This window comes from Dreissena polymorpha, chromosome 15 (assembly GCF_020536995.1).
Source record: "Dreissena polymorpha isolate Duluth1 chromosome 15, UMN_Dpol_1.0, whole genome shotgun sequence".
NCBI lineage: Eukaryota > Metazoa > Mollusca > Bivalvia > Myida > Dreissenidae > Dreissena > Dreissena polymorpha.
Genome location: NC_068369.1, coordinates 49,990,106 through 50,062,194, shown reverse-complemented (window position 1 = coordinate 50,062,194; position 72,089 = coordinate 49,990,106). Strand labels below are relative to the sequence as shown.

At 37.9% G+C, this 72,089-nt stretch overlaps 1 protein-coding gene across 2 annotated transcripts; it reads right to left on the bottom strand.

Annotated features, from left to right (window-relative positions):
- Positions 1–11,377: 11,377 nt before the first annotated feature.
- Positions 11,378–68,604, bottom strand: LOC127859513 (nodal modulator 3-like). Of its 2 annotated transcripts, XR_008039421.1 has the most exons (31): positions 68,444–68,604; positions 58,054–58,189; positions 57,016–57,116; positions 55,302–55,408; positions 54,859–54,931; positions 54,123–54,200; positions 53,296–53,370; positions 52,994–53,128; positions 51,906–51,995; positions 48,175–48,231; positions 47,264–47,463; positions 45,342–45,519; positions 43,988–44,129; positions 43,550–43,614; positions 42,640–42,703; positions 41,799–41,935; positions 40,364–40,512; positions 38,178–38,402; positions 36,905–36,987; positions 34,928–35,087; positions 33,497–33,623; positions 32,794–32,910; positions 32,222–32,349; positions 29,633–29,774; positions 22,918–23,004; positions 19,214–19,324; positions 18,513–18,614; positions 16,931–17,050; positions 15,076–15,168; positions 13,325–14,713; positions 11,378–12,992 (listed from the first exon to the last, which is right to left on the bottom strand). XR_008039421.1 is itself a non-coding variant. In XM_052397011.1 (30 exons), exons 1-30 carry the CDS (start codon positions 68,585–68,587, stop codon positions 14,531–14,533), a joined length of 3,609 nt encoding a protein of 1,202 aa, XP_052252971.1. In that variant the 5' UTR covers positions 68,588–68,604; the 3' UTR covers positions 11,378–14,530. The 2 variants fall into 2 exon arrangements, 1 of the variants encoding a protein (XP_052252971.1); XM_052397011.1 differs by having other exon boundaries at positions 11,378–14,713.
- Positions 68,605–72,089: the final 3,485 nt, after the last annotated feature.

Below are 72,089 nucleotides of genomic sequence, written 5' to 3'. Positions count from 1 at the left end.
AATGACAAGAAAACAAATTTCTACAAAGCATTGTAGCTTTTTTGTAGTTTACCAACACTTAATGGCGTTCTGCTCAACATACATAACTTTCCACAATGTTTTAATTATGTCAAACATGACACTAGGACTGTCCTACTCTTAAACAGTTGTTGTAATGAATTGAAAACGTTATAACATATGATCAGGTGGACGTAAACGTTAAATGTCCATCAACTGTGACGGATCATGAGCATATAATGGGCAAATAAGTACATCTTTTTTCTTCAACGTCCTGGTATACATTGTTAAGGGCCTTGAGACCATAGGGTCAGTAGTTTGTGGTTATAGGGTCTTAATGAAGCCTTAAGTGTTATATGTTTTTGAAATTCGTTTAGAAAAAGAGAACTTACCGGTATTTGTTAAAAATAGTTTAAAAAATTAAAGTAACAGTTGTACCATTATGATTTCTTTTTAGTATTGATGCAGATTAGAGAAGACCCAGTTTTGTTAATCAGTGTTTGTTGTACACTGCACTATTAGCACGTTTAGAGCAATGCTAGGCCTCGGGTACTATACAAAGTAGCAGACAAACAGTTGTTTTGACAAAAAATTCAAATATTTCCATTTAATTTGCTCGATTTATGAATGGTAGAATGTTGGAATGGTAAAACTCCCCAATTTTACCTTAGATTCCAAGATTCCAATAAATAATGATATTTTATACCGTTCTTGTTGTTTATTTAACATTTTATAAATTTGTTGTTGCATAATATGTAAACAAAGTGTGTGCGCGCATACTAGTGTCGGGTTAAAAAAACGTATAAAATGATGTATATCCGTGAATGATCAAAAAGGTGGTTATTGAAAAACGTGGTGGGAAGTACATGTATGGTATATCATATTCATGTCAATCAGTCACTAAGCATGGTTAATGAAAGTGAAATTTCATATAAAAATGCTCTATTACTGCAGTCTCTATATACAGTTAAAAAGTGACCAGAATGCAGGAGTTTACGTTTCATTATCACAATTTTCTAATGGGAGGACCTCCAAAGCCCCCTATTAAAGGAGGGGGACATCCCCTCCCGCACACCCCCCCCCCTTCGCCGGCAAAAATTCGCACCCCCTTTTGAAAACCCTGGCTACGGGCCTGGTAAACCCCTGACAAACCCGTTAATCATGCAGCCTGAATTATTAACGCGTGTTATTTTCGAAGGAGGATATAATTCACACTCGATTGGTCAGTGTCGGCTTGGGTACTACTTAAATGTACCCCGGGTACTCTAAAGTATACTTTAATGTACCCCGGGTACGGAAAATATACTGAAACGAGTGGTCCCGGTTAGCTGTTTTGGCGATGCTTTTGTTACCCTCCCGCTGGATACGGATTACCAGAATCGACGAATCAGGTTGGCCGATCACATTATACGCATGTTCTGTCCATATATCTGCGATTTACCGGCAGTGTGTTCCTTTTGAAACCGTTAGGACTCTGTCGCCCACGTGAATAACAGTTTCACGTACTTTCATGTCGTACTGTTGTTTCGCTTTCTTTCGCAAAAACGTGGAAAGAACGCGAAACAACAGTACGACATTATAGTTTTTTGTCCCCAGATGGCGGTGTGTCCTCATCTACTGTGTGTGTAAGTCCTCAGTGTTTGGGCAGTGCCGTATTCGAAATAAAAAATAAAAGCCATTTACTTTTATATCCAATGCATTCGATTAAAATATATAATAATGTCACTAATTAATAACAAAATCTGTCAGGAAGAGTAAAATAAAACATTTTAATGAAGACGGTATATTTTTTATTTCAAAATAATGTGCTTGTGATGTCCTCAGAAAAGTGTCTGTGAAGTCCCTACAGTATGTGTTTAAGTTGTCCTCTGTAGTTGGACTGTCCTCACTGACAGGTCTGCCCTGAGTGTGATGTGTATCCCATCGTGTGATGTGCATCAAGCAACTGTCCTCATTTGTCTGTAAAATAACATGTTTATCTTTGTATTTTAGAGAAAAAAAACAGAAAAGCTCGGAATGCAGTATAGATCGTGTATGTGAAAGTAGAAAGTCATACTATGCTTGCATAATGGTGTTCCCAGTCGACTGCAAGTTTACAAGCCTATACTGTACACTTGTGTTTGAATACGCTCGTGCGTGTGTGTCCAAAGCTAATTTACAAGACCCTCTGTGCTGTTAGACAGCAATATGTGGGGACCTGTGTCCGTTACCTTGCAAGGAAAAATGGTTAACTATGAGCCAAAGGTCAAATTTATCCCTGCCCTGTCTGGGCAAAGTGTGATGATTTGGATCCAAATAAAGCAGTGCAATTAAGGCAGTGCAGGGCTGCCTTAATACACCATAGAATTTCTACTTCTCAGAAAATGTTTGATCTTCCTCCTCTGTTCTTTTTATTGCATGCTGTGCCTCTTGTATGGCCATCTCCGCTCTAACCTGCAGTCAACGAACCCCCCACCCCCAACTGTTTGCCAAGCATAATAAGCGTAATGGTACCGCCGTCCTGGGACATTATTGTTTTAATTGCTGTATTTCAGCCACCCGTTCGTCTTTGCTGCTGCTTTCTCCGCTGCTCTCATCCCCTTAAGATCCACCTTAGGCCTATGGCTCACCTTGACACACGGCTAGCCTTCCAAGTTAATGAGACAGCGTATAAAGACGGCCAGCTCGTGGAGTAGCGGTAATTGCTGGTATTGACAGTGCAATCCATAGAAGTTCCTCTAAACGACTTCCATTTGGATAAAAGGCCTAAACCAGTCGATGGTTGAAGTTCCACTACGGCAAACTCTTGCCTTGGTGCTTTGCATGCTCTTTACAGCTGATCGACCTAGTAGACAACATAAAAAAGTTATGAATCTGCATAAGATACAAATTCTTCTCATCTAGAAGCTGTTTGATGGAATACGGTAGAAATTATTGAGCTTGAAGTTATGAACCAAAACATGGTATTTCAATACTATATGACCCACCTCGACGTTCAGATGTTGAATGATGGCGTTCATGATCGGAATAACAACAAAATAATGTGTACAAGTCCCACACAAGGCCCAAAGTATACAAAGCCAAATTATTGGGATTGAAACCACATGGCCTTCCCTACTTGATCTCAAATGGACTTTGTGTTTAGTATTTATTACCATACGGTCCCACATTATGGTCCATATTGAACCTACACTGGCATGCTTGGATGGACCATTATGGGCTTTCAGGTTGATCCAAAAATGGGAAAACATAACTGGCACCCCTTGTATCATATTTTGGAAATAAAATTTATATGTGTCCCTCACTTAGCCCATGATATAAATAAGCTCTGGTATATTTTATCATTAGGTGGGATGCTGGGATTCATATGGGTGTTTTTGGAGTGGACCAACATGGGTTTCTTGCTTGATTCATTATTGACCTGATCAAGTAACAAGAACTGTTGGAGAGCTCTTAATCTTATCATAATAAAAGACTTATGATATTCATCGAGCATTTGATTTGTGTTTGAGTGAACCCACAATTTTTGGAAAAAATTGTCAGACAAATAATATTGTCTGTGTATATATAGATTTCCAAGGATAAAATGGCCCCTAAATTTGACATATTTCGACCTACATGTGAAGTAATAAAATTCTGCCTATATGGTTATTTCTGTATAAGGGAATACTTCTTGTAAGTGTACATGAAATCCATTAAGCCATTCTTTAGAAACTCTGTTACCAAAATTTTAAACTTATCTTGGAGTGCGGATACAAATTTTATTACACAAGACCATGTAGCCTTGACATTTAACTGTTTGACTTCAAAATTGATTGAATTCCTCTCGTGTAGCATGCATATTACTGATATGGACAAAGCCTTCTCTTAAAACGAACTTCATGATACATGTGATGACCTTTGACCGTTGATCTCAAACAATAGGATTGTTGGTTTCCTCTTCAATATGCTGATTGCAGGTCAACAGGTCATCTAACTATTAACGGGACATACAATGGTAAATGGCCGGAATGACAAATCAGTGAAAAGCAATTTATCCATATTGCTTCAAATGGGGGCATAATTATTATGATTTAACGGTCAGTAAAAAAGTGGGCTCCCCATTTATACTATACATTTACCATATTTGCTTGTTATTTAGCATTCTGTATTTATAAATGGTGTTTTCACTTTGGCAAGCCTAAACAATGACATGAAAAGAGAACTTCACTAAATAGACCTACAACTCGGCAGGAAAAAGGTACAAAAAAAGGAAAAGACAGTTTTATTTTTAATGAAGCAATAATCATAAGATTGTTGCAAATTGAAATTTTAAAGGTATTAAGACGTATCGCCACAGCGATGGTAAATATTATAACTTCTTATGCTATACTGTACAACATAGTATAAGATATATGTAACAACATGTATACCAATTGGGCACTTCATCCCATGCCTGTACAAAACGTTTATATATATAATTATTCATGTGAACTAAAACCGTCCCACAAACAGTTAGCCTTAACAAATACAGAAACTAACAAGGGGGAAACTTTACAACAAAATCACAATTTCCCTGTAATGTCAAGACACACTATCAAAAAGTGAATCAATTTTTATTAAAAATCTTTGACTGGTTAACTGTTTAACAAATATTGTTTAAAGCAGAACTTCTCATCAAAAAGTATACACTTTACGTTGTAAACTGAATTTCCTTCAATGAATTGAACAACAACAAAATGTATCTATTCACTGGCATACAAGTATTTCCTATGTATCTAAACTTCACTTACACTATTTTGCTCTTTCTTGACAAAACACACACTTATCTATAACATGTGAAACCAAAACCAAGCTACAAACAGAAAGCTTATGAATGTATTGCACACATATACGCATTAAATTATTAAAACCGTGCATATTTGCATCAATTTTAATCTGTAACTTCGTTTTTGATGCCTTCACATTTTTGCTTAGAACGTTCTGATGCAGACTCAGATCTAGCCTACACATTTATAATTGTAGTAATTGTGTTGTCCCTGATATAATTGTAGTAATTGTGTTGTCCCTGATATAATTGTAGTAATTGTGTTGTCCCTGATATAATTGTAGTAATTGTGTTGTCCCTGATATAATTGTAGAAATTCTGGTTTTCCAACAAAATTGTTGGAAATGGCATGTCTTAACAAGAGGGCCAAGATGGCCCTAGTTCGCTCACCTGAGAGGAGTCGGTTCATTCAATCTTTACCAAATGTCAAACTTAACCTAGATATTGTCCAGACAAACATCCTGGTCAAGTTTCATTATTATTTAATCTGCGAGTCATGATCAATGTACCTATAAATTTTCATGATCCTAGGCGTAAGCATTCTTGAGTTATCATCCGGAAACCATTTTTTTTAAGTTGAGTCACCGTGACCTTGACAGCCATTGTGTGAATACGTTTTTTGGCACTGTGACCTTGACCTTTGACCTAGTGACCTGATAATCAATAGGGGTCATCTGCGAGTCATGATCAATATACCTATGAAGTTTCATGAACCTAGGCATAAGCGTTCTTGAGTTATCATCCAGAAACCAATTTACTATTTCAGGTCACCGTGACCTTGACCTTTGACCTAGTAACCTGAAAATCCATAGGGATCATTTGCGAGTCATGATCATTGTACCTATGAAGTTTCATGATCCTAGGCATAAGCGTTCTTGAGTTATCATCCGGAAACCATTTGACTATTTCGGGTCATCGTGACCTTTGACCTAGTGACCTGGAAATCAATAGGGGTTATCTGTGAGTAATGTTCAATGTATCTATGAAGTTTCATGATCCTAGGCATAAGCGTTCTTGAGTTATCATCCGGAAACCATTTTACTGCTTTGGGTCACCGTGACCTTGGCCTTTGACCTAGTGACCTGAAAATCAATAGGGGTCATCTGCTAGTCATGATCAATGTATCTATGAAGTTTCATGATCCTAGGCATAAGTGTTCTTGAGTTATCATCCGGAAACCATTTTACTATTTCGGGTCATCGTTACCTTGACCTTTGACCTAGTGACCTGAAAATCAATAGGGGTCATCTGCGAGTCATGATCAATGTACCTATGAAGTTTCATGATCCTTGGCATAATCGCTCTTGAGTTATCATCTGGAAACCATCTGGTGAACGAAAGGACCGACATGAGCAAAACAATACACCCCCTCTTCTTCGAAAGGGGGGGGGGGGGGCATAATGAGAAAACTCTCGTATCAAGGAAACAAATCTTCTGAGTGAATTTCAAGAAAATTGGGCCAAAAATGTGACTTAGACTGTGTTCACATGTTTTCACTATATACATTATAGAGAAAAATGCCCCGCCATGTTTTTTTATCGATCCCGACCATTTTCAAACTCGTCCGAGATATCAATAAAACCAATGTTTTGACCAACTTTCATGATGATTGGGCAAACATTGTGACTTCTAGAGTGTTTACAAGGTTTCTCTATAGCCAAATAGGGAAAACTGCCACTATATACATATAGAGAAAAATGCCCCGCCCACTGGCGGCCATGTTTTTTCACCGATCTCGACCATTTTCGAACTCGTCCGAGACATCAATTGAACTAATGTTTTGACCAACTTTCATGATGATTGGGCAAAAATTGTGACTTCTAGAGTGTTTACAAGGTTTCTCTATAGCCAAATTAGGAAAACTGCCCCGTCCACTGGCGGCCATGTTTTTCAACGGATCGGAACCACTTTTGAACTCAACCAAGATCACTAAGACAAACATTTTGACAAAGTTACACGAAGATTGGGCATGAAATGTGACTTCTACAGTGTTTACAAGGTTTTTCTTTTTTTTGACCTGGTGACCTAGTTTTTGACCCGGCACAACCCAGTTTCGAACTCGGCCGAGATTTCATTGGGACAAAGCTTCTGACCAAGTTTCATGAAGATGGGACAAGAAATGTGGCCTCTAGAGTGTTTACGAGCAAATGTTAACGGACGGACGGACGGACATACGACGGACAAAGACCGGTCACAAAAGCTCACCTGAGCAATCAGGTGAGCTAAAAATACTACTTGCTTTTGACTATAATAAATAACACAACTGATGTCAACTTTGTTTGGACATTTTTTGAACTTCTGCTTTTAATCATCGAAAAATTTAGCACAAACTAAAAATGTAATCAAAGTCAAATTAGAACACTTAATTTATTGACATTGACACTGCCTTATCAAAAAATCAAGTACATTACAAATATACATGTATATTATTTACCATACCTGCAATAATACACATATAATATATATATTTTCCAAAATTTATTTTGTGTTTTATATCTATTGTTCCCATACTGGGTTGCACAACAGGGCCCGTGTCTTTGCAAAAAGAAATAACACATTTAAGTTATATAACTGACATTTTAGGTCACCACATTCAGAGATTAGGGAGTAATATGTTCCTAAAATAATGGACATATGGATGATGGAAAGAGAAAACGGAGAATTCCAGATCTCAATCAGAGAGGTTGTGACTAGCACGTAAACTTAAAAAAATAAATGTATCATTACTTATTTTATAACAGCTCCATATTATTTTTCCAGATTTCATTAACAACTAAAAACAGTCCTTTTGGAAAAAACGTATTCATAATTTTCTTTCATTTTAAATCATGCTCTGAAATAATAAGTTATTTGGTGTTTTTTTAAATACATGTAGTTTTTCCCCCTTTATAAACAGTTTTTAAGTGCATATCATGGCAGTCAGTTAACCAACTCGCTTTTCCTGGGTTAGCTCCTTAACCACTAAGTGCATATCATCATGTAACTGACAACAGCCCTACTTGAGTCAGAGGTAGGGGTAGAAAGGAATTCGTGACCCATCCTCAGACCAGGGTCCGGTTTAATGAGAGCGACCATGGTCGGGCGACTATGGCTGTACCCGCGAATAATCGTCGTGCTTCGATAATCGGGTTTAATAGAGAGCGACGATCGTAGGTCGACCGCGCGTTGTTCGACATACTGTCGAGCGACCGCAGTCCACCTCTCACACCACGACTACTCGTCGCTTGACGCTTTGTCGGCACCCAAACCCCGTGCAAGGAGACTCCCAGACAATTTGCGACGGTACCAAGTTCGTCTGGGTACCTGTAGGACAATTCCAGACAATCTGCGACGGTTTCAGAAGGTCTCCCAGACCAGCTGGGCACCTGCAGAAGACACCCAGACAGCGTGCGACGTAACCAGTCTCCAAGACTGTCGGCGCCCCTGCAGGACACTCCCAGACAGTCTACGATGGTGCCAAGACCGTCCGGGCATCTGCAGGAGAATCCCAGACTGTGCCAGACAGTTTCTCTGACCTTCGGGCACCTGTCTGGGTACCTGAAGACTGTCTCCCAGACCGTCGGGGCACCGGCAGGAGACTCGCACACGGCGCCAGAAATATACCAGACCGTCGGGGCACAAGCAGAAGACTCCAAGACAGTCTGCGACGGTGCCAAGACCGCCAGGGCACCTGCAGGAGACTCCCAGACGGTGCAAAAAATTCTCCAAGATTGTCGGGGCAACTGCAAGAGACTCTCAGACAGACGGCGACAATGCCAAGACAGTCGTGGTACCTGCAGGCGACTCCCAGACGATGCCAGACGGTCTCCGAAACCGTCAGGGCACCGGCAGGAGACTCTCAGACAGTCTGCGATGATGCCAAGACTGTCTGGTCACCAGCCGGATACTCACAGACAGTATCCCAGACCGGTGGGGCACCTGCAGGGACTCCAATGCAGTCTGCGTCGGTGCCAAGTACGTCTGGGCACCTGCAATCGATTCCCAGACAGTCTACGACGGTGCCAAGACCGTCCTGACACTTGCAGGAGATTCTCAGATGGTGTCAGACAGTCTCCCAGACCGTCGGGGCACCTGCAGGAGACTCCAAGACAGTCTGCGATGGTGCAAAGACCGTCCGCACACTTGCAGGATATTCTATAACAGTCTTCGACGGAGTGAGAGACTGTCGGGTACTGTTACAGATTGTCTGGGAGTCTCTTTAAGTTGCCGAGAAGGTCTTAGCACGTCGCAGAATGTATGGGAGTCTCTTGCATGTGCCCCGCCGGTCTGCGAGACTGTCTGGCACCATCGCAGACAGTCTGGGAATCTCCGGTATGTGTTCTTACACCGTCTTAACACCGTCGCAGATTGTCTGGGAGTCTCCTGCAGGTGCCGATCCGGTCTGAGAGACTGTCTGGCACCGTCAAAGACTTCTGAAAGTCCCCTGCAGGCATTGGCACCGTCGCAGACCGTCTTTGAGTATCCTGCTGGTGACCAGACGGTCTTAGCACCGTAGAAGGCTGTTATGGGATTCTCCTGAAGGTGCCCTGACGGTCTAGGAGAATTCTGGCACCGTCTGGAAGTCTCCTGCAGCTGCTTAGACGGTCCTGGTACCGTCGAAGACTGTCTAGAAGTCTCCTGCGGATGGCTTGCCGGTCTGGGAGATTTTCTGACAGCGTCGCAGACTGAGAATCTCTTGCATGTGCCCAGAAGGCATTTGCACCGTAACAGACTGTCTGGGTGTCTCCTACTGGCGCCCAGACGGTCTCGGCACCGTCGCACACTGTCTCGGAGTCTCATGAAGGTGCCCCTGCCGATTTAAAAAACTGTCTGGCACCGTCGCAGACTGTCTGGGAGTCTCCTGCAGGTGCCCAGACGGTCATGATATCGTTGCAGACTGTCTGGAAGTCTCCTGCAGGTGCATCGCCGGCCGGTCTGGAAGACTTTCTGGCAGCGTCGCAGACTGTCTCGGGGTCTCTTGTAGGTGCCAAGATGCCGCCGCAGACTGTCTAGAAGTCTCCTGCAGGTGCATCGCCGGTCTGGTAGACTTTCTGGCAGCGTCGCAGACTGTCTCGGGGTCTCCTGCAGGTGCCAAGATGCCGCCAAAGACTGTCTAGAAGTCTCCTGCAGGTGCCTTGCCTGTCTGAGAGACTGTCTGGCACCATCGCATGAGTCTGCAGTCCTCAAGGCCACACCACACGCGTTTATGGCTGCCACAATCTCCTGCCACTTTTTCCGCTTGTTTGCCTTGGTCATCAATTGCCCGTGCTTTTCCTCCAGCAGGTTCTTATTCTCAATAACAAGCTCTTAAAGGATATCTCCTTTTTGGACCATGCATGGCACTGAATCGAATTGTTGCTGTCTTCGTCTTTAATTTTTCGCGTGTATTTTCGCCGTCGGATGTTGAAGGCGGAAGTGGTAATTTTCTTTAAAATAGCGACTACCACGACCGCAGTCGACTGATCACACCGTCGTGCGACCACAGTCGCGGCAACTTGCTCCTTGAATGCGATGAACGGTCAGTTGGCGGCCGATGAGCGTCTGTCGACCACACAGTCAACCGACTACAGTCAGGTTTTGTAGTTTATCATTAAACCGGACCCAGTTATGTTGCCAGATTAGGGATGGACCCCCATTTCTCGGATTAGTAGTCCACCGCTCTAACAACTGAGCTAGGTGGCCTAATATGATCAGAAAAAGTTTTTATACTAAATGGTCATCTCAAAAGCTTTTTAAGGGATAGGGGCATACTTTAAAATGGTCAATGAATGTATATAAATTCAAAATTTGTTAAAACTTTAAGAGTCAGAAAAGTTCCTAGTAAGTTGTGCTAAGATACACTCTCCCAGCACTCTAGGTTGTCACAAAATATGTAGATATTTCTTTTGCATTTAGTCTGCAATTTAAGAAAAACTTATCAATGAAACTAATGATTTATTTTCATATAAACAAACTTGAATATTCAAATGTTTTTTGAATGCATTCCATGTGCCTTTTCTTACAAAGCCACTTTTGAAAACCTTAAAAAATGATTATGTCATATCAAATGTGTGGAAATGTCTTTAATAAAATTAGTAAGGACAAACAGCAACTCTTGCCAATTTGCAATTCGTTGCATCAAAGTAAGTGAACTGAAACAAACTTAAATGCTTTTAATTGGAAAACAAGAGCACCGCATAAAGGGTACCACGCTCGGCTACGGGTGCTTGTCAGATTTTTTTTAAGAGGTCACAATAACTTGGACCTAGTGACCCCAAAATGGGTGTGGCACGAAGAACTCATCAAGGTGCATTTACATATGAAGTTTCAAAGTTGTAGGTGGAAGCACTTTGATTTAAGAGCCTATGTTAAAGTTTTATATTAGAGGTCACAGTGACCTTGACCTTTGACCTAGTGACCAAAAAATGGGTGTGGCGCGTAGAACTCATCAAGATGCATCTAATTATGAAGTTTCAAAGTTGTAGGTGGAAGCACTTTTGATTTTAGAGCCAATGTTAAGGTTTTAGCACGACGCGGACGGCGGACGACAAGCTAGCTATGACAATACCTCTGGTTTTCTCCGAAAACGTGAGCTAAAATACACAAAAAGAAAGCTTGATTACTGAAATACAGGAATGTACAGTTTCTGTTTATTTATATAATATTCCACACAAAATACACAACAAGTTCATACATAATGATTCATGTATACAAACAATCTCTCAACTGAATGTTCTTATAAAATTTTGATCAGATTATTTTTGCATATTTAAAGGTTCAAATAAATCATTAATTATTCCTTTTTATTTTCGAAACTTCGAACTTTTTTGCTATTGAATAATGTATACCTAAGTTCGCAAAAAAGCATTACTTTATTTTCACCAAACTTATTGTTAAAGACATACTTTATACCTTGTAAACTTAACAGCTAAAACTTAGGATGCAGAGATATAACAAAGTTGATAGCAACCCTATTTTGAGGCTATTAGGTTTTAGGTTTTGCACAAATACTAATAGGACGGCAAGCATATTCCCATTATATGCTTTATCTATAATCATGATAATTTATAATGGAAATTGTTCTTAAAGCTGCAATAAACATACATATCGGTACTAGCATGATTCACAATGCATTAATATCTTGATCAATTGAAAATAATAAAGCATGCATGCAACAACATAAAATATTAAAGTGATAAAAAATAATGTTATGAGGGGACTTCTTCACAGATTTTCGTATCTTTTAAAATTTCTTTAAATTAATTTGCTAACAAAACTATAACATTTGGAATAGTTTTAAATAAATACAATAACCAGGGAAACAAGTATCGTTGGAAACGATGGATGCTCCCCAATGATGCGCTTTGTCAATCTAGGTGTTAATAACGACCTTAAAAAATCTATTATTAGCCTTGGTGACCTTGACCTTGAACCCAGTGACCTCAAACCTCATCAAAAGGTAGAGGTCCATGCAAGTTACCTACATGCAAAATATGAAAGAGATCAGTAAATTAGTGAAGGCCCTATGAGAAACTGTAACAAAAGTGTGACGGAAAATCTATTATTAGCCTCGGTGACCTTGACCTTGAACCCAGTGACCTCAAACCTCATCAAAAGGTAGAGGTCCTTGCAAGGTACCTACATGCCAAATATGAAAGAGATCGGTAAAGTATTGAAGGCGCTATGAGAAACGGTAACAAAAGTGTGACGGAAAGAAGGAAGGAAGGAAGGAAGGAAGGAAGGAAGGAAGGAAGGAAGGAAGGAAGGAAGGAAGGAAGGAAGGAAGGAAGGACAAACTGGCAACTATATGCTCCGCCGAAATTTTTGCTCCGCCGAAATTTTATTTCGGGGAGCATAAAAATATACAAGGGCTGTTTGTAAAACATGCATGCCCCCCCTATATGGGCTATACGTTGTAGTAGCAGCCATTGTGTGAATACGTTTTTTGTCACTGTGAACAACGACAGTGGTGGTGGTGGTGGTGGTGGTGCAACCTTAATTTCATTTTTGCCCGATGTTTATTGATACAATGCATTACAAAAATGCAGTTAGCCTTACATTTGGTAAAATTTAAATAAATTACAAGGGAGGCAAATGCTGTAACAAAAGAACATGCATAAACGGTAGTTGTTTCCCTTGTTTGAACCATGCTAAATCCTTAAAATGCCTATTTCCAGTAACTGTGACCTTCACCTGTGACCTAGTGACCTCAAAATCAAAAGGGGTCATCTGCGAGTCATGATCAATGTACCTATGAAGTCTCATGATCCTAGGCCCAAGCGTTCTTGAGTTATCATCTGACAACCACCTGGTGGACGGTGCAACCTTAATTTCATTTTTACACGATGTTTATATTATACAATGCATTACAAAAATGCAGTTAGCCTTACATTTGGTAAAATTTAAATAAATTACAAGGGAGGCAAATGCTGTAACAAAAGAACATGCATAAACGGTAGTTGTTTCCCTTGTTTGAACCATGCTAAATCCTTAAAATGCCTTTTTCCAGTAACTGTGACCTTCACCTGTGACCTAGTGACCTCAAAATCAAAAGGGGTCATCTGCGAGTCATGATCAATGTACCTATGAAGTTTCATGATCCTGGGCCCAAGCGTTCTTGATTTATCATCTGACAACCACCTGGTGGACGGACCGACAGACATGAGCAAAGCAATATACCCCCTCTTCTTCGAAGGGGGGCATAATAATAAAGAAGTCAGTCCTGTTGTTCAAACTAAGGACATCTAGAATACAAATTTAGACAACACAGAAACATCTTTTTTTTCTGTCTGTTATATTTGTTTAAAGTTATCAATATCTGATTGAGTAACATCGTTTTTAGTGGATCCAATCAATTTTACATAAAATACTTAATACAAATCTTAAATTATGCTTATGACTTAAATAATGGATATCTTGTAAATGATTGAACACAAAATTGCACTTTTACTTTCTTTACATATAACTTTTAAAGGGGCCTTTTCACGTTTGGGTTAAATGACAAAATTCAAAAAAGTTGTTTCAGATTTGTAAATTTTCGTTTAAGTTATGATATTTGTGAGGAAACCGTAAAACTGAACATTTACCATGCTCTAAAATAGCCATTATATGCATATTTTGACGATTGTAAAACCCAAAAATTATAAAGTGTTGCAACGCGAAACGAATTAATAATTTGGAAAGTTCTGTTGTTGTCGTTGCTACGAGGATTGATTATATAAGGTTTAAAATACGCCTGGAATTGTATCCGGAAGGATGGTCGAGTGGTCTAAGTCGTAGACTTTTTACTCCAGGACTCCATGGGTCAGTGGTTCGAGCCCTTCTAGAGTTTACCTTTTTTTCCTTTTTTAAATTTTATTCTTGATTTTTTACTGGAGCTTTTTATATCCAACGTTAACAATTATCAATATAAAGAATTTACTGAAAAACTTCAAAACATGTCAAAATCTGTGAAAAGGCCCCTTTAAATACCAAACATAATACAGTAACCAATAATTTATTATATTATGTCCAAAGAAACTACACAAACAAATAATGTGACCACTAGATCAACATGCGTTTCTTTTTTTAAATCCACCTCTAATTATTACAAAAAAATAGGAAAAAATCAAGCTCATTTACATTTATTTGTCAAGTCAAGAACAAATTTAGATTGAAATGGTTAATTTGCTATCAATGAAACTAATGATTTATTTTCATATAAACAAACTTGAATATTCAAATTTCATGACTACATGTATAATTATTACATTCGTAAGAAATAAAGCTGCCTATAGAAAATGTTGCATTTCAAGTTTTTCGTGGTTTCGATTTTTTCCGGACCATCGGCGAATCATCGAGATCATGTAAAAGTGAGTATTGCTGCTGTTGCTGCTCATGTTGCTGAGCCTGCTGCTGATAGAGTGCTGCATTCTGTCGGTTCTGAACTGCAACCTGCACCTGACTGTAAAGCTGCTTACCCAGGGGAAGTAACTGCGGAATGAACAAAGGGAATTCACTGCATGTCTAAAGGGACCTAACTCAACACAATCAGAAATCCTAATGACAGGCCCTATGTTGCTTAGCCATTTCCAATGGTAACAGAAAATTTATCTTTTATGTGTAAAATTATTTTATATAAAGGCAAAGCGCATTTAAACACAAACAATAGCCTCGGAGATAAATCTGGAACACTTTTCTGCCTAAACTAGATTTTTGTTTATAACATAACTTTTTTTATAAAAGTAGAAAGTGCCGTCCCTGATTAGCCTATGGGGATTACACAGGCTTATCCATGAAAGGACTTAAAGCACATGCATTATGACTCGTTTTCCCCTAAAAGCTATCATACAAACCTTCTGGTAGTTGTACAGGGCCACAATGACTAGCACGGTGAAGGGCAGCATAAGTACGGAGCTCTGGTTTAACTCTTGTTCAAGTGTCTTCCTCTAAAAAACACCAGAATACTCGGTGAAATATAAAGTCTGATGAACAATAATATAAGGCAGTGTAATTGAAGAGAAGATAGAGAGGGGGACAATGCTGGCAATTGATTTTAAAGAAATAGATGTGCATTAACGAGGTGACAAACCTCTTAACCCTTTCCCCCATTAGAAGCAAAGTGAAAATTGCTTTTGCAACCAGCATAAAACCAGAACAGCCTGAGAGTAAATAACTTGCAGTCTGTACAGGTTTTATGCTGTTTGCTGCTTATCAGAAACTAAGGGTTGGAAATCAAGCCTTTTAAACTTGAATTTAGTAAGAAAGGTTTTTATTTAAATGAAACTTTCTAAGGGAAAACAAATGCGCCAAAATACCTGTATCTAAGTGGTAAAGGGTTAAATCTGACATACAAATAAACACACCTCATTCCATTAGTAGGACTTCACAGCAAGATTTATTTCTTAAAACATTTCTTTTACTGCTTATACTAAGGATGAAAGTTTATCAGAATTTGCTGGGGGTGAATTCCTTAACATGCGTCATATTGTGTCCTGATCCCTTTGAAAATTGCTTTCATTTTTGCTGAATGTTGCACAATCTTTCATTTTTGCTCAGTGTTACATAACCGTTTATTTTTACTCAATGTTGTCAAAGCTTTCATTTTTGCTCAATGTTACTGCGGTGTTTACTCAATGTTATTGCGGTGTTTACTCAATGTAACTGCGGTGTTTACTCAATGTTACTGCGGTGTTTGTTTTAGCTCAATGTTACTGCCGTGTTTCCTGAATCTTAGGAAATCATTTATTTTTGCTCAATGTTACTGGGGTGTTCATTTTTTCTTGTTACTGTGGTGTTTACTCAATGTTACTGCTGTGTTCATTTTTGCTCAATGTTACTGCTGTGTTCATTTTTGCTCAATGTTACTGCAGTGTTTACTCAATCTCAATGTTACTGCAGTGTTTACTCAATCTCAATGTTACTGCAGTGTTTACTCAATCTCAATGTTACTGCAGTGTTTACTCAATCTCAATGTTACTGCAGTGTTTACTCAATCTCAATGTTACTGCAGTGTTTACTCAATCTCAATGTTACTGCAGTGTTTTTGCTCAATGTTACTGCTGTGTTTCCTGAATCCGTGATAATCAGGCGACAAACAAGATGCCAGTGCCCATGCCACGAAAGGTATTTTTCGCCGTTTTATACCTTTTATTACGTGTATCAATTGTTACATTGCCACTCATTTTCCAGCCATATCAACAAGAGAGTGATAAGCATTTGTTTCATATTTATAATCCCTCTTTATCTCAACTATACTTGCTGCGAATTATCTTAGTGGCAGCTGTAATTATGTGACCTGTTAAACAATTTTGCAGTGAGTAAAATCGAGATATAGAGCGAATATTAATTAGACATCAAGGCTAATCACTTTCTTGCCGATATGACTGGAAAGTTACTAATTACTAAAAAATATAAAGGGTATAAAAGAGCGAAAAATTGCTGTCTCGGCATGGATGTCGCCATCATGTTTGTCACATTATTACCCCCTCTGTATATGACTTTCCCGTAGACAGTACAAATGTACTCTTAAAATAAAAAGATCAAAGCATTCAATAAGAATTAAGAGGCCTTGTAGTTCATAATTATTCTACATGGAAGAAACTTTTGTTTAACAGGATACATGTGTGAGGGGGTCGAGGAGGTTTAACTAAAGATAAACTAAGACTTAATGCTTGAAGAACACATTCTGATGCATAGTTTCAAACTTACCTTAGGCTTAAAGGTAAATGTGATGTGCTTATATGAGAGATTTGCTTTGAGTTCGATTTCTGGTTGGTCGAACTCGTAACTTGTCTTGGACAACGTGCTTTCAAGTTTCACGATGTATGTCTGAAAATGTAAAACAATAATATGGTGATTCAATACTATTGACATAAGGGATGTCAACCAACACCATAATTCATATGAGAAGCGCTTTGGAAAAACGAGGCTTAATGCATGTGTGTAAGGTGTCCTCCCAGATTAGCCTCTGCAATCTGCACAGGCTAATCATGGAACACACTTTCCACTTTTACGGAATGTTTTGTTTCAATGAGGTCTGTTGTAAAAGAAATTCCAGTGTAGGCGGAAAGTGAGGTCCCTTATTGGCCTGTGCTATAACAAGGCAAGTGTTGTGTGCAGCACCACTTTATGTTTGGACTTATAATTTGTACCAACAGAGAGGAGGGTTTGACATGTCTACAAACAGGCAGGCCTGTAGAGGCATATAACCTGAATATACCTCAAAATGAGTGATGTGTTTTTTCTTCTTTTTTTATATATGTATTCGGATATTAAATCTTCATTTGTAAACTAACTTTGTATTCTGATATACCTTAATTTGCATTCCACACAGGCTAATCAGCGATGATACTTTCTGCCTACCATGGATTTTCGCTAAGTAGACACTTCATAGATTGCACAGGTAAATCTGGGACAACCGTTACTGAATGCATTCACTTATCCCTTTACCACTAAGATAGGTATTTTTATGCATTTGTTGTCCCTAAGAAAGTAAAATTTAATTTAAGACCTTTCTTACTAAATTCAAGTTTTAAAGGCTACATTTCCAACCCTTAGTTACTGATGAGCAGCAAACAGCATAAAACCTGACCAGACTGCGAGTTATTTGCAGGCTGTTCTGGTTTTATGCTGTTTGCACGTAGCCATTTTCACTTTGCTTATTAGTGGGAAAGGGTTAACCCAGCAACGCTTATTTGTAATAAGATAGTGAAAAATTGACATCTTACAGACAAAATAGCTAACATCCACAAGGAAAAAATCAGTTAAGAAATTGCCTTTTGAAACAAATAATGTTGTTTCCGTCAAGTATCAAATTTAGGTACATGACCAATAAAGAAATACAAGATCTAATGTAATTCATTGTTTTCTTTGTTAACTGCTTTATTAACGATACATTAAATTATTGATCAATGTGTTATTAACAAAATACATGTTAAATGAAACCAATATGTTTAATAAATTGTGTATTTGGACTGTTTTATGCGTGAAGATTTTCATTTAACCTTTTCCCCCATAAGAAGCAAAATGAAAATGCTTTTTGCAAACAGCATAAAACCAGAACAGCCTGCGAGTAACTTGCAGTCAGTTCAGGTTTTATGCAGTTTCCTGCACATCAGTATCTAAGGTTTGGAGTTGAAGCCTTTAAAATGTAAATCTAGTAAGAAAGGTCTAAAATTCAATTTAAATTTCTACGGGACTACAAATGCATGAAAATTCATCTCTCAGTGGTAAAGGGTTAAACTACAGGACTTCAATCAATTTTCTATCTATAACTTAAACCCAGACTGACCGCATCGTCCATCTGTAGTGAGGGCAGGTAGAAGAAGCTGACCACTCCGAGGTTGACCGTTGTCAAGGGAACGCCAGGGTTGTCTTCTCGGTACAGACGCACCTTCAATACAAAACCATCCGAAATAAAGGATACAAGGCATTAACAAAATGTTCTTATTAGTTGAAGACTATCTGAAGAATCATAATCATACAGGTGCAGAATTAGTTTCTTAGGTACACTTCAAAGGGACTCGTGAACAGATCTTCATTTTTGAAAAAATGTAATTAATTGATTAAAATTTGCTTTAAACACATTTATTTAAAATATTATACACAAAGAAAAATACACGCCAACACAAGGGGGAAGAATTGTTGGATTTACAACTTACATGCACTAGAAGGGTTTGTTTAATAAACATGTTTTTATATATCTACAAAAAAACACTTAAAAATGGAATAGTCTTAAATCAATGAGGCTTGGGAAAATGTGTCTTAATAAATGTACATTAAGTGTCTTACCAGATTGGCCTGTGCAGTTTGGACAGGCCAATCAGGAACAGCACTTAATGCTTTTATGAAATTTTTCATTTAAGGATGTCTCTTTTTAGAGAAATACCTATAATTATACTATTAAGACAAAAGTTGAATGATTTTTTAAATATTTATTATCATTTGGCCATATCTGTGAACAAGTCTATAGAGCGGAAACAGTAGATCTACCTTTAGTGTTGCCAGATTTTCTGGGTCGGTAATCACATTACCGCTGATGTCCATCTGGTTCATCCGTCTGAACGCAATAATGTCCACGCCATTGAAATCAGCATTCTCCACCTGAAGTTTAACAATGGAGTAAAACAAAAAAGGTTTTATAAAGGGGGGGGATAGGGGGGGGTGAGAGGGGGGTATAATGTGGGGTGTGGTTATTTATTAGACGATGTTTAAAAAAAAAAATTGGGGGGGGTGGTGGGAAGGGGGAGGGTGGGGGGTGAGAGGGGGGTATAATGTGGGGTGTGGTGATTTATAAGACGATGTTTAAAAAAAGAAAAAAATCTTCTTTTTTTTGGGGGGGGGGGGGGTGAGGTTGGGGGGGGGGGGGATTCTGGTAGGGGCGTGGGGTATTGTTTGGATGGAATCCATTGTGGTATTCATGTAAGTGTTGTTTTGTCAAAGTAATAATTAAAAGGTGATCATGAAGTTATGGCAATTTAAGCAAAAGGTTCAATTATCTAAGTGTAAAGGGGCCATTATTATGTCAAAATGCTTGATACAGTGGTCTGCTCTTGTTTATAGGTTGGGGTCATGTTGGTAAACAAGTATGCAACATATAAATGCAATATGTCAAAGGATAGAGAAAATATTTGGGGTAGTACGCAAACTTTAACATAGATTTATCAATAATATGCATATTCTAAGTATAAAAGGGGCAATAATTATGACAAATACTTGATAGAGTTGTCTGCTCTTGTTTATAGGTTGGGGTGATGTTGGTCAACAAGTATCCAAATATAAAAGCAATATGTCAAGGGACAATGAAAATAAATGGGGAAGTACAAAAACTTTTACATTTGCTGCATATTCTAAGTGGAAAAGGGGCCATAATTATGACAAAATGCTTGATAGAGTTGTCTGGTCTTGTTTATAGGTTGGGGTCATGTTGGTTAACAAGTATGCAAAATATGAAAGCAATATGTCAAGGGACAAAGAAAATATTTGGGGTAGTACGCAAACTTTAACATTTGCACGCAGACGCAGACGCCAAAGTGAGTAGGATAGCTCCACTTTATATATTTCATATATAATAGTCGAGCTAAAAAGGTTTGTTACTTGTAATTAACCTTAACTAAATACACATCCTTATGCCAGTTACTGTGAATGCCCTATTTGAATCAGAGGTAGAGGGAAATGGTTGTAGAAAGGATTTCATGACAAGTCAAAACATAATTCATGTGGCCGAGCCAAGAATCGAACTCCTAAGTCTCATTTTCAACAGTATTTCAGTCATGTCAGGACAGTATTAAACCAACCATTTAACCATACAGGTCGCTGTGGTGTAATGGATATGGTGTCCACCTAGCCACCAGGTCACGGGTTCAATGGTGTAATGGATATGGTGTCCACCTAGCCACCAGGTCACGGGTTCAATGGTGTAATGGATATGGTGTCCACCTAGCCACCAGGTCACGGGTTCAATGGTGTAATGGATATGGTGTCCACCTAGCCACCAGGTCACGGGTTCAATGGTGTAATGGATATGGTGTCCACCTAGCCACCAGGTCACGGGTTCAATGGTGTAATGGATATGGTGTCCACCTAGCCACCAGGTCACGGGTTCAATGGTGTAATGGATATGGTGTCCACCTAGCCACCAGGTCACGGGTTCAATGGTGTAATGGATATGGTGTCCACCTAGCCACCAGGTCACGGGTTCAATCCCCACTCTGCAAATGTTCTTTCAATCTCCCCCCAAAGTACTGCTACTTGAGAGCATATAAGCCTGAGAATTTCAATGCAATCGAGCTAAAACAAATGGGTTTAAACTAAACTACAAAACCAACTCACACTTTTCCAAGGGTAACTGGTTTACAAGTACTAAGTGCACCTGTAGTGCACTGCACATACTTGTGACCATTACAAAGAAATGCCGTATTTCGTTGTGAGGTAGGGGGAGATATGTAGTCCAGGTAGGGGGAGATTTATAGTCCAGGTAGGGGGAGATTTGTAGTCCAGGTAGGGGAAGATTTGTAGTCCATGTAGGGCGAGATTTGTAGTCCAGGTAGGGGGAGATTTGTAGTCAAGGTAGGGGGAGATTTATAGTCCAGGTAGGGGGAGATCTGTAGTCCAGGTAGGGGGAGATTTGTAATCCAGGTAGGGGGAGATTTGTAGTTCAGGTAGGGGGAGATTTGTAGTCCAGGTAGGGGGAGATTTATAGTCCAGGTAGGGTGAGATTTGTAGTCCAGGTAGGGGGAGATTTATAGTCCATGTAAGGGAAGATTTGTAGTTCATGTAGGGGGAAATTTGTAGTCCAGGTAGGGTGAGATTTGTAGTCCAGGTAGGGGAAGAATTGTACACTTCAACACCGTTATTTCGAACACCGATAATCCGAAGTCACCGTTATTTCGAAGTATTTTTCAGGTCCCGATTTTGGTTCTTCTTTGTTTAATGTAAAATTTCATTGTTAATCCGAACTTCGTTAAACCGAAGAAATCGTTAATTCGAAGTGAATCTTTCGGACCCAACAATAAAATTCGCACCTAATTATCAATCTTTAATCCGAAGTCAAAACTGCAATACACTAAGCGTAAGTTCACACCTTTGTCTAAAGCCGATAATTACACTTTGTAGTCTGCGCGTAGCAAATAGCAGATAATTTGGTGTTCCGGCAAACACACTGTCAACATGGCTCTAACAAGGTTCTGATACTTTGTGCTATTGACTCTATTTTATATGTTCTGTAATTAGAAGAAAATAAAAAAGAAGAAAAATAATCGTTTTATTCCTCCATTCGTAGCAATCTATTGCTATCTGACTAGTTTTTAAGTAAAACAATTATTAATAGTAGCGTGTAACCGAACCATGCGAAGTCCATAGCGTTTTATTTTAAGAGAATCAAAGAAGTCTTCTGTCAAATGTTTATTTCGAATTATCATTAATCCGAAGCTTTTTTAACGGTCCTGATGACTTCGAAATATCGGTGTTGAAGTGTAATCCAGGTAGGGGGAGATTTGTAGACCAGGAAGGGGGAGATTTATAGTCCAGGTAGGGGAGATTTGTAGTCCAGGTAGGGGGAGATTTATAGTCAAGGTAGGGGGAGATTTGTAGTCCAGGTAGGGGGAGATTTGTAGTCCAGGTAGGGGGAGATTTGTAGTCCAGGTAGGGGGAGATTTCTAGTCCAGGTAGGGGGAGATTTCTAGTCCAGGTAGGGCAATGTAGGGGGAGATTTGTAGTCCAGGTAGGGGAAGATTTGTAGTCCAGGTAGGGGCAATGTAGGGGGAGATTTGTAGTCCAGGTAGGGGGAGATTTGTAGTCTAGGTAGGGGAAGATTTGAAGTTCAGATAGGGGGAGATTTATAGTCCAGGTAGGGGGAGATTTGAAGTCCAGGTAGGGGGAGATTTATAGTCCTGGTAGGGGGAGATTTGTAGTCCAGATAGGGGGAGATTTATAGTCCATGTAGGGGGAGATTTGTGTCATGTTGAAACCCTCTAGAGTCTGTTTCGTGGGTAGAACCAGTACTTGGGGTCCCTGGGGGTGGGGGTGTAAAGAACGCCCTTACAGTGGGGATCAAACAACACATGAACTCCAAGTCGCTAGCTGGACACCATATCCACTACAGCACGGCCACGTTATACCTCCCTTAGATTGTACGAGAGACTGAACACATCTTAATGTCATGCCAACAAATATCAACAATTCCACAGTACACTTACCACAACTAGCCTGGACTTGGGTGCAGCTCTCTCAATGTGTTTGTTCATGTCCCCAATCTTGAGGCGCACCTCGTACCTACAATTGGGCTACAACAAAAGTACATGAAAGATTTAAGATGAGCCTCACTTTGGGAAAACTGGGCTTAATGCATGCCTCACTTTGGGAAAACTGGGCTTAATGCATGCCTCACTCTGAGAAAACTGGGCTTAATGCATGCCTCACTTTGGGAAAACTGGGCTTAATGCATGCCTCACTCTGAGAAAACTGTGCTTCATGCATGCCTCACTCTGAGAAAACTGGGCTTAATGCATGCCTCACTCTGAGAAAACTGGGCTTAATGCATGCCTCACTTTGGGAAAACTGGGCTTAATGCATGCACGTGGTTAAAGTGTCTGCCCACTGTGCTTCTATTCACATAAAATGCCCCATAATAGAGGTGTGTGAAGATGTCCTGTTTCTGTTAAAATATTCTTTCTATTTGGTACAAAGGAATATACTTCTGGTTGCATAAGCCATTCCTAAACATGTATCTGTGGACTTGTGTGTTGTTTTTAATTCCCATACTTGTGAATCAGAAATGGGTCTGATGATTTACCCTAGGTGAGTTTTTCTGTATGTCAGAATCTGGATCCTGCGGTAACTCAAAAATAAACAAGAGCACCGCCTTGCGGGTGCAGACAACTCATCTATTTTCTTTTTATCCCCACGCTTTTTGAAAAAAAGGTGGGGATATTGTGGTGATCTCCGCCGTCCGTCCGTCCGTCCGTCTGTCTGTCTGTCCGTCCGTCCTGGCCACTATCTCCTCCTACACTAAAAGCACTAGAACCTTGAAACTTACACACATGGTAGATATGAGCATATGTGCGACCCTGCACTATTTGGAATTTTGATCTGACCCCTGGGTCAAAAGTTATAGCGGTTGGGGTGGGGCCGCGTCAGAAATTATCACTCATTTTTTTAGGTTATTTTACATTTACTTCTTTATTTCTATACCGATTCACTTCAAATTGATACTGGACCTCACCTATGACAATACGGTCAATCTCAACCATGCATGGCCCCATTCCCAACCCTGGGGCGCCCCGCCCACATAGGCCACACCCACCAAAAATTTCCATTTACTATAATTTTTTCATTTCTACACGGATTCACTTCAAATTGATACTGAACTTTTGTTATGACATTAGGGTCAATCTCAACTATGCATGGCCCCAATCCCAACCCTGGGGCGCCCGCCCACATAGGCCACACCCACCAAAAAATTCCATTTACTATAATTTTTTCATTTCTACACGGATTCACTTCAAATTGATACTGAACTTCTCTTATGACATTAGGGTCAATCTCAACTATGCATGTTCCCATAACCAACCCTGGGGCCCCGCCCACATAGACCACACCCACCCAAAATTGCCTTTACTATAATTTCTTCATTTCTACACCGATTCACTTCAAATTGATATTGAACTTCTCTTATGACAATACAGTCAATCTCAACTATGCATGGCCCCATTACCAACCCTGGGGCGCCCCGCCCACATAGACCACACCCACCCAAAATTGCCTTTTACTATAATTTCTTCATTTCTACACCGATTCACTTCAAATTGATACTGAACCTCTCTTATGACAATACGGTCAATCTCAACTATGCATGGCCCCATTACCAACCCTGGGGCGCCCTGCCCACATATGTCACACCCACCCAAAATTGCCTTTTACTATAACTTCTTCATTTCTACACCAATTCACTTCTAATTGATGATGAACTTCTCTTATGACAATACGGTCAATCTCAGCTATGCATGGCCCCATTACCAACCCTGGGGCACACCTAGGTCAAACATTCGGCGTGGGGATACGCGTCGGCCTCTGCCGCGCCATTTCTAGTTAAAGGTGAAGGGACTCTCATTTTCAATCACAAAGGAAGGAGGGGTGGAGTGAAGAGGGGTGCATTGTGTGGGGGTGTGGACATTTATTACATTATCTTCCAAAAATGCGAAAAAAAGAAAAAATGGGGGGGGGGGTGGGGGGTGGGAGGGGGTGGTGGGGATTCTTGGGTGCGATGGTTGGACGGTATTTCAAACATAAAACGGTTTTTTTAACCATTTCAAAAAAAAAAATGGGGGGTTAGGTGGGGGGGGGGGGGGTATAGTGTGAGGGTGTGGTGGTAATTTGTGAGATGATCTTAAAAAAAAAAAAAAAAAAAAAAAAAAAAAAAAAATTAGGGGGGGGGGGGATTCGGGTGGGGGGAGGGGGGGGATTCTTGGGTGCGATGGTTGGACGGTATTTCAAACATAAAATAATCAAAATAAATAGTTTTGTTTTATAACCGTTTAAAAAAAATAATTTGGGGAGGGGGTGGGGTGGGGGGGGGGGTATAGTGTGAGGGTGTGGTGGTCATTTGTGAGATGATCTTAAAAAAAATAAAAAAATAGGGGGGGGATTCGGGGGGGGGGGGGGGGGGGGGGGGAAGGGGGTGTCATGGGCGATGGTTTGGGTGAAGTCTATTGTGGTATGTCAGGTAAGAGTAGTTTTGTCAAAGTATCAATCAATTCTAATCATAAATAAAGAAGTTATGGCAATTTTAGCAAAATTTAATAATTTGACCTTGAGAGTCAAGGTCATTCAAAGGTCAAGGTAAAATTCAACTTGTGCCAGGTACAGTAACCTCATGATAGCATGAAAGCATTTGAAGTTTGAAAGCAATAGCCTTGATACTTAAGGAGTAAAGTGGATCGAAACACAAAATTTAACCATATATTCAAAGTTACTAAGTCAAAAAAGGGCCATAATTCCGTAAAAATGACATCCAGAGTTATGCAACTTGTCCTTTAACTGTACCCTTATGATAGTTTGCGAGTGTTCCAAGTATGAAAGCAATATCTATGATACTTTAGGGGTAAAGTGGACCAAAACACAAAACTTAACCAAACTTTCAATTTTCTAAGTATAAAGGGCCCATAATTCCGTCCAAATGCCAGTCAGAGTTACATAACTTTGCCTGCACAGTCCCCTTACGATAGTTAATAAGTGTTGCAAGTATGAAAGCAATAGCTTTGATACTGTAGGAATAAAGTGGACCTAAACACAAAACATAACCAAATTTTCAATTTTCTAAGTATAAAAAGGGCACATAATTCTGTCAAAATGCCAGTCAGAGTTACATTACTTAGCCTGCACAGTCCCCTTATGATAGTTAGTAAGTGTTGCAAGTATCAAAGCAATAGCTTTGATACTTAAGGAATAAAATGGACCTAAACACAAAACTTAACCAAAATTTTCAATTTTCTAAGTATAAAAAGGGCACATAATTCTGTCAAAATGCACGCCAGAGTTATCTAAGTTTGCCTGCCCAGTCCCCTCATGATAGTAAGTAAGTGTACCAAGTTTGAATGCAATAGCATTGATACCTTCTGAAAAAAGTGGACCTAAACGCAAAACTTAACCAAAATTTTCAATTTTCTCAGTATAAAAAGGGCACATAATTCAGTCAAAATGCACGCCAGAGTTATCTAACTTTGCCTGCCCAGTCCCCTCATGATAGTTAGTAAGTGTACCAAGTTTGAATGCAATAGCATTGATACTTTCTGAGAAAAGTTGACCTAAACGCAAAACTTAACCGGACGCCAACGCTGACGCAGACGCCGACCCCAAGGTGATGACAATAGCTCATAATTTTTTTTCAAAAAATAGATGAGCTAAAAATAATAACAAGAGATGTGTTTGTCAGAAACACAATGCCCCCTTCTGCGCCGCTTTGAAGCTATATATTTGACCTTTGACCCTGAAGGATGACCTTGACCTTTCACCACTCAAAATGTGCAGCTCCATGAGATACACATGCATGCCAAATATCAAGTTGCTATCTTCAATATTGCAAAAGTTATGGCAAATGTTAAAGTTTGACGCAAACACACAAACAAACACACAAACAAACTAACAGACAGGGCAAAAACAATATGTCCCCCACTATAGTGGTGTATAGATCTAGTATGGTATAGTGGTGGGGCCCCACTATAGTGGTGGGGGACATAAACAAGAGCACCGCCTTGCGGGTGCAGACCGCTCATCTATTTTCTTTTCAAAGGTGAAGGGACTCTCATTTTCAATCACAAAGAAGGGAGGGGTGGAGTGATGAGGGGCTTATAGTGTGGGGTTGTGGACATTTATTACATTATCTTCCAAAAAAGCGAAAAAAAAAAATAGGGGGCGGGGGGAGGGGGGGGGGGGGTGGGGGGGGTGGCGGGGGCGATGGGGAGGGGTATTTTTTGGGTGCGATGGTTGGACGGTATTTCAAACATAACTGTTTTTAAAAAAAAAATGGGTGGGGGGGTTATTTTGTGATGGGGGTGGTGGTAATTTGTGAGATGAGATTAAAAAAAAAAAAAAAAAAAAAAAAAAAATTGGGGGGGGGGGGTGGGGTGGGGGGGGTGGGTGGGGGTATAGTGTGAGGGTGTGGTGGTCATTTGTGAGATGATCTTAAAAAAAATAAAAAAATAAATAAATTAGGGGGGGGGGGGGAGGGCGGAGGGGGGGAGGGGGGGAAGGCACGGGGGATGGTTTGGGTGGAGTCTATTGTGGTATGTCAGGTAAGAGTAGTTTCGTCAAAGTATCAATCAAATCTAATCATAAATAAAGAAGTTATGGCAATTTTAGCAAAATTTAATAATTTGACCTTGAGAGTCAAGGTCATTCAAAGGTCAAGGTAAAATTCAACTTGCCAGGTACAGTAACCTCATGATAGCATGAAAGTATTTGAAGTTTGAAAGCAAAAGCCTTGATACTTAAGAAGTAAAGTGGATCGAAACACAAAATTTAACCATATATTAAAAGTTACTAAGTCAAAAAAGGGCCATAATTCCGTAACAATGACAACCAGAGTTATGCAACTTGTCCTTTTACTGTACCCTTAGTTTGTGAGTGTTCCAAGTATGAAAGCAATATCTATGATACTTTAGGGGTAGAGTGGACCAAAACATAAATCTTAACCAAATTTTCAATTTTCTAAGTTTAAAGGGCCCATAATTCCGTCCAAATGCCAGTCAGAGTTACATAACTTTGCCTGCACGGTCCCCTTATGATAGTTCATAAGTGTTGCAAGTATGAAAGCAATAGCTTTGATACTGTAGGAATAAAGTGGACCTAAACACAAAACTTAATCAAATTTTCAATTTTCTAAGTATAAAAAGGGCACATAATTCTGTCAAAATGCCAGTCAGAGTTACATTACTTTGCCTGCACAGTCCCCTTATGATAGTTAGTAAGTGTTGCAAGTATGAAAGCAATAGCTTTGATGCTTAAGGAATAAAATGGACCTAAACACAAAACTTAACCAAAATTTTCAATTTTCTAAGTATAAAAAGGGCACATAATTCTGTCAAAATGCACGCCAGAGTTATCTAACTTTGCCTGCCCAGTCCCCTCATGATAGTAAGTAAGTGTACCAAGTTTGAATGCAATAGCATTGATACTTACTGAGAAAAGTGGACCTAAACGCAAAACTTAACCAAAATTTTCAATTTTCTAAGTATAAAAAGGGCACATAATTCTGTCAAAATGCACGCCAGAGTTATCTAACTTTGCCTGCCCAGTCCCCTCATGATAGTAAGTAAGTGTACCAAGTTTGAATGCAATAGCATTGATACTTTCTGAGAAAAGTGGACCTAAACGCAAAACTTAACCGGACGCCAACGCCGACGCCAAGGTGATGACAATAGCTCATAATTTTTTTTCAAAAAAAAGATGAGCTAAAAAGGCTCATCAAACTTGCTTTGTGGATAGAGGGCCATATGAGCATGCACATTATTAACGTTTTATCCTGCAACTTAAATTGTGGTTGATATACATGTAGTTACCTAAATTACAGAAAACTAAAATCAGGACCTAGAACAACTCACAAACAAAACTTAAGCTTACTCTTCAACATTAAATAGGTAGGGACTGATGCTTTTTGATGATAGGGAGAGGGGGCAGGGGGTCAAGAACTTGAGTCTTTACATCCTGAAGCAAAAATGTTGCTGGTTGCACTTCCGTTAATTATCTCAAGTGAAAGATGAGTTATGAGATTAAATTTGAGCAGGGTATAGAACCTGCCTTACCCCACTTTGGCTCCAGTGTGTTTCCACAGATCTGCTTGATTGGATCACAGTTGTATGCAGTAAAACCAGATAAAATCTTTAAATACTTTGAGCTGCATTCTGGAAAAAACGGGGCTTAATGCATTTGTGTATAAACTGTCATCCAGGATAAGCCTTTGCAGTGCTCACAGGCTAACCAGGGACCACACTTTCCGCCTAAACTGGATTTTTCTTTAGAAGAGATTTCTTTTGAACGAAGAATTCCGTTAAATCAAAAAGTGTCATCCCTGATTTGCACAGGCTATTGCACAGGCTAATTTGGGAGAACGTTTAAACATATGCATAAAGCCCAGTTTTTCCAGATAGATTCTGAAATATACATTGCATCTAACCTGCAATCCACGGATACAACAGTGTCTGTTGGGCTCAGTTTTTTTACCCCTGATACATGGAACACTCGTCCTTTCCATTAAAGTGAAAAGTGTTGTCCCAGATTAGACTATGCGGACAGCACATGCTAATCTGGGACCACACTTTTCACAAATGCATTAAGTCCCATTTTCCGAATATACATTCTAACCAACCAGCAATCCATGTATACCATAAGGTCGGTAAGGCTCAGTTTTTGACTCACCTGCAATCCACGGATGCGGTAATGTCCGTTGGGCTCAGTTTTGGACTCCTCCTGGTACATTGAACACTCGTCCTTTCCGAGGGCCTCCACAAACACACCTGGCTCTGGCTCACCATTCAGTGAGGTCACCGCTCCATAGCAACTGAAAGTAGGAAACTTATTTAAGAGCCCAGTGTGAGTATTCACCAAAACATTCTTAAACTTAATTATAAAGATTTGACTTAGAAACTAGAAAATATGTTGCGCGTTTGAATATATACAGGCTTCCACTGGTGATTATTTTATTTGAAAATGTTCTTCATGAAAAATGCTGTAGAAAGAGGTGGTTAATACCAAATTTGAATCACAATTCAAGCAATTAATAAATATTCCAATTTGAAGATAGAATTGTTAAGTGAATGCCCAGATCCTAGATTCATCATTTCTCTGTCTAGTGTTGTGCTTCAAACATTGTCCTGTATTGAATATTACTATCTGATGTTAACAATAACATCGCTTCTGATAATGGTTTCTCGAGTGCCAAATATCTACACGCAACTCAGTCCAAGATTTTCATATTTGTAGAAAAATGTCATTTAATATATTAACGAACAAATCTTAAATGTTTTTTATAGTCTTTATTTATTATAATAACAAGAAACAAGGGACAAAATTGTCACAAAACCAGGTTTTCATTGTGAAAAAAATCTGATAAAAGGGAGAAAACTCAAACTGAACTTTTGAAATAAACAAACAAAATTAACCCCCTTTGTAAGTTTGTTTTAAAAAAAAAATCTATTTTTAGTTGTGGCGACCTTGACATTGGAGATATTGACGTGATTCTTTCGTGCAACACACCGTCCCATGATGGTGAACAAATGTGCCAAATGATTTTAAAATCTCACAATGAATGACATAGTTATGGCCAGGACAAGCTCATTTATGGCCATTTTTGACCTTTGAACTCAAAGTGTGACCTTGATCTTGGAGATATTGACGTAATTATTTCGCGCGACACACCGTCCAATGATGGTGAACAAATGTGCCAAATGATTTTAAAATCTGACAATGAACGACATAGTTATGGCCCGGACAAGCTTGTTCCGCCCGCCCGCCAGCCCGCCCGCATTCGCCAATCTAATAACCAGTTTTTTCCTTCGGAAAACCTGGTTAATTTTTCCTTCAGAAAACCTGGTTAAAAAGTTAAATAAAAAATATTGCATTCCAAAGGGGGTTCAAACCAGGGGATTCTGGAGGCAGAAGCTAATGCGTCACCACTGCACAAAGCAGGCTTGGCATCCAATTATAAACACTATTTTCAATGGTACTACTAGTAGTTTCCAAATTGTCCAGGAAAGCATTTTTTAAATACTTATGCCATTGACAAATTTTCTGCTTGAGAAAGAGGTAGAGTTAGAATGGCTGCAAAAATAATTAAGTGATTAATCACCACTTCAGTACTGTGGCTGGGCTGGGAATCAAACCTGCGATCCTCCAATTCGTAGCACAGCCTCCTACCCACTGAGCTAGCAGGACCAATTAAAGTTGCAAACATATTTAATATGCCCTCTGTGATAACTTGGCTTCTGCACAGGCTAATCAGGGTCGACATTTTCAGCTTTTATTGCATTTTTTGTTTTAAAAGTTGCTTTTAAACCAAAATCCAGTTTATGCGGAAAGTGTCATCTCTGACTAGCCTCTGTCAACTGCACAGCCTTATATGTGATGATACTCACATGTATCAAGCCCTGTTTTCCAATAGCGAGGCTGGGTAGTGGTTTTTATCCCATTACAGGAATAAATTGTTTAAATAAACCTCCATGGTATCTGCTATCCTTTATTTTATCATTACTCCCTTAAACCTCTCCCACTTAGATACGTATTTAACCCTTTACCGCTAAGATGAATTTGACACATTTGTAGTCCCTTAGAAAAATAAATTTAATAAAAGACCATTCTTACTTAATTCAAGTTTTAAAGGCTTTATACCAACCCTTAAATACTGATGAGCAGCAAACAGCATAAAACCTTAACAGACTGTGAGTTACTCATAGGCTATTCTGGTTTTATGCTGTTTGCGCAAAGCCATTTTCACTTTGCTTCTAAGTGGGAAAGGTTTAAAGCAGTCCCACACATTTTAATGACATCATCTTCTTTGCTGTCAAGTGGTCATTTGACATTTGATATCAATTTCACTGATTTCTTAAAAGAGTAAAAATGTTCCTCTGTTAGAACATCCATGTTATCCATGGCTTTAGCAATAACAATCACCTAGGATTTGAAGAGGGCAGGTTGCTAATATGTCCAAAGGGCACCTTAGAGTGTGAGATTATATTATCCGGTTGGCTTGTTTCAATAAAGAATGTGTTTTCATATATTTTATATAACAAGTATTTTCATTTACAACATATGATCAGAGCATTAAAAGGGCAGAGTGGTGGTCCGATGGGCCAGGTGGGACTTATGAGCAGCGGGTGATTAGCACTTGGTGGATTAAGAGATGTCAAACAACAACATGACGCAGGGCCATATGTATGCTCAGATAGGCTTAAGAGTGCTTCTTCCAAAACGTCCAAGGTCCCATTGCCCTAGCGACCACATTAGTCTCACCTGTAGGCGGTCCTGGACCCTCGTATGTCCACTTTGACTGTTGTCCCTTCTGTGACATCAATCATGCGTGACACGGGGTCAAAGTTGTACTCCTTCATCATCGGCCTCAAGAAATACTGGCCTGGACTCTGCAGGGAATTACAGTAATGTAAATAGGGGCCCATACGCGAGGAAATTATCCAAGCAGCTAATTTTGTTAATTAAACGGTCTTCAGCTATGGGACAAACAAATTCCCAAAAGGTTTCAAAAAAAAGTTTTTTTTCCAGATGATTTCAACATTAAGTTTATCTCCCGTCCAGATCTATAAGTTGAACCTTTGTAAATTATTGAAAACACTGTTATCCTCAATTTTGAAGCATTTGCTAGCAAAACAACAACACTAATTTTGCAACTTTAGTATAAAACAATCTGCTGAGTTGTGAGTATCATATTCTCTATTTTAAATGTATATTAAGTTAAGCTGAAAAGGTCGTCCCTGATTAACAAGTGCTGACTGCACAGGCTAATCTGGGACGAAACTTTTCACACATGCATTAAGCCCAGTGTTCCCAGAACAAGTCTCAATACTTACCAGTCCAATGAAGATCATGATACCGTCTTCGTGGGTCAGGTTGTTGCTGCGATATTGTTTCTCCCCACTCAGTGATAGCAGCACAGCGGACAGTGGGGCACCTTTATCATCTGTTATCTGTAAAAGCATTTTACACATCTTCACTTCATATATTAGACATAATCAAAGGAAAATCAGCTTTTTGTGTAGGTTAAATGTCATGATACTTTAAGCTATGGCGTCAATCTCGTGCAGTAAAGCGGAACCATGTGAACACATTTGATGGGAGGCCCCTCCAAGAAACATGTATGTAAATGTTCATGATCATTTGAAATAAAATTTAGAAAATATTACAGGAATACACAATTTGATTCAAATTGTTAATGATGGCGTAACGCCGGTCTGCTGGCCCAATCTGGCTTAAAATTTAAGGTTTAACTTTAGGACCTCTTACTTGTGAAATTGCCAATTAACCCTTTACCACTTACATACACATTTTAACACATTTGTAGTCTCTTAGCAAACAAAATTAAAGATCTTTTTTTAATAGATACTGGTTGTATATCCTTCATTTGAAACCCTTTAAGTACTGATCAGCAGCAAACAGTATAAAACCTGAGCAGACTGCAAGTTGCTCACAGGCTGTTCAGGTTTTATGCTGGCTGCATATAGCCATTGTCACTTTGCTTCTGAGAAGAAAGAGTTAAACTTATTTTGACCTCACCTTGACCTCTATGCGGCTGAGTTGCCTGGCACGGAACACCGCCGACTCTCCGGGTTCCTTCTCCATAACGTAGCCTTCTTTCTCCGCCACAACGACGAAATCGTGACCCTTGTGCAGTGGCCCAATCCTGTATCCAACAGGGAATTTACATTGTTTTGGCATACTAAATGATCTGCTTTCTGGGAAAACTGGGCTTAATGCATGTGCATAAAGTGTTGTCCAAGATAAGCCCTAGCAGTCAGCTTTTGTTCATTATCCCCACGCTTTTTGAAAAGCGTGGGGATATTGTGGTTATCTCCGCCCTCCGTCCGTCTGTCTGTCTGTCCTGGCCACTATCTCCTCCTATACTTTAAGCACTAGAACCTTGAAACTTACAAACATGGTAGCTATGAGCATATGTGCGACCCTGCACTATTTGGAATTTTGATCTGACCCCTGGGTCAAAAGTTATGGGGGTTGGGGCGGGGCCGGGTCAGAGATTTTCCCTCATTTTTTATGTTATTTTACATTAACTTCTTCATTTCTGCACCGATTTACTTCAAATTGATACTGAACCTCTCTTGTGACAATACGGTTAATCTCAACTATACATGGCCCCATAACCAACTCTGGGGCGCCCCGCCCACATAGACCACACCCACCCAAATTGCCTTTTACTATAATTTCTTTTTTTCTACACCGATTCACTTCTTATTGATACTGAACTATTCTTATGACAATACGGTCAATCTCAACTATGCATAGCCCCATTACCAACCCTTGGGCGCTTCGCCCAAATAGGCCACACCCACCAAAAATTGCCTTTTACCATAACTTCTTTATTTCTACACTGATTTACTTCAAATTGATAATGAACATCTCTTATGACAATACGGTCAATCTCAACTATGCAGGGCCCAATTACCAACCCTGGGCCCCCTGGGTAAAACATGCGGCCTGTGGATAGGCGTCGGCCTCTGTCGCGTCATTTCTAGTGTTTCATTTAAAGGGAGTCTCTTCTTAGCAAAAATCCATTTTGGACCCTAAGTGTTTTCACAGATTAGCCAAACGGTCCTGCACAGGCTTTTCTGGGACAATACTTTACACACAAGCTTTGAGCACATTTTCCCCAGAATAAGGCTCAAACGGACTGTTCACACTGTGCTTATCTTGGTCACCACTTTACCCACATGCTTTAAGCTCACTTTTGGCACATGCATTAAGTTTTCCCAGAACAAGGCTTAAATGGACAGCTCACAGACTTTCATGTTGTCTATTTGCTTAATGTAATCTCATGTACTATCTTAACTCAAATATTTGGATATTTTTTAATCATTATAGTATCAACAAACAAGGGCTGGCATTGTGAGTCTCGAAAAAAGACTTTGGGCTTGATTTTTAGAACAGCTTATTACGATGACTAGTTCGTATAAAGTAAAAATCACAACGAACTTGAAATCTCCATTTTCACTCGTATAATCCACAACAGGTTCCATGGTTCCCTTGGGGTCGCTCACTACAATCTTCACTCCGGTGAGTTTGGGTACAACATGACCGACAATGAACTGACCGCGCTCTCCCACGAACTTGAACATCTCACCGGGACATGACTCTGAAAGATGAACACTTAATTCAGTTAAAGTAACATAAATACTCAAAATCAACTAATATTTCTCACAATTTTTTCGTAAAATAAAGTTCACCAATAAAAAATCAATGTTCCTAATAGCAAAAGCCAAAATTTCTATTTGTGGTATGGTTACATGTTCATGGAAAAATAAAAGGTGAAAGATAGATTAACCAAGCTCAAAACATACAACACAGCAGAACGTTTTTACAGCCCCTCCCAAATAAAATGTAATGACCCGTTCAAAACTAAGTGACCACTTCACAATCTGGATTCTCTGCATTTATATTGAAAGCCATGACAACATTAAGCCATTTAGCTGACTGAAATTGATTGTACAGTATGGATCATTCCTCTAACAGTCAAAACATCTCTGAGACATATGGATTAACCTTTCAAAGAACATACAGTCGAAACTGACCTAACGGCCACCTGAAATTAACGGCCACCTGCAGACAACGGTCAGTCTGGAATTCCCCGCGACGAAAAACACTCTATATAACACTTGAAAATAACGGCCACCTGTCCATTATGGCTGAAGGTCACTATATTCCACTTCGAAATTCATGTGTGAACTGAATTCAATGGTCAGGCGTCAGTCGTATCTAGTCACAAAAATTAAAAACACAGCACATCATTTTATCTGTCTTTTTTGCGGTTAAAGCGTCCGATAGAGGTTATTGCCTTTGATGAAATACAAGCGGCCCGCTGCGAGTAAACAAATAATAAGGTGTTGAGAAGGTTTGTTTTCAGGGGATAATTGTGGGGGTATCTTCAAAAGAAAATATGTCAGCGTTTGTGACACGTTTAAAGTAATTATCGCTAATTAAATGACCGCTAATTTGTACATTGTACTTACAACCTTGAGTATCGATTTGAAAATAACATTTTCGGATCATTAATTAAAAGAGCTTTCTAGCGTACACAACACTATATAAAGCAAGCGGAACAATAAATCACGGAATAACAATACAACTTATTTAGCGTGGAGTGAATTGTTTTGATTGTTGCGAGTGGTAATGGCTGTGTGTGTTTTGAAGTTTTTTGCGTGATAAGTTATCTTGTTTTTGTGCATCATGTGCTATGTTTTTTTTTTATAAAGAGTGAATGAATGTTTGTATTTTGAATGAGTTGTTGACTGAAAAATGCTGTTTGTGTGATGTTTGCGAACGAATAAATTTTAACAAAATTTTTGTGTCTTTTTCTTTGAATGAGAATGGTACATTTAGACCGTACTATCAGTTTATGACAGCGAATCCGCTTTTAAGACTTGAACAGACGTGACGTCAATGGCACGTGACAAGCTTTATTTACTGAATGAAGATATTATTCTGTATTATTCAATGTAAGTTAATTCTGTTATTATGCTTAGTTAACGGCAATGAGCATTTGTTTTACACTGTATGCAAACGACTCGGGTAACGACGTAGCAATACTACCAACTGACCAACCATCTTAAAATTGTGATCCGAATTCAACGGTCACCTGTGGACAACGGTCACTTTGGTCATTTCCCTTGACTGACCGCTGAATTCAGGTTTGACTGTACATGTATCAGCAGTGTTCAGGGAAATCATGGTTTAATGCATGTGCATAAATCGTCATCTCATATTAGCCTTCTTTCCGACTAAACTGAATTTTTGCTAAGAAGAGACTTCCTTAAAATGCAAAATTCCATAAAAGCAGAAAGTTTCGTCCCTTTTTAGCTGCAGACTGCACAGTATTATCTAGGACAACATTTTATGCATTAAACCCTGTTTTCCCAGAACGCTGTACATGTAGATCAATGATTATATGCAGACCTCCGGATACAGTAGCCTGCATGACGGGTGGCTTGTACAACATCTCGGAGGATTTCACGCTGACCTTCAGGGCTTCACCAGTCCTATGTGGTGAGAAATAAGTCAGAGCTGACATATCAGTACAATAGGTAAAAGGCTGATTTAGGCATTTTGGGGTTTAACCTTTTACCTCTCAATTGTGCATTTTAAACCGTTTGTGGTCCATCAGAAAATCTAATATAATTAAAGACCTTTCTAAATTTATTAAAGCTTTAAGGCTTCATTGACAACCCAAAGATACTGATAAGCGGCAAACAGCATAAAACCTGAACTTAAAGTTACTCGCAGGGCATCACAGGCTGTTCTGGTTTCATGCTGGTTGCATAAAGCCATTTTCAATGTGCTTCTTACTGGGAATGTTTTAAACATACAACTAAACAAAGCTATTTTGAACACAGTTAGTTCGAATTAAGCGCTATTTTAAACTGTTTCCCCAGTAATAATTTGTCCCTTCTTTGTTTAAATAATTTTATATTGTAACAAGCGATGTGTTTGTAAAACACTATGACCCCATATATTTGACCTTTGACATTGAATGATGACCTTGACCTTTCACCACACACAATGTGCATCTCCATGTGATACACATGCATGCCAAATATCAAGCTGCTATCTTCAATACTGCAAAAGTGTACATTAAATTGGTGGTTTTGACCCATATATTTGACCTTTGACCTTGAAGGATTACCTTGACCTTTCACCACTCAAAACGTGCAGCTCTATGAGATACACATACATGCCAAATATGAAGTTGCTATATTCAATATTGCAAAAGTTATTGAAAATGTTAAAGTTTGCACAAACAAACACACAAATTAACCAAAAAACCAACCAACAGATAGGGCAAAAACAATATGTCCCCCACTATAGTGGTGGGGGACATAAAAATTCAAATTTCCACATTCTAATTAATCTCTATTTAGCACCAAATTTTGGTCTCAACAATGTTTTTCACACCTTTTCATCACTTTTTATTTGTAAGTTTAATCACTGGGTCAAAGGTCAAACATAAAAAGAAAATGTGATGTTTTTTAAGAGCATTTAAATTGTTTGATCATAGTAAGTCCATATTTAAACTAGTTTGATCCTGACTGTGCAACCATTCTTTAAATCTCTTTAAACACGCCAAGTATTGGTTCTACCCACGGTACTGATTCAAAAGCGTCTAAATATGCCTTTTTCTCTTAGAGCAATCAAGCTCAAATAAATATGTTAATACAAACTTTCAACTTACTTGGCCCAATGAGAAAACCTGTACGTCTGCGGTCCCTTGATTTCCATTGTTGACTGGTTCCCAGTTAAGGCTGGTTGTTCCGTACTGAGAGGTCCCAGACTGGTTACTGACTGGTCATGAAGAGACTCCACCGTTACAATGACGTCTTTGACTGGTTGCTCCGTTGTGATGGTACCCAGGACCAGATGTGAAACCGCAGTTAGTGTAAGTGTCTCTGGATTGGACCTACAATTTAAATGAGCCACTCTCTGGAATAACTGTGCTAAATGCACAGGCTAAATGCACAGGCTAAATGCACAGGTTAATGCACAGGCTAAATGCACAGGTTAATCAAGGACGACACTTACCACTTGCATCATTTATATTTATAGTTTGTTTAAAGGCAGTCTTTCTCAACAAAAATTCTATTAAGGAAAGTGTTGTCCCTGATAAGCCTGTGTGGACTGCACAGGCTAATCAGGGACAATTTTGCACACATACATTAAGCCCTGTTTCTCCAGAGCATACCTCAATTATACCCATGGAGGAAACTCGCACACAAAGTGTGACTCATACCCACATAGAACTACTAGTGTATGAAGTATTTAACAATTTACTTATTTAAACCATACAAGTATTCAGTGAAGCTTTCGTGAATGTTGATAAATTGAAATTATTTTCATAAAATTCACACAAACTACCACTCTTCATACTTAATTAGAGACATTGTCTATAAAAAGCAAGCTGTTGTTCAGTCATATAGAGGGAAACACTAAAGCTGTGGTAGATGTTCGACTGTTAAAAATATCAGATATGATACTTGTATATAAAAGCAGCAGAAGTAAAATCAACACAATAAAGGAAAACCAAATAACAAACTTAAATATTTAAGGCAAAGATAATAGTATTTCAACAGAAACAGTGTACTTTTATACAGGTTCAGGTTGGATAGCTGGACCAATCTTTTGACATTTTCTAATAATGTGCTAATCCAAAGGAATTTCTTAGACTTAAACTTATATCTAAACAAGAGCTGTCACCATAGGATGACTTATGCCCCCTATTAACGCTTGATAGAAGTTATGAGCTTTTTTCGAAACCTAAACACAGATTTCGAAACCTAAACGCGGACCCTAAGTTCAAGGTCACAAGGGTCAAAATTTGTGTGCGTATGGAAAGGCCTTGTCCACATACACATGCATACCAAATATGAAGGTTATATCTCAAGGGACATAGAGTTATAAGCATTTTTCAAAACCTAAACGCAGATTCGAAACCTAAACGCAGACCCTAAGTTCAAGGTCAAGGTCACAGGGGTAAAAAAATGTGTGCGTATGGAAAGGCCTTGTCCATATACACATGCATACCAAATATGAAGGTTATATCTCAAGGGACATAGAAGTTATGAGCATTTTTCAAAACCTAAACGCAGATTTCGAAACCTAAACGCAGACCTTAAGTTCAAGGTCAAGGTCACAGGGGTAAAAAATTGGTGCGTATGGAAAGGCCTTGTCCATATACACATGCATACCAAATATGAAGGTTATATCTCAAGGGACATAGAAGATATGAGCATTTTTTGAAACCTAAACGTAGATTTCGAAATCTTAACGCGGACCCTAAGTTCAAGGTCACAGGGATAAAAAAAATTGTGCGTATGGAAAGGCCTTGTCCATATACACATGCATACCAAATATGAAGGTTATATCTCAAGGGACATAGAAGTTATGAGCTTTTTTAGAAACCTAAACGCAGATTTCGAAACGTAAACGCGGACCCTAAGTTCAAGGTCAAGGTCACAGGGGTAAAAAATTGTGTGCTTATGGAAAGGCCTTGTCCATATACACATGCATACCAAACATGAAGGTTATATCTCAAGGGACATAGAAGTTATGAGCATTTTTTGAAACCTAAACACAAAGTGTGACGGAAAGACGGACAGACAGACTATTAAAAATAAAAAATAAAAAAATTAGACTTTACTTGACATTGACAAATTGCAAACATATATCAAATTAAAGATTCAACACATTTATGAGTCTATCTTTATTTTGTTGTGAATTCCTAAAATGTGCATAGTACTTGGAAAAATGAGCTTAATACATGTCCGTACAGAGCAGTCTGCACAGGCTGATCTGGGATGACACTTCTCGCATATTTATTAAGCCCAGTTTTCCAAGAACGTGGCTAAATAAAATGAATCTTACGTATCATAGGAGTACACAGCCCTCTCAAACTTGTGGCAGGAGTCTGGTCTCAGCTGGTACAGTCCAGGTTGGGCCAGACAGAAGCGGTTCTTGCCCTTGTTCAGCTCAAACGAGCCCACTGTGTCCTGACGCTGGTCCTGGGCAAAGTGCTGCAAACAGATCAGCACATGTACGAGTCTTGTACTGGGAAAACAGGGCTTAATGCATGTGCGTAAAGTGTCATCCCAAATTAGCCTGTGCAGTCAGCACAGGCTAATCAGAGTGGACACTTTTCACCTGAACTGGATGCTCGTTCGAAACAGACTTCCTACAAAAAGGAAAATTTCATAAAAGTCGAAATGTTGTCCCAGATTAGCCTGTGCAGACCACACAGGCTAATCTGGGTTTACTCTTTACGCACATGAATTAAGCCCAGTTTTCCCACAACCCAGCTCAATTGAACTTGAATATTTTGTCACAATAAACTCTATTTCCATTTAAACCTATTTATTTGAGCTCAACTGCCTTGAGAAGCCAAAGGCTTATTAAAAAACTGTTGAGTCCATTTCCTGGGTAGAACCAGACCATGGTATGTGGAATCTTGAGATCCATTACAAAAACACAACCTCTTTTGCTGTTGAAAGTTATGAGGTACCTAAGCGGATTATGTGTGGGTCACAGGTATCCTGGGCCAACCTTGCTTTCAGTATCTTTGTGAGTGATTAGATATATCAAAAGCAGCATTGAAGCTTCCAAACTTTAAAAGCAAATAAACTTGCTGGTTATAATTACACTTCAACATTCCATAGGGAACACATATTCTTTTTGGTACATCGGACGCTAACAGGACAGTTAATGGGTTACTGATGAACAAATACACTTAAAGGTTTGTACCAGAAGAACTCTTAAACAAGGGACAAAATTGTCACAAAACCAGGTTTTCATTGTGAAAAAAAAATCTGATAAAGGGAGAAAACTCAAACTGAACTTTTGAAATGAACAAACAAAATAAACCCCCTTTGTAAGTTTGTTTTTTAAAAAAATCTATTTTTAGTCGTGGCGACCTTGACATTGGAGATATTGACGTGATACTTTCGTGCGACACACCGTCCCATGACGGTGAACAAATGTGCCAAATGATTTTAAAATCTCACAATGAATGACATAGTTATGGCCAGGACAAGCTCATTTATGGCCATTTTTGACCTTTGAACTCAAAGTGTGACCTTGGCCTTGGAGATATCGACGTAATTATTTCGCGCGACACACCGTCCAATGATGGTGAACAAATGTGCCAAATGATTTTAAAATTTGACAATGAACGACATAGTTATGGCCCGGACAAGCTTGTTCCGCCCGCCCGCCAGCCAGCCCGCCCACATTCGCCAATCTAATAACCAGTTTTTTCCTTCGGAAAACCTGGTTAAAAAAATTAACTCTTGACTCAAAAACACACCAAAGTTACGGGATGCGAGATGGTACACTTGAGAATGTATCCCGTCTGCACAAAGTTGATGTCATTCTTGTTGCTGTTGGTTACTTCAAACTCGATGGTCTTGTCCTTCCAGCACAGATTGTCACGCATCACAGTCGCTGGAAGGATTATCAATAGGAGAAAATACAGAGAAACCTTTACTTGCAACACGGTATCCAGAAGGATTATCAATAAATGAACATACAGTGAAATGTTCAATAGTTTTACATTTCATTGAAAGGTTGATCATAGTTGAAAACACAGGGAAATGATCTAAAATGGTTTTACATTTCACTGAAAGGAATATCAATAGTTGAAAATACAATGAAACAATGTAAAATAGTTTTAAGTTTCACAGAAAGGATTATCAATAGTTGACAATACAGTGAAACGATGAAAAATAGTTTTACATGTCAATGAAAGGATGTAAAATAGTTTTACATTCACTGAACAGATGTTCAATAGTTTAAATTCTGAAACGATGTAAAACAGTGTTAAATTTGATAAAATTTGAATATGAACCGTGCTCTGTGAAAAAGGGGTTTAATGCATGTGGGTAGTGTCATCCCAGATTAGCCTGTGCAGTCTGCACATGCTAATCTGGGATGACACTTTCCGCTTTTTATGATAATTTTTGTTTCAAGAAAGTATTTTCTTAGCAAAAATCAAGTTTAGGTTGAAAGTTACGTCCCAGATTATCCAGTGCATTCTGGGACAACACTTTACGCACATGATCATGGCTCATATTTATCGATATATAATGCTCATACACTCACACAATGACTTGAAAAAGTGCTAAAACACATGAGCAACATTTTCATACCTTTGTATTTACCAGGAAGAACATTTTCAAATACAAATGAGCTCAGCTTCTGATTTCCTTGCGTCTGAAACAAAAAGACATACATACACGAATACAAGCAAGACTAAAAATGCTGTATGTGGAAATGTGTAGGAGTACTTTATAGCACAAATTTGTGCCTCCTGACGGACAGAATGAGAGATCTACAGATGTCCATGATGACTTCAGTATACAACCCTCTGATTTGCTGAGAAGAGTACAAATGAGCCAGTCTCTGGGAAAACAAGGCTTAATGCAAGTTAGTTAAGTATCTACCCAGATTTGCCTGTGCAGTCTGCACACGCTAATCTGAACAACCATTTCCCCCTAGACTGGGTTTTTGTTTTGAACAGACTTCTTATAAAGGAAAAATTCCATTGAAAAGGAAAGTGTCGACCCATTTAGCCTGTGCAGACTGCAAAAGCTTATCTGGGGCAATACTTTAGGCACATGCATTAAGCCCGGGTTTTTAAGAGCCCGGCTAAATTATCTCTCAACAAAAACCAAAGAAACTAAATCAGTGATTTGTTTTGCCCAATTGGGAAAAGTACCAGTTTAATTGGGAAAGATTTGAGCAAAAAATCCTGAAATTTGGCAAATTTGCGTTGTTACGTCTTCAGATTGGGAAATTTGTGTATTTGATTTTTTGCTCCAAAATACTTAAAAATTGATAACTAAGTGTTGTCAGGTTGTTAATATTATATTTCCTTAGATTCTGGCCATAAAGCTGCATATTAACATTAACTAAATGTTGTATTTTATTGATAAAAATAAAAAAAATAAAAAAATTAAACCTTTATTGGGATTTTTTTGGACAGCTATTCTGAAATTAGAAGTTTTTTCCCCCCTTGGGTACTTCATAAAGAAGGAAACAAAATCGCTGTAAATTCACCTGAGCAATCTGCTTGTCTGATCTGCCAACAGCGTCCAGAGATATCTCTACCGGGCCGCACTTCTCTGAGAAAAAACAGAATGACAGATACTATGAAGTTGGGAAACAGAATAGAAATATAAAAACAAGTCAAAAAGCTAGTCCAACTGAAAATGGGATAAAGAAAGATACGAGTAAAATAAAAAACAAGTATACTCTTTTGTGCATTCTTTGTGTTTGAATTGTAATAACAAAATTTGTCGCAAAAACACCTTCTTGAACAAAACCATCATTTTTACTTAACTAGATAATTCACGTTAAAACATTGAAAGAACTATATCTTGTTTCTATATACAATTGGACTGACTCAGAATCTTGATAAAAGCAAATTCGAGATAACAAGGCTCATCTGTAAAAAAAGTCTCCTGAATTACCTATGAATCGCAATAAACCTTTTACCTATACAAGTTATAGATCCGGTGACCTTGGCCCTAAACTGTGAGAACACAATGTCAAGCACCGGCCGGTCGATAATGGTTACCAGCTGCTCAGCGGGTGCTATAGTGAGACCTGCTTTCACTTCAACATCAGAAATATGGACCTGTTGATAGAAATATGGACCTGTTGATAGAAATATGGACCTGCTGATAGAAATATGGACCTGTTGATAGAAATATGGACCTGTTTATAGAAATATAGACATGTTAATAGAAATATGGACCTGTTGAAAGAAATATGGACATGTAAATAGAAATATGGACCTGCTGATAGAAATATGGACCTGCTGATAGAAATATGGACCTGCTGATAGAAATATGGACATGTTAATAGAAATATGGACCTGTTGATAGAAATATGGACATGTTAATAGAAATATGGACCTGCTGATAGAAATGTGGACCTGTTGATAGAAATATGGGCCTGTTGATAGAAATATGGACATGTTTATGGAAATATGGACCTGTTGATAGAAATATGGACATGTTCATAGAAATATGGACCTGCTGATAGAAATATGGACCTGTTGATAGAAATATGGACCTGCTGATAGAAATATGGACCTGTTGATAGAAATATGGACCTATTGATAGAAATATGGACCTGTTGATAAAAATATGGACCTGTTGATAGAAATATGGACCTGTTGATATAAATATGGACATGTTTATAGAAATATGGACCTGTTGATAGAAATATGGACCTGCTGATAGAAATATGGACCTGATGATAGAAATAGGGACTGTCAATATAAATTTGGACACTTTGATAGAAATATGGAACTGTTAATAAAAAGAATAAGCACCTGCTAACAGAACTATATAGACCTGTTCATAGGAATATGCACCTGTTTGTTATAAATATGCACCTTTTGATAGAAATATGGACCTGTTTGTAGATTATTTTTCTATACATTATAATATTTTGACACCAGCTGAGACCCCTCTAGTTTTTTTAGTGCTCTTTGAAATTTTTGACATATGCCGAAAAATCTATGCGCTAACATTAAGCTTAGTTTAGAATGACTATTAACTACTTATAATTTCGTTATACATCCATATTACCAACAAAATACAATTGCAACCTTTTAAAGAGAAGGTACACTATGTTCGTACCCAGAATACAGTAAAATGTATTTTTTATTCGCATCAAGCGTTTTTGAATACACACTTATCAAACATATTTCTTATAAAGAAGTATTTTTGGTGAAATAAATACCATTTTCTTTTATTAGAGCAAATTAAATGGTATCATGCATTAAACAATTGTTATACCATTTATTTGATCGGCTCAAACTGACAACTACGCCATTTACCCTGACGATGTATTTCCCCGGCTGTACGCTAGTACAGAAGTGTCCACTATCATCGGTCTCCTTGGAAACAGCCGCTGACCCCTTGCCCTCCGGGAATATGATCATCTTACGCTTGGTTACCGGGGAAACGAGACTGTCCGGGAACTTTTCAATGGTGACCGTGCCACACAGGCTGAAACTGAAATGAAGATGATGATTGTTATTAAGAAATAATCCTTGACTTATCACTGTCTGTCATATGAGCCTTGTGTTAAGGCTGGTTTTGAGCGAAAAGTGTCATCCCAGATTAGCCTGTGCAGTCCGCAACTGTACCGCAAAATGAATAGTGAGTCCCCAGGCCTTTTTCTGTCTATTTTGGGAAAAGGTACCTAGCAAAATTGGGATTCTTCGAGTAGCGAAATCTTCCAAATTGGGAAGAATTTTAATCGACAAAACCATTATTTGGGAAATTATTTTTCTGATTTTTTCTTATTAAATCTAATGTTTTCATACATAGCTATTGCCCAAAAATACACAGAAAAGTACTAAATGGTTTTTTACCATGCAACAGTCCTTGTCAACTGCCAACGTAAGTATGTGTATGATAAAAAAGCAGACTTTGTTATGATTGAAGTTTAAATACATCGCTTGATATGTCATTAAGGATACCTACTGGGAATTATTTCGGCTTCGATCATTTCGGTTGGAAATTGGGATTTTTTTTGAGAATTGGGAAAAAAATATCATTGGGAATGGGGCCCACTATCAGACCCGTGAGATAGGCAGAAAAAGGCCTGGTCCAAAATGAACAAGGGACAAAATTGTCACAAAACCAGGTTTTCATTGTGAAAAAAAATCTGATAAAGGGAGAAAACTGAAACTGAACTTTTGAAATGACCAAAAAAAATTAACCCCCTTTGTAAGTTTTTTTTAAATCTATTTTTAGTCGTGGCGACCTTGACATTGGAGATATTGACGTGATTCTTTCGTGGGACACACCGTCCCATGATGGTGAACAAATGTGCCAAATGATTTTAAAATCTCACAATGAATGACATAGTTATGGCCAGGACAAGCTCATTTATGGCCATTTTTGACCTTTGAACTCAAAGTGTGACCTTGACCTTGGAGATATCGACGTAATTATTTCGCGCAACACACCGTCCAATGATGGTGAACAAATGTGCCAAATGATTTTAAAATCTGACGATGAACGACATAGTTATGGCTCGGACAAGCTCATTTATGGCCATTTTTGACCTTTGAACTCAAAGTGTGACCTTGACCTTGGAGATATCGACGTAATTATTTCGCGCGACACACCGTCCAATGATGGTGAACAAATGTGCCAAATAATTTTAAAATCTGACAATGAACGACATAGTTATGGCCCGGACAAGCTTATTCCGCCAGCCCGCCAGCCAGCCCGCCAGCCAGCCAGCCAGCCCGCATTCGCCAATCTAATAACCAGTTTTTTCCTTCGGAAAACCTGGTTAAAAATACATTTGTATTCACATTTGTATTTGAATTAAAATTAATTACATAAAAATTCAACACATTTGATAGTTTTAAATTATTAATGAAACAACAGCTCTGTCTCTGTGGTTCATGGGAAAACATCTCTTGCACATCTGCACTTCACGGTGATGACAAATTTGAAGTTTTAATTGAATTGCTTCGGAAAAGTGGAAAAATTTCACTCCACAAACTGGTATTATATAATGCAGACTGACCATCTGACCGACTCAGTGAAGAAAATATACCCCCTCCCTAAGGGGTATGGAATGGCTAGTAACTAAGGCAGCTCATAGCTTACCAGTCAGGAAATATTTATGTAACTACTGCTTTGTCACAAAAATGACAAATATCCCAAACCACTTTGTCAGTAAGGTTCAAGGACAAATAACTCTTGCACATCTTCACAAAGGTAGCTCATAGCTCACCTGTCGGGAAATATGTCAGGTAACTGAGGGGTGTTTGGCGTGATCCTAATCTCGCGCTCGAGGAAAGTCATGTGATCAGCCTGCACAAGCAGTTTGTAAGTCCCAGTCTTCATATTCTCGAGGTGGTAGACACCGTCTGCAGACGTGGTGGTGGCTAGCTGGCCGTTCAGCAGGACCTTGGCCCCTATAATACCCTGACCCTGAAATGAAAGAAGAGATGAATCAGGATTATTAAACAGTCACGCACCCTTAATATTAGTTTCAGTAGGACCCAGACCCTGAAAATGAGATTAATAACCCATTATCACTCAGGTATGCACTTAAACTTCAGACCCATAGTAAATAAAATTAAATTAAACACTTTTCTTAAATATTTTCTTAACAGTTTTAACCCTTTCAGTGCGGGAACCAAATTTTAAAGGCCTTTGCAAACAGTTTGGATCCTGATGAGACGCCACAGAACGTGGCATCTCTTCAGGATCCAAACTGTTTGTTATTCTGATAATATTCTTTGAAAAAAATTGAAGAAAATGCTAATTTTAGAAATACAGCAGATGACATTTTAGCAGACGACAAATTTCCCAGCATGCAAAGGGTTAAAGGCTTCATTTCCTGCACTATGACACTGATAAGAAGCAAAGCTCCATTTCCAACGCTTAGCAGAAGACTGTTTGGTTACAAAGATAAGATTGTATACAAAGTATGTGTTTATTTTATTGATGAGTTGAGGCCCAGTAAGCATTCAGTTTTGACACAAGATATACTGTGACACTTTTCCTCAGGAGTGAGTACTGGACTCCAAATTCTGAAATTATTAAGACTCACAAACAACAGCCATGTATACATATTATATAGACAAAATATACTAGCGCCTTTAATTGGCCAACAATGCACATGTAGAGAAATTGTACCTTAACTGAATGTAACACCTGGCCAGACACTGAAAAACCTGCCACCTGGAATGTAGTCTGGAAAAGAAAATAAGACATTAACAGAAACAAATTAAATGGTTTTAATAGACAACACAAATGAATAAATAAGTATTTCTTTATAGTAGGGATGCTATAAATGACCAGATAACAGGTTACATTTTCGGGAAAAGGTTAGCATGAAAAAAAAATTTTAGCATGCCTTTTTCTTGGAATAATTTTTTCTTTTTTTCATAATACAATTCGTACAAATTGCGTGCGACATACTGCCAATTTGCGCTGGCGAAAAGTAAGAACACAAGAGCACCGCCTTACGGGTGCAGCCCGCTCATCTATTTTTCTTTTTAAAGGTGTAGGGACCTATCTCAATTTCAAACACAAAGGAGGGAGGGGTGGAGTGCAGAGGGGTGTATAGTGTGGGGGTAGTCATTTATTACATTATCTTCCAAAAATGCCCCAAAAAATGCCAAAAAAATATTTATTTTTTTTTTTGGAGGGGGATTCTTGGGTGGGATGGTTGGTCAGTATTTCAAAAATAAAATAATAAAAATATAAATATTTGTGTTTTTTAACCATGTTTGAAAAAAAAAAATTATGGGTGGGGGGTGGGGGAGGGGGTAGTGTGAGGGTGTGGTGGTCATTCATCAGATGATCTTTTTTTTTTTATTTGGGGGGGGGGGATGGGGGGAGGGTTCGCGGGGGGGGGGGGGGGGGGGGGGGGGGGGAGGGTTCGCGGGGGGGGGGGGGGATTCAGGGCAGGGGGGGGGGATGGTTTGGGTGGAGTCTTTTGCGGTATATCAGGTAAGAGTTGTTTTTGCAAACAAGTATCAATCAAATCTAATCGTAAATAAAGAAGTTATGGCAATTTTAGCTTTAATAAATTGACCTTGAGAGTCAATGTCATTCAAAGGTCAAGGTAAAATTCAACTTGCCAGGTACAGTACCCTCATGATAGCATGAAAGTATTTGAAGTTTGAATGCAATAGCCTTGATACTTTAGAAGTAAAGTGGATCTAAACACAAAATGTAACCATATATCAGAGGTGTCAATTGGCAAAAATCTAAAATCCTGAAAATAAGCCTATCGTTTGGGGGCCAGAGCAAAAAAGGGTTAATAATTCATGTAACTTTGTTAACTATTGTTTATAACTTTGTAAACAATATGTCAAAGTAAAATAATTTGTGTTTAAGATGACATTTTGTGACAATAATCTTAAAATTCCAGAAAAAATCCTCTGATTTATATCAATATCAAAATTGGTCCTCAAGGGCCAAAATCCTGATTTCAGGAATAATCCTGAACTTTATTTCAGGAATAATCCTGAACTTTGACACCTCTGCATCTATTCAAAGTTACTAAGTCAGAAAAGGGCCATAATTCCGTAAAAATGACAACCAGAATTATGCAACTTGTCCTTTACTGTCCCCTTATGATAGTTTGCGAGTGTTCCAAGTATGAAAGCAATATCTATTAGACTTTAGGGTAAAGTGGGCCAAAACACAAAACTTAACCAAATTTTCAAGTATAAAGGGCCCATAATTCCTTCAAAATGCCACTCAGAGTTACATAACTTTGCATGCACAGTCCCCTTATGATAGTTAGTGTTGCAAGTATGAAAGCAAAAGCTTTGATACTTGAGAAATAAAGTGGACCTAAACACAAAACTTAACCAAATTTTCAATTTTTTAAGTATAAAAAGGGCACATAATTCTGTAAAAATGCCAGTCAGAGTTACATTACTTTGCCTGCACAGTCCCCTTATGGTAGTTAGTAAGTGTTGCAAGTATGAAAGCAATAGCTTTGATACTTAAGGAATAAATTGGACCTAAACACAAAACTTAACCAAAATTTTCTAATTTCTAAGTATAAAAAGGGCACATAATTCTGTCAAAATGCAAGCCAGAGTTATCTAACTTTGCCTGCCCAGTCCCCTCATGATAGTAAGTAAGTGTACCAAGTTTGAATGCAATAGCATTGATACTTTATGAGAAAAGTGGACCTAAACGCAAAACTTAACTGGACGCCGACGCCAAGGTGATGACAATAGCTCATTTTTTTTTTCTTTATATAGATGAGCTAACAAGGGACAAAATTGTCACAAAACCAGGTTTTCATTGTGAAAAAAAATCTGATAAAGGGAGACAACTCAAACTGAACTTTTGAAATGAACAAACAAAATTAACCCCCTTTGTAAGTTTGTTTTAAAATAAATCTATTTTTAGTCGTGGCGACCTTGACATTGGAGATATTGACGTGATTCTTTTGTGCGACACACCGTCCCATGATGGTGAACAAATGTGCCAAATGATTTTAAAATCTCATAATGAATGACATAGTTATAGCCCAGACAAGCTCATTTATGGCTATTTTTTACCTTTGAACTCAAAGTGTGACCTTGACCTTGGAGATATTGACGTAATTTTTTCGCGCGACACACTGTCTAATGATGGTTAACAAATGTGCCAAATGATTTTAAAATCTCACAATGAACGACAAAGTTATGGCCCGGACAAGCTTGTTCCGCCTGCCCGCCAGCCAGCCCGCCAGCCAGCCAGCCAGTCAGCCAGCCAGCCAGCCAGCCCGCCCGCATTCGCCAATCTAATAACCAGTTTTTTCCTTCGGAAAACCTGGTTAAAAATGCTGCACCATCGACACTAGTAAATAATGTGTCAAAAAACAAGGCAATAAAGCAATAAATCAGTTCCTTTGTGGTAACAAACAGGGGGTACATTTTGATAATTGGCACTGTTTTTTTGTTTAACTAGCGAAAATTTAACTAGCAAACTGCGGGGAATGGGGGCTATTAGCGAAGACGCAAATGACATGTTTATCGAACTCGCGATAAAATTCAGTTGAGACATTGGATGGCTTATTTTGATGTTTTGTTAACAAATACCCAACACGGATTGCCCGCGAAAATGAAGTATTTACAAATAACAGTTTTATCAAAAATTGCATTCGTAGTTAAAATCTTGTCGAGTAAACGTCTTATTTGTTCATAATCATAAATTAAAATCATTGCTAATAATTTGAGTCATCAACGATGCCACCACTACTGTCTAAGGCAAGTTTTATTTAAGAAAGCAAATGATTAAACTAATTTAACTAATAAACATTAATATTACAATTAAACAGAATAAATCAAGACACATGCCATTTGTGAGCAAAAGGATGGGCACGTAATGTAAGCTAATGACACGTGAAAATTAACAGTGTGTAATTCTTCAATTTTGTACTCATATTCTTTTGCGCAGAAAAAATAGAAACAAATTTTGAACATTTGCAAAATAATTAAAATAAATATTAAAATACATATCATTAAGAAACAAACATGTTATCAATGCAAGCGATCTCAAAGTACTTTCGTTTCTATAGAGTACAGTTACGATCAGTATGATATTGTTTACGTATAGTATACGGTATACTTTAACATTTTAACTACTAAAGGTGTTTCGGTTAACCGGTTACTAACCAGTTATGGCAAAAGGTTAACCGGTTAATGATTTTTGTAACCTCTTGCATCCCTTCTTTATAGATAAGCAAATTAAGCATGATTACTTGTTTACAGTCTACTTTGTTATAACACATGAATTGAATGCTTTGGAACAAATGCTAAATTAGATTATTTGTTCAAACTTGGTTCGATGCTAAATCGCTGGGATTATAAGCGTTGAATTAATTATCGAATATTATGTTCACCAGGACTACCTACTTTTAGCTGAAGTGCTGAATGCTCCACTTGAAATGGGAGCTTCTCAGGTACAACGTCAAATGTGATGTGCTCTCCTTTGTAGAATGGAATCTGAACACAAAATGGGCATTGTGAAACTTAAATAACAAATATTAGACATAATAGACATAATAGGAATGACGTTAAATCTTAACATATTTAACGCATGAAATATAATATTAACTTTATGATATGCCCAAAGTCGCTAACCTGAGATACAAAGACACTCACCTATTCTAAGCAGCCTTAGATATCAGAACAAATGTTCTCACCAAGAAGTGTCATAAAGATTGAACTTTTAATGTGACTTTTAGAGTGTTAACAAGATTTTACTATAGCCATATAAGGAAAATGCCCCGCCCCCTGTCGGCCATGTTTTTCAACCAATTGGAACCATTTTAAAACTCATACAAGGTATCATTTAGATGAATATTCTGACCAAGTTACATAAAGATCTGACAATAAACGTTGCCCCTAGAGTGTTAACAAGGTTTTACTATAGCCATATCAGAAAAAAGCCTAGAAAAACATTTCAACCAACCTTAACCATTTTCAAACTGGTCCAAGATATCATAGAAACAAATATGCTGTCCAAGTTTTATGAAGATCAGACAAAACATGTGGGCTATAGAGTGTAAACAAGGTTTTACTATAGCCATATAAAGAAAATGCCCAGCTCCCTGACAGCCATGTTTTTCAACCAGCCTGAACCATTTTCGAACTCTTTCAAGATATCATTGGGACAAATCTTCTGACCAAGTTTCATGAAGATGGGACAATAAATGTGGCCTCTAGAGTGTAAACAAGGCAAATGTTGACGCCGCACACCAGACAAAGGGTGATCGCAAGAGCTGGATAGGAGATGAACTAAATGTTTAGATTTAAACAAATATTATTTTTTTTTGAAACCTTAACTGGGAATTTTTAGGTCCCATATGGGAAAAATATATACTTTTTTCCAATGGGAAAAAGGCCGTATATCTGTCCAAATTTAAAGAGAAAAACACTGCCTACTTACCAAAGGCGACTCCAAAAGACTGTGTTAGTCCTAAAAATCAATGCGCACTTACCAAATAGTAGTCCCCGGTGGGCAGACAAGGGAAGACAAACTTGCCACTGGTGTCCGACGTCACGTGACAAAGAGGGTCAAAGTTCTCCGTCTTTCCTTGACCAGACACGGTAGACTTGTCGCAATCCAACACATTCTGTGAAAACAATAAACTTTAAAATGTGTCAATATTACATCAACAAGAATCATTACAATGCAATGAAACCTGGCATTAGCATTGTACCAATTAACTTATAATAATTTATATAAACATGGGAATCCCAAAGCCATCGCAGTTTCCGACATTTACAACTGAATTTTCACCTGAGCACTGACTGTTGCAGAGTACAGCAAGAAGTTAACTCCCTTGATTGGTTCACCTTCGCTGACTACCTTCCCCTGAAAATATATGTAGTGTGAAATCTTTGGTTCTTTGCAGATATTTTTTTTTAATTTAACATAATTTATAGGGGTTGCAAAAGCAAACATTCAGATTGTGAGTGTTCTCACAGTGAACAATTAATTTACCTTATTATTTATTCCTTTGTCATTATTTGTATTTCAGGAAATTTTAAAGACATGAAAAGAGTGTTTATATAGGCCAAAAGGTTATCCTAATATTTAGCTAACACAAAAAGGTTAAAAAAAGTCATCATATAAGGCTCATTCTGGGAAAGCAGGCCTTAATGCATGTCATTGATGATACTTTGGGCACAATCATTATGGCTTGTTTACCCCGAACGCGGCACATATTTTGAGGGTTACAAAGTCCAAGGCTTTTGATAATATTTACCTTACAAAAATAGGTTAAAAATATCGTAATTATATTTTGAGGGGACTCTAAACTCACCGTTATGAAGTCACTATATTTTGAGGGTAAACAAAACTCACAGTCACTACAAAGTCACTATAAGATGAGTGTAAACTAAACTCACCATTACTGCAAAGCCATTATATTATGAGTGTAAACCAAACTCACCATTACTATAGTCACTATTTTTAGGGTAAAAAAAACTTACCGTTACTGTAAAGTCACTATATTTCGTGGGTAAACAAAGCTCAGCGTTACTGCAAAGTCACTATATTTCGAGAGTAAACAAAACTCACCGCTACTGCAAAGTCACTATATTTTGAGGGCAAACTAAACTCACCGTTACTGCATACCCAGCAATGACCAAGCTGCTGCCAGCCTCCCCATTGCCCTGACTAAGTTCAACAACAGTTTCTGACTGAAAACAACAGCATCAATGCAGGAATACAATTCCAAATGTGATAGCATCTTTCTGCATTTCATAGATGTATGAACTATTTGGATAATATGCCTTATTTGCGTTGTGGCATACAGATGTTATTTTCCAATAAGAGTCCAGGGTTAACATGAAATTTATATGCGTTGTAATTATTTCATAATTGAATAATATTTTCCTTTTTCTTTTGGTGAATTTACTGTATTTATGAATTAGCTCTAGACCAAAAACATTACAACCAACAAAACCTGAGGAAATTCAGGTTTATGACAGCAAACAACAATACATGTATCCACATAGTTGATAAGTATGGTTTCATGGTATTTGAGGTCACTTTGCATGGTTTTCAATGTAGAAAATATATACAGTTTTTTGCATGGTTTTCAATGTAGAAAATATATACAGTTCTTTATCTTAATTCAAACAATTCAATATTGCGTAGCATCAGTTCTTAACGAAATATGCAAAAACTTACTTATCGTGCCAAAAAAAGGTTCTGTTGATTAGCTTTTTTTGTTTCTAGGGCTTTGGTAGTTTTAAATCATAAACAAATCACTTGTGGTAAATTATATGCAGTGTATTATTGAAATTTAAAGTAAATATTCAATACATTTATTTACATCACTTTTACTCCTCTCACCTTTTCAAATCGATAATTTGTTGCCTGTGCTTTAACATCATACTTTCCTGGCATCACTTTTGTGAACTGATAGCTGCAGAAATAAAAACATAAATGCATTTAAAGGTAATAATTTCATTTATTCTTTCATGTTTGGGTTTCAGGGCTTTCATTTGAATTTCATTTTGATCACTTAACACACCTTGATATAATGACTATTTGTGCCAGTTCATTTTGATTTCCAATTATGCATGAACGAAGTAATGGGCTGAAAAAGAATGTCCACTTCCACTATATCCTTATACAGAGGAATACTTACAAACTTCAAGCAACATTTTTTTCCATTTATTGCAGTTGAACACAATACAACAATATTTTTCCTATTTTTCTGAAAGTTTGGAACTAGACCTGTTTAAAACTGGACCCCATATCCATGCTTATGTATTATACGGGATTACACAGACCTTCCATCATTGGTTGTCTGAACAGTCTGCAGAACCTCCGTTGATCCAGACTTGTGTAGGTTCACTGGTACTCCCGCAGGTCCCGACACCTGCCCTTTACTGATCACCTGAATACAAAGATACACCATTTCACTTGTAAACAATACCTTGCATAATCTGAGCATAGCAATGAGAAAAAGGGGCTTTATGCTCATTCCCTGCAAAGTATGGAATTAAAGTGAGCTCTGTTTTGGGAAAACTGGGGCTTTAAGCCTTAATGCATGCGCATGAAGTGTTGTCCCAGATTAGCCTGTGCAAATTTTTTTTTTGAAACCTTCCTTTGGGAATTTTTAGCTCCCAATTAGGGAAAATATATACTTTTTTTCCATTGGGAATGGGTTACTGCACCCGATTTTGAATGAAACACATTGATATTTGACCTTTGACCTTGAAGGATGCACTTGACATTGACCTTTCACCACTCAAAATGTGCAGCTTCATGAGATGCACATGCATGCCAAATATCAAGTTGCTGTCTTCAATATTGCAATCGTTATGACTAATGTTAAAAGTTTTCGGACGGATGGACGGACGGACGGACTGACGGAGAGACAGACGGACGGAGGGACAGTTAGAATCCTAGATGCCCACCTTCCGGTGCATTAAAACAAATTCGCCTTTTAACTCATTCAAGAATAAGTCCTGTTTTACTTTTCCAACCATATTACCCGCAAAAAGATAAATTTGTTTTTTTTTATTATTAAGGTGGGTAGGGGTTTGTTGGGGAACCTTTGTAAGGGATACTTGTCGGTATCTTTCAATTCAGTGAGAACGCAGTAAAGACAATTCAGTGAGAAGGCAGTGAAGACAATGCAGTGAGAAGGCAGTGAAGACAATTCAGTGAGAAGTCAGTGAAGACAATTCAGTTAGAAGGCAGTGAAGACAATGCAGTGAGAAGGCAGTGAAGACAATTCAGTGAGAAGGCAGTGAAGACAATTCAGTGGCAGGCAGTAAAGAAATTTCAGTGGGAGGGCAGTGAAGACAATTCAGTGAGAAGGCAGTGAAGACAATTAAGTGAGAAGGCAGTGAAGACAATTCAGTGAGAAGGCAGTGAAGACAATTCAGTCAGAAGGCAGTGAAGACAATTAAGTCAGAAGGCAGTGAAGACAATTCAGTCAGAAGGCAATGCAGACAATTCAGCCAAATGGTAGTGAAGACAATTCAGTCAGAAGGCAGTGAAGACAATTCAGTCAGAAGGCAGTGAAGACAATTCAGTCAGAAGGTAGTGAAGACAATTCAGTCAGAAGGCATTGAAGACAATTCAGTCAGAAGGCATTGAAGACAATTCAGTCAGAATGCATTGAAGACAATTCAGTCAGAATGTAGTGAAGACAATTCAGTCAGAAGGCAGTGAAGACAATGCAGTCAGAAGGCAGTGAAAAAAATTCAGTCAAAAGGCAGTGAAAACAATTCAGTCAGAAGGCAGTGAAGAAAAAGTTTGAAGGGCTTTTCATTTCACAATTGTTCTTTATTTTTGCTAGGAAATACTTTCAAATTGAGTATAAAAATGTTTTCTAAATTTTATTTTTAGTTACTTTTGTTCAACTTATTGAGCTGGAAAGCGAGATGAGCTATATTTGTTTTTTTTTAATAAGTATTTTTGGGCATTTCGGCCCAAAATTTGGCAAATAAACTACATTGAATAATATCTTGTAAACACAGTAAGAGAAATTACCTTTCCATTTAGAGAGAAGCCAGTGAAGACAAAGTTGATATCTTGTCCCAGACTACATGGGTCTGTCTCCCCATCCACCTTGAGCTCTACTTTTGCTGGTTCTGTCATGGAAAAACACACAAATTTATACAAGTCATACACGCACCTTGAGTTCAACTTTAGTTGTTTATGTGGTGGAAAAACAAATTCAGTCTTGTTCTGGAAAAACTGGGCTTAATGCTTGTGCACAGGCTAATCTGGGATGACACGCACATGCATTAAGCCCAGTTTTCTCAGAATGGACTCACTGTTATACAAGTCATAGACACACAATTTTATTCAAAACAATCAAATATGATTAAACAATTTATTGATTAAAAACAAAAAAGTTGACTGGCTTCCTGAATTATTTTTATTCCAAGAAAAAAGTGCTCACTTAACAGAAAATGGTTTGCAATTCATTTTGTAATTTAAAGAAAAACATGTGTCTTGTACTGTGAAAATTGGGCATAATGCATGTGCGTAAAGTGTCGTCCCAGATTAGCCTGTGCAGTCCGCACAGGCTAATCAGGAACGACACTTTCCGCTTTGATGGTATTTTTCGTTTAAAGGAAGTCCCTTTTAACCGAAAATCTAGTTAAAGCAGAAAGTGTTGTCCTGATTAGCCTGTGCGGACTGCACAGGCTAATCTGGGACGACACTTTACGCACATGCATTATGCCCAGTTTTCTCAGAACGCGGCTCATATGTTGAAAAGATATGAAATACATGAGCCTCGCTCTGAAAAATTGGGCTAAACGCATGTGCATCAAGTGTTGCTGATGTATTGATAGCACAGGCTAACCACTGACGACATTTTCCTCTTTAATGGTATTTTATGTTTGAAGAAAATGCCTTGTTAGCAAAAATCCAATACAGACAGAAAGTATTGTCCCTGATAAGCCATGTAAGCAGACTGCACAGGGTTATCTGGGACAATACTCAGACAATGAACATATGCATTAAACCCCATATTCCCACAGCATGGCTCATATGGAAAATTACATATCAAAGTCTCACCAAATGTCCACCCTGCTGGGGGTTCCACTTTCAGTATAAAGTCCCCCTTGTCATAGAGGGGTATGAGGTAGTAGCCTGTGTTTGGGGCGCAGTCAGTCTGGTATTTGATGCTGCCGTGTGGTGTATACAGCTTTACCTACAGATCAGAAACTGAACATTATATTGCAAAGTTAGAGTTTAAATGTAACTTTTTTTACAATCAAATGGGGTATTTTTGCGGACTGACCTCAAAGAATGACCTTGATATAAACAACATTTAGGCAGAGTAGACCAAATGACAATGTGCCATTTTACAACTTTATTGGACTGAACAAAACTTGGCTTATATTAAACAAGAGCTGTCACCATAGGATGACTTATGCCCCCTATAAACGCTTTGATAGAAGTTATGATCATTTTTTGAAACCTAAACGCAGATTTCAAAACCTAAACACGAACTCTTAGTTCAAGGTCAAGGTCACAGGGGTCAAAATTTGTGTGCGTGTGGAAAGGCCTTGTCCATATACACCTGCATACCAAATATGAAGGCTATATCTCAAGGGACATAGAAGTTATGAGCATTTTTCTAAACATAAATACAGATTTTAAAACCTAAACGCAGACCCTAAGTTCAAGGTCAAGGTCACAAGGGTCAACATTTTTGTGTGTATGGAAAGGCCTTGTCCATATACACATGCATACCAAATATGAAGGTTATATCTCAAGGAACATAGAAGTTATGAGCATTTTTCGAAACCTAGACGCAGATTTCGAAACCTAAACGCGGACCCTAAGTTCAAGGTCAAGGTCACAGGGGTAATTTTTTTTGTGCGCATGGAAAGGCATTGTCCATATACACATGCATACCAAATATGAAGGTTATATCTCAAGGGACATAGAAGTTTTGAGCATTTTTCGAAACCTAAACGCAGATTTCAAAAACTAAACGCGGACCCTAAGTTCAAGGTCAAGGTCACAGGGCAGGGGTTCCGCTGTCGATCGCCATTGGCGCTAAATTTTTAAATGTGGCTCCAATTTTTTAAAAGTGGCGAATTTCAAAAAATCGGTAAAATCCTATTCGAAAATGTACTGCGAGTCGAAAGCATGCGACCGAGCATTAGCGGCCAGCGTCTGTCAGTTGTAAATATTGATTTACGACGATGTAAGCGACCTACAGCGCAGAGTGCATTAGAAATCACCGAAGCGTGTAAGTGTTACAAACGGTGTTTTTACTGCTATTGTCAAGTTTTATGGGGGTTATTCAGGGTTTTCATTAGGAGGCGGCCGGCGGCCGATTTGACCGCCTCAAAAGTTATTCAGGCCGGCTCAAATTCGGAAAGAAAATTAAAAAAAAATATTAAAAAATCGGCAAATTTTCACGACGATGACGAGATATTTAGTATTCGTTAATATACTAACTGTCTGAAACGGAAGTAAACAACCTTAACCGATATATGTTAACTGCGTTCTCATTGGTCGTATCGATATAATTGTCCAATCGCGGAGCGGGTAAGGAGACTGTACGACTTTGATTCAAGGTCACAAACTGTGACAAAGTCAACAATTGAATATGTCAAAAAAAAGAAGAAAAATAAACGACTTTTTCGTTTGTGTTTCGAGTAAGAACGATAGTTCGCTGTTGAAGTTATCTTGTTCCAGTTTTGTTAATGTTTATCATTTACCGGCACCTCCGATTAAATGCACTTTCCTGCTACACTTACATTTCGTTTTTTATTCGATTTCCGACAGATTTCGCTGATGTTTGGTTTCTCCGCGGAGTTTTGATCCTCCAAGCGGTAAGTGGATTTATTTGTTACCACATTTTACAGGAGGGGGAGTCTTTCATTAGACATGAATGGGTTAATACTTCAATTTGGATATGTAGCTGTTTTCAATCTTTGATGCACGAAATCTCAATCTTGACTAAATTAATGTTTAATGGTTCAAATATTATTATGCTTATTAAAACTTATTAAAACCAAAGATAAAGAACCTTGCACAATTGAAAAAAAAATGTTTTTACAAATATTTCCTTAAGGTTGATTATCATTTTGCAAAATGTGATGACAACGCCAGGCATATAGGTTTGGATGATTTTTCGAAAAAAAAAACACACTTATATCCATTGGATTCATTTTTGAACTAATATAAGACAAATCTAATTCCTAACAAATTTTTCTTCAAATGCTATTTTTAAAGGTTGAAAGCTAAATGGGAGGGACTGAAATATCACATCAGAGATGGCATGAAGCCCCATATTCCAGTGTCTGTGAAATCTCCAGAGTCCAAGACGTCACCAACAGAATGGTGTATCCTTCAGCTATTGAGAAACACTGCTGTGAGACAGCTTTATCCAACCATGATGCACATCATAGAGATTGTTGCCTCTCTTCCGGTTTCAAATGCATGGCCTGAAAGAGGAGCCAGCACTCTAAAGGTTACCCTTTTGGAACATGATTGTCTTTTATTTACTTAAATGTTAACAGATCTTGCTTCTCTAAAATTTCAGCATTTTTTTATATGTAAATACCAATCAGTTCCAATGGCATTTTAGCCTTTTCACTGTCTCAGTGATTTTTTAAATCTGCGAGTCCTGCATCCTGGACTCACAAAAACCTTTTGGGATGTACAGTTTTGAATTATGTGGGTTTCAAAAATGCATTGAAATTTCTAAAAATATAATAGTGTTTAATATTTGGACCGGTTCTTTCAATTAGGGAACTCATATATTTGCAAGTTATCGAGTCCCAGGACTCATATGAGAAAATTTGTAAAAATATCACTGCTGTCTCATACCAAGTCATTTCTTGCCAAAAATGGAATTAAACTATATTGTTAGATAATCATTAAATCTCATTTATAGGCTCTCAAAACAAGGCTACGCAACAGACTTAGCACAACTATGCTGGAGTTCCTGATGCATGTGTGCATAAATGGTCCTGAGCCAAACAGGTAAAATGTCATCTTTTCCAGGGGTCTTCTGACAAAATTGTAATGTCATTCATGATCTTGCACAGTGTCTTCTATAATAAATGGGCCATTCATTCTCTTCCTTAAATAAAAAAAGTTCAAAAGTAAAATTTAATCTGAAAAAAATGCTACATTTTCATATTGATTACATGTATTTTACTATTTAAGTCCTGAAGCCAAGCAGCATGTCAAGTCAGCAGTCAAGTTGTGACAAGACAAGAAGGAGAGGCGGAAGATTCCCCCAAAGCAGCAAAGGGCCTCAGCATCAGCACCAGTTATTACCCTTGTGAATGCTGGGGTCCAGACTGATGTAACTGAGGGGAATGATGAGCTAACAATGATTGAGACAGCTGTTGATATAGCAATACAAAAACTTAACCTGGCATCAAAGGAATATGACCCAGAAACAGATAGTGAATTATCGGATGATGATTGTTGTGGCAACTAGTCTAGTTGCCACAACAATCATCCTCGATAATTCGCTATCTTATTCTGGGTCATATTTTAATCAAGCAGGGGTGGCGAAATCAAATGTCCGAGTTGCCCGAGTCGTACATTTGCTTGTCCGGGCAACTGATTTTTTTCAATGAAATTGTCCGTGGACAACCAGTTGGGTTGAGAAATACAAAAAAATAGATTGTATTAAAGCCGTTATTAAGTTTTACAAAACCGGATGTTGACACCCGATAACATTGTCAGTGCTATTTGCGGAGCAATCAAGCTAAAATATTGGCACTCTCCTGCACAGTGGTCTCGCTTATTCTATAAGCATGATAAGAGACCAGGAGGCTAGCATGCCGCATTTTCAACATTCGGCCCGTCTTTTTAATAGGCAGTGTACAGACTGGTTTGCTCGTTCATTCCGTACCTAAATGTTGAAAGTTCGTCTTAAATTTTAAAATGCATTATTAATACCAAAGGGGAGGTATAAAACCCGGAAATGTCCGGAAAACCCAGAGTGTGTCACATTGCTCCTACCTAACTTAATTTCTAGACTCACAAACGTCGGGACGTTGGGACGTGAAAAGCCGAAAGCCGAGTTGGATTACGTACAGTTCCGTTGATTGGGTGACAAGTTATATTAAAGTTGAACAAAGACGGTAAAATAGTCATTATGTATTAAAAACATATATATAATGTATAATTTGAACATTACATTTCCTGGCTTATTTCATTTGCAAAAAATGAAAATTATATATTGAAATACTGTTTTAAACACCGCTTTGGTTTTAACCGAGTTGAATAGTAGAACTCACTACATACAATTACGACTGACTTATAACATCATGACATATTTTCAGGTGAGCTTATGAAGCAATATTATACATTGAAAGCAAAATCACACTACTTCCTGAAGTACAACTGACTCACGTGTGCTTGATTGGTTTCCAATTTTATAATTCAAACCCGAAACTAAAAAAGACAGGAAGAAAATTCATTCAAATTTAACTGACATGGATGTAAAGACCGGAATATTATGTTGAGATAAAACACCAAATAAGACGTAAACAGGAAAAAATAGTTTTCCCTGACAAAGAAGAAAACTTGAACAATTGATAATATGATACGACACCATTGAACAGGAAGAAAATTCATTCAAATCCAACTGACACGTATGTAAAGACCGGAAGATTATGTTGAAATAAAACACCAAATAACACGTAAACAGGAAAAAAATAGTTTTCCCTCACAAAGAAGATAACTTGAACAATTGATCAAATGATACGAAACAATTGGACGCGTCTTGCCAATCCGAAAGCAATGGCGTAAATATTGAGCAGAGATATTTGGTAAACAAAATAATTATGTCAGCAATATATTTCGGCGTTTTACTCAAAATATCCCGCTTATAAATCCGGTTGTGTACACAAAATATAAACACGTGTAATGTTTCAAGACACTTAATTTTTATACTTTGTTAATCAGTGCTTGCTAGTCTTCCTAATGCTTCATTTCTTATCAATGGCGTTGATACCATTTTAAAAATACTGTAGTACGTGTTAACCATGTAACCAACAATCCAATACGTTATAACATAATACTACTGTTCTGAATGGTTTGATATAATGCAACCTTTGTGTCATAAACGCCTCATGATATTGTGAATAACCAGGATGACTGACCAAAAAGGTCAAAACACAAAATGCATCTGCAAAATGTGAACTCCGTTAGCCTGATGACAGGTTATCAACAATTATGCTGGTTTTGCAAGTCTATTATTTTAATAAAATACTTTTAAATACTGTTGCTCAAAAAGATACAGGGCAACGTATACAAACAAGTAGTATTTAAAGACGAATGTGCTGTTCATGTATAACTTGGTTTGATTAAATATAAGATAATAAAAATGTCAAAACAAAAGCTAAATGGAAGAAGTTCAGGATTTATTTCGTTATTTCATTTAAAAACTTGTACTTTCGTAGTAATGGCAGTCAACACAGTTTTGAAATTAACCTGGAGATATGGTATGTGTTTGTCTTGTGTTAAACTTATTTCATTTACAACTTATTTTATTTGTTGTTTTTAAACGTGTATTCAAAAACAAACCATGCAAAATACGAAATTTGATATTGATCAAGTGTTACATTAATAGTTGTAATTGAATAGGTTAATAACATTTAAATGATGTGTCAATATTATATTCATGTTATTATCAAAATATGCTATGACGTAACGTCAAAAATTCCGTCCATCAAGAAAATTGCGCATGTGATGTACATGTTTTCTTAATAAAATTTCATATTACGTTTAGCAAATTATGCTGATGAATGTACGCTGTTTAAAAATTGTGCATTATGGATGAACTAACAGATTCGAGTCAAATATCAATTATAAATAACGTTAATATCAAGTTGCATCTGCAGGAAGTTATTGTATCGTCAAAACAAGGCCGGTCATTTTAGGCATGTGGCCAATTGCAATTTTATTAGACACAAGACAAAAACACGACACACACTGGGGTCACCGCATAAACATGGCCAATAGCAAAGCAACGCATAGCCTGAGGTTAAGAGCCGGTTTAAGGGCGGTGAAACATTACACTTTGCCAAAAGAAAAAAAAACCTTCAAAAGCAAAACACTAATTAACCTAATTGCATGACAATTTCAATCAAACTACAATAAAAGAGAATACGCTTAATTTGATTAAACTATTCAACTACTCAATGGTTGTATGTTCACCAGAGCAACATAACTGTAACTTTCTAAGGCACAATGAAATGAAACAAAAACAACGTCGCATGTTTTTAATAAAATAATAAGTTAACTCCAGAAATAAGATCATGAGGGAAAATGGTCAAACCACCCGCTGTCTTTTCCTTATTGCTCTCACGACAACAAAAGCCACCATATATACTATTCACCCTCAATATAATATATAAATATATATAAATCAAAATCATTCGTAGGCACTTATCAGGATCCTCTTTGCACGTACCATTATAATTAATATCGAATTAATAAAACTGTTTCCTCTAAACCACTTTTACCTTTTCCGGGTTTTCCATTAGGCATTTTTTGTGTGCGAAAAAAACCTAAAAGTAGACCGACTTTGATCGCGATTTACAGACCGATCCCGACCCTGCCATACAATATGATTACATCGTTAGAAGCTTTGGAGGCTCCTTTTTCCAACGGTACGATTATTATTCATGTCGGACGAATAATAAAGCATTTATAATCATTTTTACCTTTTCCGGGTTTTACCTAAAAGATTTCCGGGTTTTATACCTTCCCATACCAAATGTTGGCTAAATTCTAGCATCATTTTTTTCTCATGTTATCCATACAAATTCGAGCATTGCCGGATGGTTACGTTGCATATGGAAATGGCTGTCATTAAAATTCAGAAGTGTTTGTCGGATTACACGTTTACTTATGCTCATTTGAGAATAAAACAAAACGTTTACAGTTGTGTGTAATTAATTTAACGAGTCTTTGTTAAAACGCTTAACGTGATGGAAAAATGTTTTGACAATATTAGGCATGAAATGCACAATTTCCACGAGGATAACACCGTTGCCATCATCAGTTTTCTAAGAAACTGGCCACTATTTTATCTGATTTGAATGGTACATGTGTAGGTATAACAATAAATGCGTTAATAATTTATATAAACATTAAGTTTAACGGACAAGTGTAGTTCAGCAACGGACAAGTTAAATTTCCTAAATTGTTGTCCGTGGACAAGTATAGTTTTCGCCACCCCTGTCAAGTCTAGATTAGAATCATCTTAAACCTTTTTTTATTCTGGAAAATTTACTATTAAAAGTCAAATTGGTGTAACATGTTTTAATGTTGTTTTTTTATACATGTATATCTGTTATTATCAAAATCTTGATAATTGCAGAGACTTTCATTATCTCTCAATATTCTCATTTGGTATTTTAATTTGTGCTAGTGCTTAGCATGTACACTTCTTTTTATCAGATTATTATTAATTAAGTCATGTTCATGTACTCATTTGTTAATGTCAGTTAAAGTGCCAGACATATACTAATCTTATATCAGACTGTAATTTATGAAGTAATATACTCGTTTGGTAATTTCATTTTAAATTATGACCAGCACTTCAAATGAAATTACCAAACGAGTAATGATAAACTCTTGTTAAAATGTTATTGACATTGAGATTGTTCTTTGTCAGTCTGACAGGTCAATTTTTGAAACTGTTTTAATGATCTCATGTGCTAAGAGTTAACACTGTAATTGTACTGTTTTATTGTGTACTCTTAACACAGTATTACTTATAAATGTTCAGATATTTGCTCATAAAATGCTTCAGTATTATTGTTTTAATTATTGTGATGTTTATCAGACTTTATTTTTCTTAAGGTTACTTACTCCTTTGGTAATATTATTTGAATTGCTAGTCACATACTCTTGGTAAAATGGGATCGTGTTAAGTAGAGGTTAATTATATTGAATGTTATTGTTTGACAGGTGATAAAGATGTTTACAGTTTGCACTGTTTCTCCTTATTGGCAATAACTACTTGTAGACTAGTCATTTAACTTCCAATAATGACAATAACATTTCAAAATATATAACTAAACCAATAATTGGTTTAGTTATATATTTTGAAATGTCATTGTCATTATTGGAAATTACAACTTATTAAAATGTTAAAATTTCCATTGTTTGTTTAATTCAGATTTTCATTAATACTGTAAAGAATACATGTTATGTACTGCACAGAAATTATACATTAAGCCTCTATTTTAACTGAGGAAAATCATGTAAAATATGTGCCCAAAATTGCTCAGAAGCCACGATTTGGCACCTTTATTTCAAAAAATTTCCGGGGGGGGGGGGGGGGGGGGGGGGGGGGGGGCATGCCCCCGGACCCCCGAGCAGGTTGGCCTCCTCAAATAACTCAAAAGCCTGCTACAACGAATCCTAATGAAAACCCTGGTTATTATCGGATTAACGGCTCCTTTATGATATTGAGCAATAAGTTAAGTAACACTGGGACAAACTGTCATGACGATCAATAATTATAATGATTATTAGGGCCGCTATTTCTTTGTTAAAATCAAAACCATGGGGCTGGCAAAAGCATTTAATTTCTCCACATCAACAAATAAAAACTTGTTTCAACAGGTATTTGTGAGCATTTCTGTTTAATAGATTCATTATTGTAATGTTCTGGTAAGGATATAAATTGATTAAGATAACAACAATTTCTGAATTAAATATAAAACATTCACTCGATGTACTATATTTCGGATATGTTAAATTCGGACATTTAAAGATAGGAACATTTATGTGTTGGTTTGATGTTGATAGTTTGTAAAATTATGTTTTATGTTATTTCAGGCAACTAGAATGGATTGTGGCAATTATCTGGGCCTTTCTGTCAGGAAAAAGGCGTGAACAACAGTCCTTTAATTGAACCTGGAAATCATCCTCCACTAACAGAAAACTTGTTAACAACAGAAGCTGATGTATATCATGTCCAAATGACCAAATATACCTGTAAAACAATTTGAAGTGAGATTCTTCATTTTCTGATTCCCTTTCAAATGATGAACATTGGTGTGATTTTATGTTTAAATAATTAATTTCGAAACATTTATGCAGCATACTGTTTAATACATTGATGTTAACATTATTATATTCTTTTGGTTATCTGTGTTGTTTATCAAGTTGAAAAAAAAAGTTATTTATATACAAATAAAGCTTATTAAGACTTATGAAGGTATGACTTATGAAGGTACTTATTGTTTTTTTTATGAAATAACATACTTTTTAAAGTGATAATATAGTCAATTACATTAATGTAGTACGGTTTCTTAAAATGATTGTTCTTATTAATAAGGTGGAATAACCGACAGTATTCACGCCGCGAAAAAGTGGCGACAACTTTTTTGGGGCCAGTGGAAACTCTGCAGGGGTAAAACTTTTTGTGCGTATGGAAAGGCCTTGTTTATATACACATGCATACCAAATATGAAGGTTACATCTCAAGGGACATAGAAGTTATGAGCATTTTTCGAAACGTAATCGCAAAGTGTGACGGAAAGACAGACGGACAGTCCGATCACTATATGCCCCCTTTTCTTCGAAAGGGGGCATAAAAAGAAATAAACAGTGCGCAACTTTACTGAGTAAACCATTAGTGCTTTATGTTCAATGCATAGGGAATTTAGATTAGACTAGTAACTTTTTTTACAATCAAATAGGGTATTTTGAGGACTGACCTCAAAGTATGACCTTGATATAACAACATTTAGGCAGAACAGACCAAATGACAACGTGCCTCCTATATTGGTTATGAGGTGTTTTTTAATGAATATGATTTCACGTTATTTTGGGCAAAAATAATAACACATTTAATATTTGTAAAATTTACGGTAAAGGTTAATTTATATTTCTGATTGTAATGCTATAAAATTGTGTTTTTTTCTTTCAAATTTGAGGCGGGTATAAGCCCCATTCACAATGAAAAAAGTATAAATTTTTCATTTATTTTTTATCTGAACTGAACATTTAGTTCATCTCTGGTTCAGCTCTATATATAAGTTGAACCTTAGCATATAGAAAATAGAAAACACATTTGTTCTCAAGTTATGAAATATTTGTCAGCAAAAAACACACTAATTTCCCAGTTAAAGTCTGAACAACTAGATTTGTCCCAATCCAAAGGGACCTGGCCCCATGGCCAAAATGGGGAAAAACTTCTGTAGAGACTAGAATGCCGAAAGTTCTTTAAAGGTGAAATACAGTTTTGATTGTTTCATCAAGTCAGATATTTACTTAAGGTCCTAACCACGCCCTGATTGTACAATATATAACTTTTAAGAAAAAGGCTAAGATGATTATCATGTTTAGAACGTTATATTTTGAAAAAAATTTGATTGTCAGTATTATTGGTTCGAAAGAGCTTTAGTACGAATGTGACAAGGTTCCGAAAATTTTACGCCTTTGGATTAAAACTTACCTCAACCAAAGAAAAATTTATGTCAACGTCAGACTTGACAAATCCTCCACATCCTACAATATCCCCCGCAACATGTTCGCTGAAATGAATTAAAATCAACAACAAATATACAAGCGTACGCATCATGACTCGCCGGCTCATCATGATTTGTCTCCCTTGATTTTAATATACCAGGAACAAGTCAAACCGTTCAGCGGATATACCGGTTCGAGGTCAAACCGGTGTTATTAAGAGAAATGCTAGAAACAAAAGTTGTGATCCAGCAAGAGAAACAAAAGTTATACCAGCTTGATCCCCGAGTTATACATGATTTGTTATGCGTTAATAATGAGATGACCCAGAGTCTGTCCCAGCACACCTACCTCACTAACTTGTCAACGCTGATAAATCGCTATATAGATCGTTATCAAATATATTCACTTATTTGTGATCTTGGGCTGAGAGGAGAGGAGAGTTCCCGTAAAAAATACCACCTCTCTGTCAACCTTTAGGAAAAATGACAAATAATTGTCATAGAATCATAAAACATTGTATGCATCAATTTCAATAAAGCTAGATCAAATAAAACATCCATTCAATAAAAATGTCAATCGGGAAAAAAATCAAGCGTTTGTATTGTTTTTCATTGATGATGTAGCACAAATGTATAATACACACACAGCGCTTAAACTACCTTCAAGATGTGTGTGTCAAAATGTCCCGAATGCAAAACACAGGGCTTGCACATTTTCTGTTCGTCTATTTCTCCTTTTTTATACTTATTTAAAAATATTCAAAATATTACACTTTTGTTCTTAAATGACAATAAGTGACAGTGGTAAAAAAAACTAAACAATTTTTTATGTTGAAAAAGTCCCTTTAAATCGGATCGCATGGTCGAGAATCGCAGAATCCAATCGCTATATGCTAACGTTTCGGACAGCCAAGTGTAGATTACGAGTGATTCAAAAATATTATTGCTCATCTTGCTGTCTAAATATGTCATTAACGAATATGTTGTCCCTTGTGTGTGTGGGGGTGGGGGGGGGGGTGGGGGGGAGTGTGCGTGCGTGCGTGCGTGCGTGCCTGCGTGCGTGCGTGCCTGCGTGCGTGCGTGCGTGCGTGCGTGCGTGCGTGCGTGCGTGCGTGCGTGCGTGCGTGTGTGTGTGTGTGTGTGTGTGTGTGTGTGTGTGTGTACAAGAAAGGTCGTAAACATAATCATCCTTCATACCAAATATAACTGTACTGCTGACAACTTCTAAAGACTGAAATACGACAAGATCGTCCATATGAACAGGAAAACGTTCTACTGCCTCCACACAGTTAGCATGAGTCAATCTTATTTAGCTTAAAATAGATTAATATTGAAACCTATTGGATATCACAAAAAGAAACTCGCGTCGACAGTCAAATATTTATTTGTTTAAGGCAATTTACCCCCCAAAAATGTACAACAAAGAACAAAACAAACAACACCACAATGCAAATAATTCTATGATTACAACTACGATCACCGCATAGTGCCAGCAGGTTGATGTTTTAACTCCCGTAAATAAACCGTCCAATCATTCTAAACATGTGCCAGTAGGCTGTGTTTTTTCTGCGGTTTAAAAGTCACTGACAACTTATAGCAAAGCCAAGCTTGTGACAACTAGCCTTCCAGCTCCCAACAATGTCCTAGCAGATTTAATGAGGTTTCAATATGGCCACTCACGTATGGCACGTGGCGATGGAGATTCTTAAGCGCTCTTTGACTGTCGCTGATAAATCCAGTATTTCGAAATGTTAAATACTGTAGGTAATACATGTACGTAATGGAATCAACCACTGCAAGCTCCTTCCAGAAATCTAGGTTAAATGGATGAACAAGATCTGAATATTCCACCTTTACCAGTCTGAAGAACTCGGCAACAAGCTGCCCAGGGACACAATTAATTTCGTGTCTGTTAAAAATCGTACACAAAGCAATCTCGTTTTGCAAAATGTCTGGGAACTCTTTCCGCCGTTTCAGCAACTCTGAATCAAACACACATGTCACGAAAGGGCTGTAAGACATAACTTTTTTAGAAATAAGAACCTCGACTTGCTTAAGAATAGCAACTGCCTCATTAAAACGCCGTAACGAGAAATATATCGACGCCAATTTAAGGCGACAAGAGGTCACGTCGGATGTTAGAGCCTTATCAAACAATATGAAAATTTCCTGCGGTAATATTTCATTCTGACCAATACACAGCGATGCTTTCATTGCTGCCTGAATGGAATAATGCATTTTTAATTTAATAGAAACTGCTGAATGAATTATTCCCGAGCTAGTTTTATTATTTGTCTCCAGGTTTTGAATGAACCGGGAATGGTCGTTTATACATGTTAATGTATCCACTGGTGCAAATAAAAACTGTACGTGAAGATAGGGGCATGATTGATTGATCAGACGTTTTAACAACTCCCTGGCAACAACAATATCTAGTTCTTCGTAACGAAGCTCACTAGTGCTATTTGTGGAATTCGATGATATACGGTTACCAAGGTCGTCCATTTTCATATTATTCAAACAGGACAAATCGTTACGGATCATATCCGTGAATATTTCTATCAATACGGGAAACTCGTTACATCGAAGTTTACCAGCAAATAAATTCACATTAGAAGTCGTGTAGTGTGGGCAATATCGCACCTTTAATAAACTCCTTAATGTCGTCATACAAAGTTTCAAACATTGGATAAAGTTTTTGTCTTTCCAGATGCATGGTGGAGATCTTTCCACGCTATACAACAACGCAGTTTTCAAGTGAAACGTGCTTAAGCGGTCGCCTACGAGCGGCTTGCAAAACTCTTTTCTGATCATTTTCACTTTAATTTGCGTTATTGTGAGATCGAACATCAAAAGTCGCTCCATAAAATTGGTAGATAATTTCCAAAAAAGTTCATGCGAGTTGTCATAGGTTCGCACTGTTAGTATTCCTAGGTGTTGGCCAGGGTCCCAGTTTGTTGTGTTCTCAACATGATTAGTGGGGACAAGGAATACCCCGTTTTCCTTAAGCTGTGTCAACAATTCCGGTCTAGGCCAATGCCCGGGTTTTGGCCTTTGAAAAATATACTGACAATTTTCAGGCAGTTTTGCACAGTAAATTGCATATACTTCATCTGTATCGTCGCTGATGCTTCGAGAAGGACCGTGGCGGATAAAATCAATACCCCATTTATCATAGTCCGCTTTGAAATTCATCTCGTGGATTGTGTTTTTCAGGAACATCCGCCCTTGAGCGTATCTGTGACAACCTGGAAGCGTTATCTCCGTCACGAATTCAGGATTAGTTAGTGGCACGGGTTGCAGATAACAACACTGGGGAGGGGTCGACATGTCCGTCACCACAAGTAACTGCATTCGCCAGCACTGCCAGTCAGCGAAATCATGAATCGCCGTACATCCTTTGTAGCAATGTAGAATATCTATGTCTGAGTGCATGCCTTCTGTCGTAGTACCTTCGGTTTGGCTTCCGAAATAGTACCCATCGATATCACTACTGCCCAATGCTTTCACATTGATGTTTTGTAAAGCTTCAATAAAAAGCCACGACGTTCTTCTCAATTAAATCGTTTCCTTATTGACGCCGATGTCATTAAGAGCTTTGTCAAGTGCCGCGGATGTCACAATGCGCTTGTT

Coding starts and splice junctions, on each gene's coding strand:
- LOC127859513 (XM_052397011.1), bottom strand. CDS start 68,587: ATGATGAGCCGGCGAGTCATGATGCGTACGCTTGTATATTTGTTGTTG. Junction 58,190..68,443: donor TAAATTTTTCTTTGGTTGAG/GTAAGTTTTAAT, acceptor TCTGATCTGTAG/GTAAAGCTGTATACACCACA. Junction 53,129..53,295: donor CTGCAACAGTCAGTGCTCAG/GTGAAAATTCAG, acceptor TTGTTTTCACAG/AATGTGTTGGATTGCGACAA.